This window comes from Mus caroli, unplaced genomic scaffold (assembly GCF_978045245.1).
Source record: "Mus caroli unplaced genomic scaffold, Mus_caroli_1 scaffold_8, whole genome shotgun sequence".
In the NCBI taxonomy this organism is placed as follows: Eukaryota; Metazoa; Chordata; class Mammalia; order Rodentia; family Muridae; genus Mus; species Mus caroli.
Window position 1 is genome coordinate 40,995,604 of NW_028227263.1, and position 72,089 is coordinate 41,067,692.

At 40.5% G+C, this 72,089-nt stretch overlaps 4 protein-coding genes across 5 annotated transcripts; 2 read left to right on the forward strand and 2 right to left on the reverse strand.

The window, feature by feature from the left end:
• Positions 1-3,074: 3,074 nt before the first annotated feature.
• Positions 3,075-4,046, forward strand: Or52b2 (olfactory receptor family 52 subfamily B member 2). The gene has a single exon (XM_021168158.1). The coding sequence runs from the start codon at positions 3,078-3,080 to the stop codon at positions 4,044-4,046; it is 969 nt and encodes a 322-aa protein (XP_021023817.1). The 5' UTR covers positions 3,075-3,077.
• A 7,869-nt stretch (positions 4,047-11,915) lies between these two features.
• LOC110298784 (olfactory receptor 52B2-like) lies at positions 11,916-13,488 on the forward strand. 2 transcript variants are annotated; one of them, XM_021168228.1, is made up of 2 exons: positions 11,925-12,834; positions 13,457-13,488. In XM_021168228.1, the coding sequence occupies exons 1-2, from the start codon at positions 11,925-11,927 to the stop codon at positions 13,486-13,488; spliced, it is 942 nt and encodes a 313-aa protein (XP_021023887.1). The 2 variants fall into 2 exon arrangements, with proteins under 2 accessions (XP_021023886.1, XP_021023887.1); XM_021168227.2 differs by lacking the exon at positions 13,457-13,488 and having other exon boundaries at positions 11,916-12,872.
• A 13,299-nt stretch (positions 13,489-26,787) lies between these two features.
• Positions 26,788-27,750, reverse strand: LOC110299250 (olfactory receptor 56B34). The gene has a single exon (XM_021168904.2). It carries the CDS (start codon positions 27,748-27,750, stop codon positions 26,788-26,790), a length of 963 nt encoding a protein of 320 aa, XP_021024563.1.
• A 25,473-nt stretch (positions 27,751-53,223) lies between these two features.
• Positions 53,224-54,192, reverse strand: LOC110287793 (olfactory receptor 56B34). Its single transcript, XM_021154321.1, has one exon. The coding sequence runs from the start codon at positions 54,187-54,189 to the stop codon at positions 53,224-53,226; it is 966 nt and encodes a 321-aa protein (XP_021009980.1). The 5' UTR covers positions 54,190-54,192.
• Between the last annotated feature and the right edge of the window lie 17,897 nt (positions 54,193-72,089).

Here is a 72,089-nt window from a genome sequence, read left to right on the forward strand (position 1 = left end):
CTTCGGTGTGCAGGTAGAGAGTCTGAATGGTGGAAAACACTTGAAATACGAAAGGCATTTACAAGGAAGATGGCAAATTAATACGTGTATTAATAAGTGTCCAGGTGATTCAGCTAGGCAAAAAGCAGCTCATGTAGTCACCTAGCAGTTCCATAGGATGGGATGTATGAGTTCATCCTGTTATATTATTATGATATAAAGTCTTCCAAATTCACACTGTAGAGATACAAAAGGTCTCTGTGTAACTCCAGATGGAAGGAAGGGACAATGACAGAGTCTGTAGAGAGGTAGGACTCCACATGGAGAAGGAAAAGAACAGCCTTGGACAGGAGCCATAGGACACCTTGGTTCCAAGCTTGGATGGTTTCCCTGTGGCTCCCACTTCAGCTTCCTTGTCACTGTAGCCACCCTTGTCATCCCACCATGTCCTAGGAACTTCTGTGAATTACAGGGACAACATCTCTTTGTTTCTGCTGAGACATATGGTTATTTTTTCAAAGCACTTGTTTGAAGTCTGCTGAGTTGTTTGGTGCCAGGCTGAGCCTGTGGAAACCCTGAGTCTGGGTCTAGGCTTGGGTTCTGAGACATCAGGGTCACCTGAGAGACCTGCTTGCCAGTGACTCTCTTCTCTCTGGAGCTTCTTCTGTTCAGTTTCCTCCCCTTTCCTCCCGGGAAAGGTGCTTCATTCTGTCCTCTCTGGGTGAAGAATAGGGCCTCAGCTCAGTGTTCACTCGAGCGTGGTGCTCAGGTGTTTTGCTTCCAGGATAAGTGCAGGAGGGTGATGTGTAAACAAACAACAATGATAACAGCAACAGCCCCAACATCTCAGCATGCTGTCCAGAGAACTCCCTAACCATCACAGTTACCCCTCACAGCTGATTACTGTCCTCTCATTGCTGAGGAGAAAATAGAGGCACGGAGGAGGAGCGTGACCCTGTAAGTAAGTGCTCCCACCCAACACTTTCCGTCATTCTCACAGCTCCTGGTTGCTTCTCTACCATTCTGGCTCTCCTCTTTTGTAAAATTGCTCTAATTTTCCACTAGAGCCTTGGGGTGTGCTTTCTGTGAGACCACATGTGCTTCTTCACGACTCTCATTCCTATGTTCAACAGTGTGAGCCTAGAGCCTGCCAGTGTGGTTTGGCACAGAAACAGCAAGGCTGAGACTGCACTCCTCAAACAGTGAAGGACAGTCCTTTCCAGTCAGCTTTCAAGAATTCCATCAACAGCTTCCCAGGCCTTTGGCATCTCAGTCTTGTGGTTATACCATATAGTTGCAAGAGGAGAGCAGGGGCTAATTAGGGGCTTGTATCTAGCACATACTGCTTTATTTTTAAAAAAGAATAAATTACTAAGTAGCAGAGTTGGAAAAAGTTGTAAAGATTTAAATACCAGTATCTTTTCTTCAGAGAAAAGTGGGTTAGTTTTCTGGTGTGGCTTTTATTTCTATAGACTTGAGGAAGATCCTTCAGACCAGAGGCAGCGCTGTTCCAGCACACCTGCCCCTCGGTGCTTATCCCAGCAATGCTCAGTGTCTCCTTCAAGTGCATACTGAGCACTCGTTTTAAGGGATCTGGCTTGAGAGGTATTACATGACCAGTCTGCCTGGCTGTTACCTGTCGGGATCTGGTTCTGCTCTCTCCCTGGTATTCACTTGTAGTTCCATTGTTCCTTCCTCAAAGCTGGTTGAGGTTCGACCCAGTACATTTCCACAGGCGGGAGGATGGACTCTTGAACTGAGGATTTTATTCCTTTGCATGGCTTCTTCCATAGGGCTCCTGGCACATGTTTATCAGGATGTCTGTCTAGTTTTTATGTCTTGATTCTTTATTGTTTTGATTCTTTATTTTCTTATGGCATTTTGTTTGTTTGTTTGTTTATTTATTTATTTGAGATAAGAACCTATTCCCTAGCTCTGGTCTGCCTGGAGCTCACTGTGTAGGCCAGGTTAGCCTCAGATTTGTGCCCATCCTCCTGCCCCAGCTTCTGGAGTGCTGGGATGACAGGCACATGCCACCATGCCTAACCCATGGAGTCTTCACCAAGGTCCTGTATGCATTATCAGTAGTGACCTTTTCTGTAGTCCAAATAGCAGACAGATAATTAGCTTCAGAGACTAGAGTTCTATGAGTGTTAGATGAGGATTTAGAACACCTTTTAGTAACAGGGAGACTTGGTTACTTTTGGGGTGAAGGAACAAGTAGGGAGAAAGCTATGTTGGAGCTAGTGGAGGGCAGGGAGACAGAATTGACGATTCTCTCTTGTTAAGACAGTTTGTCCAGATGAGGGCTCCATGAGATTCAGGGTTATGTGGATAAGGAGATGTAGAACTGATCTGAGGTGTTTGTGTGGAACGTTTTGAAGTACAGGATCATGAGGAGAGTGATGAAAATCGCCCCTCCAGTTTCATTGGCTGACTCCTATTTACTGCCTTCAGGGAGGCTGTGAATCTGGGCCAGGGTGGACAGATCCATCCCTTAGTTGCCTTCCAGTGTCCACCTGACTCCCCATGTCCATCACAGGGAGTCATGAGGACAACCGTTCTGAGAAATGCTCCAGGTAATAAGTGGATAAACAATACAATTACATATAATTGAGTTTCAAGACATTTAGTTAATATGTCTTCAGGAAGGAGATATATTAAGAACACATTACAGAGTGGTGTGTTTTGAGGAGCTATTTTAAGGCTAAGATTGAGTCAAGAGGAAGGGGAGAGAAATTTAGGTAAACACAGAATAAAATGTTGTGGATGGAACAAGTACAAACTAAGTGGCAGATATTTGTGCTTATGTGAAAATGGTAGAATTAATGTTAAAAGATGGGGGTGGGTCAGATCACTGGGGACAGGATAAATACAGGCAGGTATAACTTCTATTGGTTCTTAAAGCACATTGCTTTAAGTACAGAAACTATACAAATGAAACACTCAGGGCCAGAAACTATTCCAACACCCTAGCCACTAGCCTCTAGGTGAACTTTCTCTTAGGAGCTCAGCAGTTCACAAGTTCACATCTATCTTTGTGCCTCTGCATTGCACTCAAGAGTTTTTTCTGTTCCTTCAGCAATATAGTGAGCATCATGATTCATAGCAACATCACCCCCATCCACCCTGCATTTTTTGTGCTAGTTGGCATCCCTGGGTTGGAGGCTTATCACACCTGGTTGTCTATACCCCTGTGCCTCATGTATGTCACTGCAGTCCTTGGAAACAGCATCCTGATAATGGTGATCATCACAGAACGGAACCTTCATGAACCCATGTATTTTTTCCTCTCCATGTTGGCCATCACGGACATCTTACTGTCCACCACTACTGTGCCCAAGGCCCTCACCATCTTTTGGCTCCATGCCCACAACATTGCCTTTGATGCCTGTGTCACCCAAGTCTTCTTTGTCCACACAATGTTCGTGGGGGAGTCGGCCATCTTGTTAGCCATGGCCTTTGACCGCTTTGTAGCCATCTGTGCCCCACTGAGATATGCAACAGTGCTAACATGGTCCACAGTTGGGAGGATTGCTCTAGCCATTGTTATCAGAAGCATCTGTATTATCTTTCCTGTGATTTTCTTGCTGAAGCGGCTGCCTTTCTGCCGAACCAACATCGTCCCCCATTCCTACTGTGAGCACATTGGGGTGGCCCGCTTAGCTTGTGCAGACATAACTGTGAACATCTGGTACGGCTTCTCCGTGCCCATCGTCATGGTCATTGTGGATGTGATTCTCATTGCTGTGTCGTACTCGCTCATTCTCCAAGCAGTGTTTCGCTTGCCCTCCCAGGATGCTCGGCACAAAGCTCTCAGCACCTGTGGCTCACACCTCTGTGTCATCCTCATGTTTTACGTTCCATCCTTCTTTACTTTACTGACCCATCGCTTTGGGAGAAACATTCCCCGACACGTGCATATCCTGCTGGCCAATCTTTATGTGGTGGTACCACCAATGCTGAACCCCATTGTCTATGGAGTGAAGACTAAACAGATCCGGGAGGGTGTGGTCCACTGGTTCTTGGACATCAAGACTCTGTGTTGTTCTTCACCTTTGGGATGACTGGTCCCTGTGAATCTTCATATCCAGCTTCACCAAGGAGCACAGATCTTCTGGACAGAGAAGATTGTCTTTGTTTCCTTCTCCCTGGCTCTGCACATTTCCATTTTCTAATTGTCCTCCTTTCTCTTTCTCATGTTTAATGTTTGCTACCCACCTCATACATTTATCCTTAAAAACAAGAGATGGTTAACTGTACATTTCTCTGATATGAGCATTTCACTTTCTCAGTAACTGATATATCAAAGGAAGTAAGGCTATAAATAAATGAATATAATAAACATTTAATATATGAAGAGGATCTGCTATTTTAAAGTCCTTTAAGATGGCTTTTTTTTTTTTTTTTTTTTTTTTTTTTTTTGGTTTAGAATCAAGTAAGCATGACTTGGTGGCTCATGGCTATAATACCAGCACTGAGGAAGCTAAGGCAGCAGGGTTGTTCTGGGTTTGAGAACAGCTTGGCTTACTTGTCAGTTCAAGAATTATCTGGGTTATAAGCAAAAGTCTGTCACAAACACCAAACAAAACAAATACAAGTTTTTTTTTACTAACTTTTATGGTGTTTTTGGAAAAAAAAAGGCCACATATGTCTTTCTCCCTTCTGGGAAATTGTCTCATTCTTTAAATTTCAACCTGAAAACTACTTTGTCAGCAGGGTGGTGGTAGCGCACACCTTTAGTCCCAGCACTTGGGAGGCAGAGATAGGCAGAGGCAGGGGTTGGGTATTGGGGTCTGAGGAAATTACCTTCTCTGTCAAGTCTTTCCTATTTTCTCCAGGCAAGCCACGGCTCCTACTTTTGCCTGCCTACTTCATCTCATAAGAATCTCTACATGTGCAGAATTAGTAGTAGTAAGTTGCTCATTTCTTTGTAACCAGAAATGACTGTGTGGTGGTTTGAATATGCTTGGCCCAGAGAGTGGCACTATTAGGTGTGTTGTTGTTGGAGTAGAAGTGGCTTTGTTAGAGAAAGTGTATCACTGTGGGGGTGGGCTTTGAGAGACCTTTCTCCTGACTGCCTGGAAGCCAGTCTTTTTCCTAGTGGCTTTTAGATGCAGGACTCTCAACTCTTCCTGCACCATGCCTGCCTGGATACTGCTTGCTCCCAACTTGATAATGATGGACTGAACCTATGAACCTGTAAACCAGCCCCAATTAAATGTTTTCCTTTATAAGAGTTTCCCTGGTCATGGTGTCTCTTCACAGCAATGGAAACCATAACTAAGACAGACTGTAAATGTTTTGAAACCAGAAGAGTATGTGTCTTCCATATTTATACCATTACATGTGAAAAATATCTAGCATTTGACAAATGGGAAGTAAGTGAAAGTACAATGACTTCCTGAACTCAGAACACAAATCTCTAGGATGCCCTGAAATGGCCAACAGCATCAGTCCAGTGATGCTTTAGCATCACCAAGGTAAGTCAGTTGCTTTATGCAGCTGTTACTTCTCATACCCTGGCTCTAACTCAGCACTGGGCAGGGAGACATATGGCATGCCTGGCTCTTCTACCTGGATCCCAAAAGCCCCTCTGTTGTGTTATATGCAGTGGTGCTTTTTTTTTTTTTTTAATAATTTGCTCAGATTAGCAGAATCGTAGTACTCCTTAGGACTCACATTTTTGTCTCCCTGCTCCTTCATACTTATCAAGAAAGCTCATGTCCATTTCTTCATCTCCCACCTACACTGTCACTGTCTTCAGACATACCAGAAGAGGGCATTGAATCCCATTATAGATGATTTTGAGCCACTATGTAATTGCTGGGAACTGAACACAGGATTCCTGGAAGAGTAGTCAGTGCTCTTTTTTTTTTTTTTGGTTTTTCGAGACAGGGTTTCTCTGTATAGCCCTGGCTGTCCTGGAACTCACTTTGTAGCCCAGGCTGGCCTCGAACTCAGAAATCCGCCTGCCTCTGCCTCCCAAGTGCTGGGATTAAAGGCGTGCGCCACCACGCCCGGCTGTAGTCAGTGCTCTTAACCACTGAGCCATCTCTCCAGCCCAGGAACTCTTGTTTTTAATTAGATGAATTCTTGTTTCTTCAATTTAAAAAAAAAGACTCATTATGTGTATTGCTGTTTTGCCTGCAGGCATGCATGTGTATCATATGTTAACAGAGGCCAGCATGCAGCGTCAGATCTATAGGGACTGGAGTTATAGATGGTTGTGGGCTACCATGTGGTTGCTGGGAGTCAAACCCATGCCCTCTGCTAGAGCAGTCCAGTCTCTTAACTGCTGAGACAGCCATCTCTCCGGGCCCCTTAGTGAGAGTTTTGAGATGTGATTGAATTACAATGGCTCTGATTTTATCAGTGAATTCATCCACTGATAGATTTATAATCTGATGAAATTATTGGGAGGTGGCAGAGACCATGTCTTATTCATCACTATAGTTTCAGCATATTAGTATAAAGCTAAATTTCTCTCTCTCTTACTCTTTCACATATATGCTCTTGCATACGTGTTCTTAGTTCTTTCTGATCTATTGTTTCCTCTTTATTCTACAAATGTCTATGCATATTGAAGCTTTGTGGGTATAGGTGGTATCCTAGTAATCTCCACATTGAGCAGGAGCATCTCAGACTCACTGATGCCTGTGTGCTGGTGATCTGGAGTCATGAGCAGGTGCAAGTGCAGAAACAGCAGGAAAGATTCCACTGGTTTCTGAGCTGGTGATCTCTGGAGACTGGCTCTGCTGGGGTTTGCTTCTGTCTAACCAAACCAGATACTCTCTACAGAACACTGGGGGAGAAGCTGTCTCTTGACCCAAAGGACTCTGAGATGAGATATAAATATCACCCTACTCCACTTCAGAGCCCATACCACATGTGGAGGAAGAACTTTCTTTTCAGCTTGGGTAAATTTCTGGGCTGTTTGGTTTTGGAGTTTTTAGCTTTTCCCTGCATGATGTTGATTTCAATAGGATCTTTTATGCCATCTGGGGAGTGAGCTATATTAAATGTATTCATTTTGACATCTTTCTGTGTTGTGCAGGAATGGGAAAAGAGAGTTATTTTCCATAGAATATTAAAGTAGCTTAAATTGTTGAAATATTGAAAGCAAGCAATTAAAGATTACAACTTTGGGTTGCTTAAAACATTTTCACTGCTACAGAATTAGGATTCATTATAATTTTACTGGCTTTAATGGAAGAAACTCACAAAAATAATTGAAAAATAAAGAATTAGAACCAATTTAGTCATTATACTTCATAAATGCATGAATATGGGTTTCTCTTTTCTTCTCCTCTCATGCTTCAGATACGGCTCTGTATTGTGTTGTCACACACTTAGATAAGTGTTAGATAAGTACTTCAAATTTTGATCCTTCATTTGTTGTGGAGCTTTACTTAAGTTTTTGCTAAAATATCATTTCTCTTGCTCTATGGATTTTTTTAAACAGAAGATAAGTTTCTTTCTCATTTTATCTTAGGCAACTTAGCACCTGGAAGCCCAACCTGTAAAATGACCCTTATGATGTCTTGAATCCTTATGTAAACTTGATACAGGAACATGTGTGTGTGTATGTGTGTGTGTGTGTGTGTGTGTGTGATGTTTACATGTGTGAGCATGTCCTTGTACATGTGCAAAGATCAGCAGACATTCCATACCCTGTCTTGTCACTGTCTGCCTTATTTCCTTGAGGCTGTCTTTCCCTGAATCTAGAAGCTAGGCTAGTGGCCAGCAAGCTCCAGTTATGCTCTTGCGTCCAACCTCTGTAGTGCTGGGATTGTAGACTTAGAAGGACCATGCCTGGCTTTTTAAATGCATAACAAGCAATTTTGCAACTGAGCTGTCTCCCCAGTCCTTAGATTTCTATTTAGAAACAGAATTAAAGACAGTTCCTGTGTGCTCAAGCCAAAGTGGATTTGGGTTTTCTGTTGCTTATAATGAAGTATAGTGTGCCTCACAGACAGAAATCAGGTTTCGCATCTGGATCTACAACTAGTTTTTGTTTACTTAATTACATGCCCTGATTGACACTTCTTTGTGTATATATGTGTGTGTGTGTGTGTGTATTTTCACATCTGTAGAGGTACACATGTGTGCATGTGTGTACATTAATGTAGAGATCCGATGTCAACTTCAGTTGTTTTTCCTCAGAAGTCATTTATCTTTTCTTGTGAGACAGAGACTTTTACTGAGACCTGGGGCTTGCTGAGTAGTGTGACTGGTCTCCAGCAAACCCTAGTGATTCTCCTGTCTTCACCTTTAAGCAAAAGTATTGAAGTCCATGTCAGAATACACAGCTTCTTATGTGGGTGCTGGAGCTCAATTCAGAACCTCAAGTGCTTTACAGACAGTTCTCTCTCCAGTTAGTAGACATAACAAACAAACAAACAAACAAACAAACAAAGAAAAAATTAGAAACAAACCATTTCATTGCAATATACTGCCCTAGGGTGGTTATGATGTTATACAGCCAAGAATGTAGATGTCTGTAGATTCTCTTGCTGTTGCTGTAATTTCAGAAAGTAGATGGCAGAAGTTACTGAACAAAAACATTTGCAGAATTAAAACTTTTAAAAGTGCTGGACCATAGTAGAGCATGTCTTTAATCCCAGCACTCTGGATGCAGAGACAGATAAACCTGAGTTTGAGGCCAACTTGGTCTACAGAGTGAGTTCCAGGACAGCCAGGGACTGAAACTCTGTCTCAAAAAGGCAAAGCAAAGCAAAGCAAAGCAAAGCAAAGCAAAGCAAAGCAAAGCAAAGCAAAGCAAAGCAAAGCAAAGCAAAGCAAAGCAAAGCAAAGCAAAGCAAAGCAAAGCAAAGCAAAGCAAAGCAAAGCAAAGCAAAGCAAAGCAAAGCAAAGCAAAGCAAAGCAAAGCAAAGCAAAGCAAAGCAAAGCAAAGCAAAGCAAAGCAAAGCAAAGCAAAGCAAAGCAAAGCAAAGCAAAGCAAAGCAAAGCAAAGCAAAGCAAAGCAAAGCAAAGCAAAGCAAAGCAAAGCAAAGCAAAGCAAAGCAAAGCAAAGCAAAGCAAAGCAAAGCAAAGCAAAGCAAAGCAAAGCAAAGCAAAGCAAAGCAAAGCAAAGCAAAGCAAAGCAAAGCAAAGCAAAGCAAAGCAAAGCAAAGCAAAGCAAAGCAAAGCAAAGCAAAGCAAAGCAAAGCAAAGCAAAGCAAAGCAAAGCAAAGCAAAGCAAAGCAAAGCAAAGCAAAGCAAAGCAAAGCAAAGCAAAGCAAAGCAAAGCAAAGCAAAGCAAAGCAAAGCAAAGCAAAGCAAAGCAAAGCAAAGCAAAGCAAAGCAAAGCAAAGCAAAGCAAAGCAAAGCAAAGCAAAGCAAAGCAAAGCAAAGCAAAGCAAAGCAAAGCAAAGCAAAGCAAAGCAAAGCAAAGCAAAGCAAAGCAAAGCAAAGCAAAGCAAAGCAAAGCAAAGCAAAGCAAAGCAAAGCAAAGCAAAGCAAAGCAAAGCAAAGCAAAGCAAAGCAAAGCAAAGCAAAGCAAAGCAAAGCAAAGCAAAGCAAAGCAAAGCAAAGCAAAGCAAAGCAAAGCAAAGCAAAGCAAAGCAAAGCAAAGCAAAGCAAAGCAAAGCAAAGCAAAGCAAAGCAAAGCAAAGCAAAGCAAAGCAAAGCAAAGCAAAGCAAAGCAAAGCAAAGCAAAGCAAAGCAAAGCAAAGCAAAGCAAAGCAAAGCAAAGCAAAGCAAAGCAAAGCAAAGCAAAGCAAAGCAAAGCAAAGCAAAGCAAAGCAAAGCAAAGCAAAGCAAAGCAAAGCAAAGCAAAGCAAAGCAAAGCAAAGCAAAGCAAAGCAAAGCAAAGCAAAGCAAAGCAAAGCAAAGCAAAGCAAAGCAAAGCAAAGCAAAGCAAAGCAAAGCAAAGCAAAGCAAAGCAAAGCAAAGCAAAGCAAAGCAAAGCAAAGCAAAGCAAAGCAAAGCAAAGCAAAGCAAAGCAAAGCAAAGCAAAGCAAAGCAAAGCAAAGCAAAGCAAAGCAAAGCAAAGCAAAGCAAAGCAAAGCAAAGCAAAGCAAAGCACCATCACCAACCTCCCCATACCTAAAAAAAAAAAAAACCAAAAACAACCAACCAAAAACCCCAAATAAACAAAACAAAAAAACAAGACAACAAAACCCTAAACCAAAACAAAAGCAAGCAAGCAAGCAAGCAAGCAAGCAAGCAAACAACAACAAAATAAAATATTAAGTGTTTAAAAGCTGTTGTCAAATTACTGTCCAAAGTGGCCACAGAAAGTTACGTATCTCCACAGGGAGCTGTTTCCTTACATTTTTAAGAGGACAGATTTCATTTCTTTACATTTTATGTGAATTTTCATTTCTTTAAATATTATGTGATTGAACATCTGTTCATATGTATAGTCTGATTTTATATAGTATATATTGTCCATTTTGATTCTTTGCATGTTTAAAAATACTTCTTTATTTATTTTCACCAACCTTTATTATTTCAGGACGCTAATCTACTTTTCTATTGCAAGCCTTGTGTATATCTTTCTTCTAGAATTACTTTTTTTTAATAGCCTCCATTCTGTTTTTACAAAACTGTCAGTCACTTGTTACTTTCTATGGAATTTGGTTCTCTTATTTTATTCAGATGTTTCAAATGCCAAAAATGTTTTATCTTAAAACACTCATTTTAATTTTACATATCCTTGTAGTTTTGCTGTTTAGACATCTGGAATTTCTATTTGTTTACCTAACAAATTGGGAAATAATCTTATTCGTTCATAAAAATAACCTAGTCAAATATCCCAATGTCATTAATTAAATAGATTGTTTTCCTCCATTGGATTGAAATTGTAAGTTCCAAATATATTTCTATTAGTTGCTTAGATTTCTGTTAAGTTGTACTGATTCCTTCACTAACAGTAATTAGTATTGATTTTGTGTTTCTCTGCTAGGCACTATGTTTGGCAGTCTGTATAGCATATTTGATTTAATTCTGACAAGAAAAGTATGAATAATTCAACAGTAATCATTCCAAAGTTTTAAGATGTAAAAAACTCGTCTTAAAAGAAAATCAGTAACAAATTGTCAGAGACCTAGGATGTGAGCTGAAGAGGGCTTCCTGGGTGGTAATGTATAGGCTATAAGCTAGGACATCTTCAAAGTAGAAAAATTTGTTGTAGGTGAGGAAAGTGTTTGCCAAAAGTGATGAAAACTGGAAAATTCAGGTTCTGAGTGGAGAGCAGGTAACACGTAAATTAGCCTTAATAATGTGTCTAAAGCTGGAAAAAAAAGAGAGTAATGTAGGATTGTGGAGGGTTTTCTATGTTTAAAAAGTTTTGGATTTATCCTATATATTGATAGGGTTCTTAAAAAACATAGGGACTAGAGAGATGGCTCAGTGGGCAGGAGTGGTTGTGAAAGCAGGCAGACCTGGGTTCAGATTTCCAGGACTCATGCAAATAATTGGGCATTTCTGTAAGCACCTGTAACTCCAACATTGGGAGGTAGAACAGGAGGCTCCTGAGAGTTTGGTGTCACATACAACACACACATACACACACACACACACACACACACACACACACACACATGCATGAACACAAATAGCACCCACCCCCATACCTCACATACAACAAAACAAAACAAATCACAGTAAGCATTTTGTCACCAAGGCTATATCAGATCTGCTGAATGGAAAGGGGTGAGAATGTGAAGCCTTTCCTAGCATAGGAGAAACAGGTGAATTATCAAAGCTAGGGAAATACTTATGTGGAACACGCATGTGTGTACGGGTCCCAGACACTGTCGAGGTGTGGTCAGGGACACTTGTTTGTATCTGCAGTGCTAACATGGGAAATGGAGGAGTGACATCATTCACTTGTAGGTCACTGTGGTGTTTGCTTGCCTTTGACCAGAACTCACAGCTGGCTCTTCCTATGTCTCTCCATTAGTTTTAGTCTTCACGGGAAGAATTCAAAAGCAAGCATGCTTGGAACTAACTTCACCATCATCCATCCAACTGTGTTCATCCTGCTTGGAATCCCAGGGTTGGAGCAGTACCACACCTGGCTTTCTATCCCTTTCTGTCTCATGTACATTGCTGCAGTCTTGGGGAATGGAGCCCTCATCCTTGTTGTCCTGAGTGAACGCACCCTCCATGAGCCCATGTATGTCTTTCTGTCCATGCTGGCTGGCACTGATATTCTCCTGTCAACCACCACTGTGCCTAAGGCCTTGGCTATCTTTTGGTTCCATGCTGGGGAGATCCCCTTTGATGCCTGCATTGCTCAGATGTTTTTCATTCACGTTGCTTTTGTGGCTGAGTCGGGAATCCTTCTGGCCATGGCATTTGACCGATATGTGGCTATTTGTACTCCTCTGAGATACTCAGCCGTCTTAACACCTATGGCAATTGGAAAAATGACCCTGGCCATCTGGGGACAGAGCATTGGGACAATTTTCCCTATCATATTTCTGCTGAAGAGGCTGTCATACTGCAGGACCAATGTCATCCCACACTCATATTGTGAGCATATTGGTGTAGCCAGATTGGCTTGTGCTGACATCACTGTCAATATCTGGTATGGCTTCTCAGTGCCAATGGCTTCAGTTTTGGTAGATGTTGCACTCATTGGTATTTCTTATATGTTGATCCTGCAAGCTGTGTTTAGACTTCCTTCCCAGGATGCTAGGCACAAGGCCCTCAACACCTGTGGTTCTCACATTGGGGTCATTCTCCTCTTTTTCATACCATCATTTTTTACTTTCCTTACTCATCGCTTTGGCAAGAACATCCCCCACCATGTACACATTCTTCTGGCAAATCTCTATGTGTTAGTTCCCCCCATGCTTAACCCTATCATCTATGGTGCTAAGACCAAGCAAATTAGGGACAGCATGACTCGCATGTTGTCTGTTGTGTGGAAGTCTTGAGAGCAGTCACAGTTCACAAAGCTGTCTTAGTTTCTCTTACAAACGAGAGAGAGAGAGAGAGAGAGAGAGAGAGAGAGAGAGAGAGAGAGAGAGAGAACTTGCCAGTGAGTTTCTATGTTCAAGAACCATGTTATCTGTTGCAGAAAGCAAATGAGTACTAGAATGAAATATATATGGATTATCCTGGGTCTATTTCATTTTGATTATGAGCCATGGGGAGTTCATATCTTTTGGAAATTTAATCTTAACCTATAAAATAAAACCTCTTTACCTATGTTCTAAGCTTATTGTGAGGATTAATTGTAGCATGTGAATCACTGAGTACAATAGGTTCTCCATAGCTGTAATTCTAACTTGAAACATGCTGACTGAAAAAGATATTTTTGATTTTATTTATGTGATATTTTCAGCATGTCCAGAGGCCTCTCTTCTCTCTCATGCCTGCATGTTCAGACTACACCATGACCATCATCTTATCCAGCATCATGGCTGCCATTACCACATAGCTCCAGCAAATATAAAAATAGGTGAAAATGTTGGAGTGCCTTGAAATACACCAAAGTGTTTAAATATGTTAAGGTTAGGATTGATTGTATTTTTATGTAAGGGAATTTGATCATTGTTACATATAAAATATCCACTTCTTCATCTAGCAAGTGGGTCAGTATCTGAGCTGAATGCATGAACAGAGAATAAGTACAATTGGATCATACTGGTAAGATAAAGATAAATGCTATCTAACTAAACATTCTGATTCTAGGTCCTTTAGAGTTTTTCCACCTCTTTAGTCGTCCGACTTTAAATATGACAAACTCAGTTATCTAGCTCTAAATCCCATTAATTATGATGATTTCCAAACTAATAATTCTAGGTTAGCCTTTTCCTTTGATATCCGCATTCATATATTCAGCAATTCTTTTTTCATAACTAAATCCCATCCTTGGCAATTTCATGTATTACATACAATACATTTGATTACTTTCACCCCCATTTTTGTTTTAAGTTTAAAAATTAAAAAAAAAACATGTATGGGTGTTTTTTGCCTACATGTGTGTCTGTGCACCATGTACATGCCTCGTGCCCACAGAGGTCAAAAGAGGGTGTCAGTTCCCCTAGAATTAGAGTTACAGATTGTGTGGGCTGGGAACTGAACCCAAGGCTTCTGTAAGAATGGCTAGTATTCTTAACTGCTGAGCCATCTCTTCAGCATCTCACCCCTTATTATTATATTCTGCCACTTCCCACATTCCAGTCATTTTTCCATGCCTAGGGCTACTTGTGTTCATCATTTCAGAACTACCATGGAGTGTGGTGGGCTCAGAAGTGGAGATGGCTGAGATTCTAGGGAGAGGGCCATCACTGTCTTCTGTTAGAGTAAACCATCTCTTGGCATTTCCCTTTTTGTGTCTTGCAGACATTTCAGAATAAACATGTCTACATTAGAAAGGCTAGCTTAGGTTACACTATGTAGCAAACCATAAAATTTCAGAGGAATCAGCAAAAGAAATGCCACTGCTATTTCATTTAAAATGTTGCTTGTGACAATAGGAGCTATTCTTTGTGTAGTGGCTGCTGTAATTAAAATGTTTCACCTTTAATCTCATGTTCTCACCTATAGTTTCATGTTCTTGAACATGCAACCTTCTTCCTGGTGCTAATATGATGGACTAAGAGTTATAGCAGTTCTTTTTCTCCCATTTTGAGTCAGTGTCTTGCTATGTAGCCCAAGTACTTGAGCTCACCATGGAGGCTGGGCTGGCCTCAAATCTGCAACCTTAAGTGTTGGGATTACAGCTACTATGCCTAACTTTATGTTAACTTTAATTTTTTAATTTTTTTTCTGTGACCAAGATCACTTACTAGTGACACTCCACTGTCCATTCGGTGCTTAGGCCTCCCACTGTACCTAAGAGGATGCTGAGCTGTAGGAAAGGCACAGTAAGAAAAGCACCTGGACCCATCAGTCTCCAAGCCGCCAAAGTGAGGCGGGCTAGAAACCGAAAGAAAAGCGCTTAACCTGCAACTCTTCTTGAGCAGGTCCACAGAGGCGAATCCAAACTCAGCGCCAAGGAAGCCTGATCCTCAGAGCATCTAGTACCCATTCATTTGCACGAGGGAACAGAGGCAGCAAGTGGTTCTTCCGGTCTATGTTAACTTTTTTTTTTTTTAGTAGCGAATATTTTTATTAAATATTATATCAAGTTGAATAATATGAATAACAGGAAATGTTAGTCAAAATTTAACAGTTTGTTAGCATTTAGCCACTTAATATGATCATATGTCACATTATAAATCAGTATATTTATACTTTAACTTTAAACATGGCTTAAACATTAGCAAAATGCTACTATGTTAACTTTTAATAGTTCAAATGTTTTCTTAGTTGAGCAGATTGTTTCATTGGCAAGATATGTTTATCAGGAAACTTCTCATGGCTTGATTCTATTGTGTGCCAATCAGCACCCTGCCAATGTCTTCTATAGACATAATTCTTAACTTTTCTCGATTCTCCCCTTGATAGCCTCGGTGTTTACCTCTGTAACTTACTGGAAGATAATTTAGAGTAATAATGACTTATTGAGACCTTTGCTGTTAATTGCCTCATATGAAGTATTTATTGGGCACCACACTCTTAACACAAACTTCTTCCTAAGGTATTTATTTAACTAAGAAGTTTGGATAGGATAGTTTTGCTTGAAGCTTTGGGAAAAAAAAAAAACAAAAAACCAATTTATTGTGAATGGGAAAGGTACAACTGGCCTTTGCCAGTGTTGGAGATGAATCAGTACAACAAGCCAAGAACTGTGTGATGAGTCAGATTCTCCTAGGGCTTGCGGAGTTATTTCCAGAAAGACACGCAGCCTTGTCCATGCCTTTGTTTTAGCTTCAAGAAATGTGTTTCAGATTTCTGACCTGCAGAGCTGGAAGAACGTAAAGACATATTGTTCCAAGCCACTAAGTCTTGAATCCACCTTGTTTCCTTCTGAGAAAGTGACCAATTCTTTTTATATGTTTTCTGCCAAGTTCTTCTTATTTAGCTACTTCAGAAATGTAGCCAACACACATTGTCAACCTTTTCTTTCCCAACATATATCTTCTGCTAGTTCTGTGAGTCCAGGAGACAGGTGGTCTGATCTCAAAGGACACCCCTGAACCAACTGTCTCCCTACTGCCATTAAGCTCTCTTCAGTTTCTGTCATAACTTGGCAACTATTAAAATTTCACACCCATCGATTGATTATTCATTCACTTACTTCCAGCCATGAACAGGGTGAGAAATTACAGAGCACACAATCCTGATAACCTCCAGCCATGTAGGATAAAAGTTCCTGAGAATTTATGAGACTTTGTAACCTAGCCTCTAGACAGGGCCACATGACTGGCTATCATCAAGAAGTACAGGTGGAGGAAATTAATATGTGTCTCTTTCACCTTTATGAGGTATCCTGCAGATTCTCTGTGATAACTGGAGGAAGACAGGAGTACTTAACGTGAAAGGGTTTTAGAACTCCATCAGAGGCTCTCAAACTCATCTATTCTTGTATAAGGGCTGACTACTTATGGCTGTGTTATAGTTTTTTGGAGTGCCAAGAAGTGTTTCACTAACAGGGATTTCCAAGGACAGGGCAGCTGTATTGTGAGCACCTTAACTCTGCCCACAGACATAACTGTTACTGTGTGCTTCACCAAGTGCACTGCTGGGCTACTCAGAATGGTTTCAGTATTCATCTTTTACCCCCTAGCTCTTATGTTTTAGAGGCTGAAATTGCAGATCATGGATGTTGCACCTATCTCACTGGGAGAGAATGCAGCTTTACCCTATGGATACCTGAACATGGCTCTCAAATTCACCCATCCTCATTTAAGGTCCAGTTTCCTGTGGCTGTGCTCCAGTTTTAATTTCCTTGTGTCATTTTGTACTAAACCACGTAGTTCTGATTTCCTCATCCTTCGTATCATTTTTCCACATCCAGAGCCTGTTTTACAGGCAGCTCATTGTTAAGCCTGGATTCACCTATGCATGTCTTTGAAGGATGCTCTTTTTCACAGGTGTGTGTGTGTGTGTGTGTGTGTGTGTGTGTGCATGTGTATGTTCAGATAAGTTTCTATATAGTTCAGGCTATCCTCAAACATATGATTCTCCTTCCTCTGCATCCCAGGTGTTGGGATTTCGAGTCTGTGCCAAGTCCATTCACTTACATTATTTTTTACCTACTGGGAAATACACCACCTTTAATTTCTTTGGCTACTTTGAGCCATCCATAGTGAATTTGTTGGGTAGGTTCAGGAATAGGCACTCTATGCAAGACACCCTGTTTAGTTTGTAGTTTCATTAGAGCTAAAAATATTAAAAAATTATTTCTTTTTTTTATTAGATATTTTCTTTATTTACATTTCAAATGCTATCCTGAAAGTTCCCTATACCCTTCCCCCACCCTGCTCCTCTACCCACCCACTCCCACTTCTTGGCCCTGGCATTCCCCTGTACTGGGGCATATAAAATTTGCAATTTCAATCTCTTTTCAGTGATGGCTGACTAGTCCATCTTCTGCTACATATGCAGCTAGAGACACGAGCTCTGGGGGTACTGGTTAGTTCATATTGTTGTTCCAGACCCCTTCAGCTCCTTGGGTGCTTGCTTTCTCTAGCTTCTCCATTGGGGGCTCTGTGTTCCATCTTATAGATGACTGTGAGCATCCAGTTCTGTATTTGCCAGGCACTGGCATAGCCTCATATGAGACAGCTATACCAGGGTCCCTTCAGCAAAATCTTGCTGGCATATGCAATAGTGTCTCTGTTTGGTGGCTGATTATGGGATGGATCCCCAGGTGGGGTAGTCTCTGGATAGTCCATCCTTTCGTCTTAGCTCCAAACTTTGTCTCTGTAACTCCTTCCATGGGTATTTTGTTCCCTGTTCTAAGGAGGAATGAAGTATCTACACATTGGTCTTCCCTCTTCTTGATTTTCTTGTGTTTTGCAAATTGTATCTAAGTTTCTGGGCTAATATCCACTTATCAGTGAGTGTATATCTAATGACTTCTTTTGTGATTGGGTTACCTCACTAAGGATGATATCCTCCAGATACACCCATTTGTCCAAGAATTTCATAAATTCATCGTTTCAAAAATTATTTCAGTGCTATAAAAGGGCATATGGAATGATTTTTAGCATGCTTTGAATTTTATTGCAAATAAATTACTATTCTATGGAATTCATATTTAGACATAGTCTTTTCTATTTCCTCTTTCTCCCTCCTAATCTGCATCCCCACCCTTCATTCTCATTTTGCTCTGGTGTTAAGGATCCTATCTAGGGCTCCAGGCATACTAGGCACACTTTAACACAGAGCTAACCCTCATCTGTCTCTTGGTTTTCTGAACATTGTAGTCACCTAGAGAAATATCAACTCTGTCCTTGTGCAGATGAGGAAAGAAATTTGAGAGGTTGGTAAATTGAAAATAACTTAATTCCTTCTTGGCCTTGGGATTTTTGTTGTCAAGTAGAACACGTTCTTCAAGCAGAATTAGAATTTATTTGTTTATAGGACAGAAAGGCTTAGAAACTAGATATTTGGCATGCATGAAGGATATCAAGTCTTCATTCTGATTCAGATAATCATATAACATTTCCATGTTGTTTTAGCAGAAGGGAACATGACCAATATATGTTGTGTGACTTAGAAAGTCATCTTCTATTCAGATGGCATGTATGTGCAGATTCCTTTCTAGGCTGTGGAAATATAGATGTATCCTGATAGGATGGAATATGTAAGTGATGAATACTTTCTTCTATCCTCTCTCACTCCTTACTGTTTTATATTATATTATATTACTTATATTACATATGATATATTATATTCTTACATATAAACTCTGCTTCATATGAAAAATGGTATCCTGATTTTGTGCATCCAGTTGATTGACAGCATCACTTCTTACCATTAAGGGAACTCCTCACCTAAGTTGTAAATTGGGGTGCATCACATACAACATCAAACACTTAGGGTGTATGGAGAGCTCTTAGTGTTGCTTCAAGGATATTGGCAAGAATATTTGACATTGGTCTAGAACAAGAAAGTAGGCTCAAGATAAATACAGCTGAAGAATGTGTTCCTTGTATCTTGATCATCTTGATAAGGCCATGGATACAGTGATCTCAGGACTTTTGTTTATGCCTTGTTTGTTTTTGACCAAGAACTGACCCCATTTGTTGCATATACTTAGAATGGTATTTAAACAGCTAGGGAAAAATAAACTTACTTCAGCACTTGCTGGAGTCATATTATAGTATTGTCTAATTGTCTTTTCTTTCTTTAATCCTCACTCCCCTCCTCTACCTCCCTTGAGACTGTGTTGACTGGCTGAGTGAGCTTGGTCAAGGGAGTAAAGGATAAGAAATAGGACACCTAGGGCATTGCCATTGACATTTGGTAAGGCTCAGGAGCAAGGAAATAAAAAAGACAAGTGCAAATGGAAGATGCTTTCCTACTCCCCTCTCTACTCCCCCAGCTTTTTCACAGCTGAGTCAACTTCATGAACTGTCTCAACTTTTGGTTAGATCTAAACAGTTTTCCACATGCCCTGGGAAAATAGCCCATTTTTGGGGTAAATAAAATATTTGTCAGTATTAAGGTGAATATTTTCTGCTGTTTTCTAGTTACAATCAGTATCTGGTTGTGAATGTTAGAATAGGTTAGAATAGAAAAGGCTTATATGTGGTCTGGAATAACGTATAACTTTGTAGGCTCCCTGGGATCATACAAACATCCACAAGGAATGATGTGACAGTTTACTAAACATATCCCTTCTGAAAGGCAAAGTCATAGTTCTGCTGCTTGCTGGGGCTGGAACATTCCCTCATTGTTCTATTGCATCCTTCACTGCCTAAGTTTGGCTGTCTGAAATTTGCTCTATAGACCAGGCTGACCCTGAACTTGGAGATCTGCTTACCTCTGTCTCCTAGGATTAAATGCACATACCACCATGCCTGAATCTAAGCTTTTCATAGCCATCGTGCTTCAAGATCTGGATCACAAGTCTGTGTCCTCCATTTCTGGATTGTAGTTCATTCCAGATTAAAAGTCCAAATGAAAAAAATTATCAAGTAATAATAACATATAACATGATATAATTATTCCTTGTTTAATGGCAAATTCATAAACAATAAGATTAGCTGGGTGGAATCTTGCTCCAAAGTCAGCACTCCTTTAAGCGTTTATTTCTTGAACACAGGATTTAGGTCCATTACATTTCCTGGCAACCTTTTATTACTTGAAGTATACATTTTCTATTTTTTTTTCTTTCAAAGCTTGCTATGTTTGGTCAAAACACTCTTAATTGGAATAAACCAGAGGACAGAGTCTATGCCGGGCATTTCTGAGACTTGCTTTGTCAATACAATTAATTGAAACACCTCACCTTAGCCTTAAGTAGTTTCCTCAGACAAGGGCAGAAAGCAGCAACATTTTTCACCAAAACATCTGAAGAACATTCTCTAGAGTTCAAATCACCCTCAGCATCACTGTGTTCCATATTTTGAAGTGGAAATTTATGGTTACATTAGAGACTCAGTTGTGTTATGTGATTTTTTTTTTTTTTTTTTTTTTTGGAAGCTGTCTGGTGAAAGAGCATGTGATGTTTTCCTGGAGTGGTCACTTGAGAAAACACATGATGATTGGAAAGAGTTTGGTTCACCTTGCAATTCTTCCATGGTCATTGGTCTTTGAGGATAATGGTCTTTGCTGATGATGCCCTGCACTGGTTTGCCTTGCCCTCCAGCACTGATCTTTGGTTGTTTTGAGTTCATTGACAGAAATGTACCAGTGAACTTACCTTGCTGCTTTCACGGACTTGTGCTGATTCACCAATCCATTGAGCCTCTCTGTTTTTTTCTGAATTTAGCCGCTGCTACTGATTTGTGGATTGGACTGACATTGTGATTCCGCTGATATCCTGACAACAAAGATTAGAATCACCCCAAAGAACTACTTCTGAACAGGTCCATGTCCCCATTGTCTTATGATCCTTTTATTCTCCCCTAGCTTTAGTTGGTGGTCTATAAGGGAGGTTAAGTATTTAAGAGCCCTTATTAAAGTAGTTTTTGAAAAACCTAAACCTATAATATTCCTACAGGATGGTACATTAAGTTCCACTTAAAGAATTCTATGGCTTTCCAAATCCAAAGCCCTCAAATCCACATTCCTCCAAACAAAAACATGGTCAGGCCTATCACAACAATATCCAAATCCCTGGTATCAACTTCTGTCCTAGTAAGGCTTTCCATTGCTGTGAAGAGACACCATGACCAAGGCAGCTCTTATAAAGGACATCATTTAATTGGGGTGAGCTTACAGTTTTAGAGGTTCAGTCCATTAACATCATGGCAGGAAGCATGGTAGTGTCCAGGCAGACACCATAGAAGGAACTGGAAGTTTTGCATCTTGATCTGATTGCAGCCTGGAAAGACTGTCTTCCAGTGAGTTAAGAGGAGGGTCTTACAGCCCACCCCCACAGTGACACACTTCCTCCAACAAGGCCACACCTATTCCAAAAAGACCACTCCCTTGGCCAAGCATATTCAAACCACTACACAAGGTCAGTAAAGAATTGTGTTGGAATTTTAATAGGAATTGTATTGAATTTGTAGATTAATTTGATAGGATGATTATTTTTAATATGTTAACTCTACTAATCAATGTGTATGGGAGATTGGTTCATCTTCTGATAACTTTTTCCATCTCTTTCTTTAAAGACTTGAGGATTTTGTTACATAAGTCCTTCACTTGCTTTTATTATTTGTGACTACTATGAAGGATCTTGTTTTCCTGATTTCTTTCTCAGCCCATTTGTATATAAGAGGGCTTCTGATTTTTTGAGTTAATCTTGTATGCAGCCACAGTGCTGAAGGTGTTTATCAGCAATAGGAGTTCCATAGTAGAATTTTGGGGCCAGTTATGTACACTATCACATGAAAATCAATATGGCAGTTACTCAGAAAATTGGGAATCAGTGTACCTCAAGACCCAGCTATACCACTCATAGGCATATATGCAAAGGATGTTCCATCTTACCACAATGACATTTACTCAACCATGTTTACTGTGGCTTTATTCATAAGATCCAGAAACTGAAAGCAGCAGAGATAGACATTCTTCAACAGAAGAATGGATAAAAAAAAATGTAGTACATTTACATAATGTATTATTACTTCGCTGTTAAAAAATGACACAGGAAACGTGTAACCAGATCATCCTCAATGAGGTAACCCAGACCCAGAGAGACAAGCATGATGTGTACTCACTTATAAGTGGACATTAGCTGTTAAGTACAGGATAATCACACTCCACTCCACAGACCCAAAGAGGCTAAGTAACAAGGAGGGCTCCAGGGAGGGACATATGGATCTCCCTGGAAAGGGAAATCATATCAACCTTATGGGTAGACGGGGGCCAGTGGGTCTGAGAACAAGAGGGATCAGGTAGGGGATGGAGGGGTGGAGGGTGAGAATACTGCAAAAGATGAATAGAAATAGGGGGCATTTAGGGGATAGTATATAAACCTAGTATAGTGGAGCCTTCCTGTAACCTATGAGGGTGACTGTAGGGAGGACTCCTAGTAAGGGAGGATGCAGAGACTGAACCAGCCATCTTCTGTAACCAGGCAAGGCTTCCAGTGATGGGACTGGGACACCAACCCAGATACAAAATTTTTGGCTCACCACCTGTCCTGACTGGGTTGGGAAGTGCTGGGATAATGATGTATCAGAGCGTGTAGGAATGGCCAACCAATAAATGGTCTAAATTGCAGACCAAGCCAGGAGATGAAGCCCAGGTTGAACACTGCTTGGATGGCTAGAAACTGGAAGGTAGATGGCCCAGAGACTTAGGATGGAATCAAATATGAAAAAATTGAAATGATTCCTAATGCTATTCTGCTATACTCATAGATCAGTGTCTAGACCAATTATCATAAGAGGCACTTTCTTCTGCAGCTTGGAGCTCTATAAGCTTGGAGCAGATTTAGAGATGCTCAGTCAAACATTAGGCAGAGCCCAGGTAACTCTGTGGAGGAAGAATTTTCAGATTCAGAGAGATCAAGGACAATGTGAGAACATGGCTCACAGAATCAACTAAGCAGGGCTCTTTGGGACTCACAGAGAAAGAAGCAGCACTGCTGGAGCCTACATGGGTCTGCACTAGGTCCTCTCAGTACAGTTGTGGTTGTTTAGCTTTGGATTCTTATGGCGCTCCTAACAGTGGGAATTGGGGTTATCTTTGGCTCTTTTAGCCATTTTTAGCACTCTTTTTTTCTCTTATTGGGTTGCTATACCCAGCCCTGTTATGAGGGTTTATGCCTCATCTTATTACACCTTGTTATATATTTGGCTGATACCCCTAGGGAACTTCCCTTTTCTGAAGGGAAACATTAGAGCAATGAATTGGGGCAGGGGGCAGAGGAAGTATGTGCCGGAGAACTGAAAGGAGTTGAGCAAATTTCTGAAACAATTGCTCTGAGAAAAGGGAGAGTAGGGAGCTATATCTGGGAATAAACATTTTTTTAAAGTTTTGTCAGACTTTAAGGGCTTGTTAATGGCTTGATTTATGTTGCAGCTTTTTCTTCAGACATCATAGGGAATGATGGTTTATAGTTTTCTAAGTTGCTTCCCTGTCTTCCTACTAAATTTCCATTATTTTAGGATCACTTTTACTCTCTATTGATCTAAGAGTTATGAATGGCATCACAGAACTGCCTTGAATTTTCTTTATGTGCTATTTCATTAATTAATAGGCTAAAAGAGTCTCACTGCTCCTCTTAGCATTAGACCATCAGTTTTGGTTTGTAGGCCTGCAGAATCCAAGAATTGGGAAGTCATGGAGGCATCTACCCAAAGATAGACCTGAGAGGATAAGCAGTGTAACAGAATCTCCATAGGCAGACCTTGAGATGACAGTGCATATAACCATGAAAGCAGGTAAGAGCTATATTCAAGACACTTACAAGGCATAGATGCCAAGAACTTTGAAGATATTCTGAGGAAAGAAAGCTCCCCAGTAAGCAGAACTAACCCAAAAGAGATGCCCTGTGAACTATTCCCAGGGAACCCATGGAATGGGGCTCTCTCAGACCTTTAGATTTTATAACAGACAACCATGTGCCCTTGATGATGGACATGGAGTTTCAAGTTCATGCCTCTCTTGCTGGTTTTGATCTTGTTAATGTCCCTCCTCTCTAGAATGAGCATGTTTGTTCTCTACCATTGCATTTTGAAGTGTGTAATTTTCTTTCTGGTTATTTTTAGGTTCACAGGAAGAATCTGCCTTGAGTCTCAAGGGGGACTTGGAACTTTGAGAAATGTTGAAATATTGAAATCTTAGGAACTCATGAAAGTCTATGCATTTTGCATTAGGAGATGAATATATATTGATGGACATGGGTCTTTGTGGTTTAGGCATAAAATGGTATAGTTAAGATATGAAGATTCTTCTCAAAAGGCTCATATGTTGAAGGCATGGTCCCTAGCTCATGGCAATATTGAGAGGCAATTGGATTATAAAAGTATGAACATCATCAACAAATTAATCGATTGATAGGTTTATAGGTGCATCAGCTCTTACGAAATGGTGCCTAGTTAAAGCACATAGGTTACTTGGAGCATGGACTCAAAGGGTTTTGTCCATAAACCTCTACTCTCTCTACTTTCTGAAGACCATGAAATGACCAACTTTCTAACTTACTTTCTTTCTTTCTTTCTTTCTTTCTTTCTTTCTTTCTTTCTTTCTTTCTTTCTTTTTTTGACCAACTTTCTTATACATGTCTTTTTGCTCTGATACTTCTGCCTTGCCACAGACATGAAAGCAATGGAGCCAGCTGAGCATCACCTGAAAATATAAGACCAAAGTTTTTCTTCTTGAAGTTGTTCTTTTCAAACACTTTGTGACAATGAAGGAACGTGACTAACATAGTCTTAGTATGATTGAAAAACTTTAGAGAAATGCACACTGTAAAATTCTGTCTTATCCACAGAGGATGATCACACCATCTAACTTACTTTCCTGAAGGAAGGATGATTCAACTGCTTAACTGTCAGTGGTCTAAACTTCTCACATTTGGGTTTCCAAATTATTGGCACAGTTGTTCTTTTCCCAGAATCTATCATAATGCCATGGTATTGTGTCAGGAAATCTATACCTTGTCCTGATCCAATATTTCATCTTTGTTACTCCACTCTTGGATATTTAAATAGGTAACAAAAAGAAATTTAGTCTATTCATTCCCTGTTCTAGTCAAGCATCACTTTCCTATAGAACTTCTATTGTGCTTTATGTGCCAGTGAATATTGAACTCCACAGAACTTTTATATTTCACTAAAGAAGTTTAAATCAAGTTGAGTGCTTTATTATTTTTTTAATACATTGCTTTATTCTTTGTAGAACTCCAGGGCAAATTAATTCGAGAGTTTGTGAACTGAAGAAAGAAACCCTGTTCAACTCTTACTAGATAGTTACATGGAGTGTGTCCTTTAGAGGATTTGGAAGTACTATAGTTTACAGTGATGGAGAATTTCTTCTGGTTTCTTTGTTTACCTCAAGAATTGACGAACCCTTATCTGGAACCAGAGACCATGGCTATGCCCAGATTTTCATCTTCTAAAAGTTGCTCTTTAAATTTTTGCTCTGTAATGTTACATTTCAGAACAAAAAGGCAATGTAGAATCGAACATTTCATCTTCTCCAAAGAAAGAGAAAAATCAGTTTTTCACAGGAATATTTTTCTCTTTTATACATGAACTTCATACAAACTTCTATTTTTTGGTCTTTTTTGAAGGGGAATGTGGGGCTAGTGGATATGGGGTAGATAGGAGGTAGGAGGGACTGGAAGAAGTGGAGGGAGGGGAGGATGTGGTCAGGATATATTATTGTATAAAAGAAGAAAAATAAAAGGATAAAAAGGGATAAACCCCCCTTCTGGTTTCTCTTCACTGTAGACATGTATTGGCAATATGTTATTACTTAGTCTTATTTTAGTGTTTGGCAGGGTTTCAGAGTCCAAGTGTTTGTCATGTGGTTAAACACAATTCTTGCACACTGTTCAAATGCTTTTCAGAAAGTATCTACCAGGGCCTGTAGTTGTATCTCAGTCATAACATCTGAATATTCACACTCCTGATAGACTTTCTGTCCCATAGTCAAGTTGTAGTCATGAACATCCTCCTTTTGTTTTTAAACACTTTTTGTTTAGATTATTTCATTTTATATTATGTATATGAGTATCTTGCTTGTATGTACTTTTAGGTACCAAGTGCATACTCAAATATCCCAGAAGAAGGTATCAGATCCCCTGTGACTGTAATTAAGCACAACTGTGCACCACTATGTGGGTGCTGGGAATCAAACTCTGGTCCTCTACAAGGGCAAAAAGTGCTTTTTAAGTCATCTCTGTGGATCCCATCTTCCTCCTTTTGATGGATGCAGAATTGATTATTCCATTGTTGCCATTCGCCTCTACTTCCATGCTCTATATGGCATTTTACTAAAAGATGAGAATATATAATCTTACCTTGTTTTAATATCTTAACTTTTGAAAACTAATAATGAGGTGCATGGAGAGAAAAGGTTAAGAGGAGAGACTGTGGTGATGATTTGGGTTCAAATCTCATGTTTTAACTTCCTCATCAGCCTTGGGAAAGTTTCCCAATCCATTTTTCACCTCTGCAGAACTTACAAAGAATAGTAGCTACATCATACACTATCATGGGCAGTAAGAAGGAACATTTATGAAAAGCTTCCAGCAGCACTTTACACATACAGTGTAAACTTGAGTAGATGCCCCTGGAAGTTGTGGTGGAATTTTAATAAGGTATTTTAGGGTCCAAGTCTATACTTCCTTTTTCCTGCATTCAGTGTTATTTCACTGGTTTACTTCCTGGACACATAATGACTCAAGTCAAAAACCTTCCGGAAGCCCACCTTCAGCTCCTGTGTCCTAAGGGCATATACCATGGGGTTAAGGGATGGAGGGATAACAATATGCATCACATTGAGAAGAACAGGGATGAGGGGAACCCTTCTTCCTGCTAGGTGAGTAACAGATAGTATAACAATAGCTGTGTAGTAAAACATAATGAGGATGAGGTGGGAGCTGCAGGTACTGAGGGCCTTAGATACTGCCTCAGTGGAGTTCAGCCTCAGCACTGAGCGAATAATCAAAGCATAGGAAACACAGACCAGAATCATGTCAATTCCAAGTATCAACCAGGCCAATGTCAACTGGTAGTCCCTGTTAACAGTGATATCATCACAGGCCAGACTAATGACCCCCAAGTTAGAGCAAAGGCAGTGGTCTATTTCATTTCTGGAGCAGTACTGTCTCTGGGCAGCTAGTACAGGCACTGGGATGGTTAACAGGCCACTCCTGAGCAGCATGGACAGTGTGGCTTTGATTACAAAAGCTTCAGTGACTATGGAAGGATACTGGAGGGGATAACAAATGGCTACATATCTATCTATTGCCATGCATAGAAAGACACCTGACTCCATGGACATAAAAGTGTGGATAGCATAGATCTGAGCAAAACACTCAGGGAGGCTGATGGTCTTGGCATCAAACCACAAGATGGCCAGGATCTTGGGCATGCTGGTGGTAGCCAAGCCAATATCTACTACAGCCAAGATACCAAGAAACTGATACATTGGCTGATGCAGGTTAGGCTCAAGGTAGATGGTGATCAAGATAAGGAGATTAGCACCAAGAGCTACAATATAAAGCAGAGCCATAGGCAAGGACAACCAGATCTGGAATTCATGAATGCCTGGGAATCCCAGCAGAATGAACTCAGAGACTTGGACCTCTGAGCTGTTGGTTGCATGCTTAGTACCCATTTCATGGATGTCTTGTTCTCAGCATCTACCTGTAAATCGAGGAAAAATAAAAATATGTTCATTTTTATCTAGGCTTAAGGTAGTGATATAGGTCTCACCCATAATCTTGTGGTCTTTTGAACATACTGAATTCTCAATAATATTTTTAATTTGGGGGGGAGCACTGACTTGGAAGGGACAATGAGTCAGATGTAAAGTGAATAAGTAAAAAAAAAGAAAAGAAGACCTTTAGAAAATTCCAGATAGGAACAAAAGAACCTAAACATTGATTATTTTTATTATTTTCTCCATTTTCTGTTTGGTTATTTTCACATTGCTGTGAAATATCCACTTAGTCCTCTATTTAAATAAAATGTAAAATATTTTTATTCCATTATTTAAAGAAGTAAAAGCTACATACAATTATTCTTTTTTCAAAAATACTTACCAATATTAATTTCTAAATGGCTATTAACTCTTAATGGTTGACTTTTTGGTTTATAGCATAAGGAGATTACATGGAGTTGATTTTTGTATCAATGAGAGGTATGTAAACAAATTTATTTTGAATAATTAAGCATAGGTTCTGTATCTCCCATCAAATGATTAGGATGCCTCTTTAGTCATATAATGAAGACACATGTAGATATACATGTGTGTGTATAGACTCACACACAGCACAATTCTGTCCTGAGAATCCACTGTTTCTACTTTTGATTACTTTTGTATAAAGATCAGTAAGAGTAATAGATATGAAATGTTATTCCTTTCACTGTTCTCTTCAATTTTAATTCTCATCCATGTACTCATTATCAGATTAACTTCAGAATTTTTGTGTTGGGTTATAAAATAGCACCAGTAATTTGGGCTTGCATATGGATGACTGTTTGGAAAAAAGAGTCACATTAGTATCATGTTTTTCATTCATAAACATAGATTATTCCTTCCTTCATTTACCTTTTTAAAAATCCTCGTTAAAAATTTGAATGGGGGTGGGGATGCTAGAGTGGTGAGGCAGGAGTGGGTGGGTAGGTGGAGGAGCACCCTCACAGAGGCAAAGGGGTGGGGAGATGGGATGGTGGGTTTGTGGAGGGGAGACTGGGAAGGGGACACCATTTGAAATGTAAATAAATAAAATAATCAATAATACATTTGAACTGGGTAGCTCTGTGAGCAAGCATGCTTACTGCTCTTCAGGACTGGATTTGAGTTCTCAGCTTCACTCACATCAGGTGCTCTCAAAGACCTGTAATTCCATTTCCAGGAGACATGACACCTTTTTCTGGACTCTGAGAGCAGCCCCCAGACATGTGCAATCACACACACACACACACACACACACACACACACACACACACACACACGTAATAAAAAATAAAGTTTCAGGATCTTGGTTTGTGATGTTCTTATAATTATTAATATTTTGAGATCTTTTTAAAGCAGTATGGTTATTTCTCTATATAATGTATAAACATATACTTTTCTGACATATGATCAATTGCTGAGTTGATCTGTATATTCTTATTTTTGTTATTTCTTTTTGTAAACAGGTCACAGTCCAGTTTCTTACTGACCTGGGCCAGTAAAGGCTCTAGTTCATAGACATGTCTTCTTGATTTTCCATGAAGATCTCACATGATTTAATAAATTCATTTACAGCTCTTACCTCTTTCAGGAAAAACAAGCAAACAAAAAAACAATCACTATTCCTCGTCAACATAACTTTTTTTTTAAAGTAACTTTAATAAGCTTGTGCTGTTACTATTTTATATGAATTTGTTTACTTTTTGAGATTGAGTGTCATATATTCCAAGCTGGCTTCAATCTGACTCTGTATCCAAAGGTGACTTGAAACTCCTGATCCTTCTTCCTCCACATCATAAGTGCTGGGATTACAGCATCATGCCCAACTAAGACTATGCTCCCTTTAAAAGCTCTGTTTTTTAAAAATCTTGTATTGTAGCAAGTAAGCAATTACTGCTGTCTAAATGTACCTTATATATCTTATTTTACACATTTCAGTTTTGCTTTTATCTTCTATATCATCCCTTTTAGGAAAGTATTGTTAATTTCTACAATTTCTCATTGGTATTGCTTCTAAAGCATTTATTTAATATGTAGAACAAAAATTGCATAGAATAGTATTTTCTTCCTTCTAAATATTTGTATCCCTTAATTTTTGCTTCCTGTCTCACTAAAATGGTTACAAGTTCATGAATAGAATATCAGTGTAAACCAATAACATTATGAGCACATGTCAGCCTTGTTTTTAATTTATGTTAATGAGACTTAAGATAGGACTTACATCAAATACAATATTTTATTATTGTTTTGCATTTGAAATATATCTTATATCAAACGTCTTAAAATAATCTTTGGAGTTTTTTGTTACTGCTCTGAGGAAACTGGTTGTAGAGCATTAGATGTCCGCTGGCCTGTCACTCACAGCTCAGTCTAGGCTTCAGCTCTGTTCCTTTCCTACTTTTCTGACCATAGATCCCAATCTTTATTTAAATGAGGAGCTGAGAGATGGGAGGTATTGAAGATGATGAATTTTAAAAAGAAAAGAAACAAGTTGTAGAAACCAGAAATGAGGTCTGTAGTCAGAGACGAGGACTGAACTACAGGGTAGGGACTCTGTTGCCTCACCACTCAGCGATCAGGACTGAATTTAAGGCAGGGACTCTGTCCTATCCCCTCTGAACCTGCAGGCTTGCTTACCTCTTCAGGAGGTTGTGATGATGCTCCCTGTTACAGGGTCCTGCAGCAGCTTCTGCTTCCCATGCTACTGTACCTGTGCTCAGCCTCCCATCCCGAACACACCCCTTCTCTTATTTCTCACACCTGGAGTTGGGGGATTTAGTATAACTCCCCAAGTTGCCTGCTTCTGAGGTGCAGATTCTTGGTTCTTCCTTACTCTATTCTCAGGAGTTCAATATTTCACATGTTACCTTGGCAATATGACTCAAGAGCTTTTTGGCAAGTAGCCCTGGTCCCAGGAGCATCCTAATAGACTATTACTCTAACACTCCAGGTTCTTCAGGCATGAACTCACTCCACTCTCGTCAATCATCCCCCTAATTATAGGAAAGTTTTAATAGTATGATTGTTATCTTTTTCTTTCAACACTTTTTAAAGATGTATTTATTTATTATATGCAAGTATACTGTAGCTGTCTTCAGATTCTCCAGAAGAGGGAGTCAGATCTCATTATGGTTGGTTGTGAGCCACAATGTGGGGTTTGAACTCAGGACCTGCAGAAGAGCAGTCAGTGCTCTTAACCGCTGAGCCATCTCTCCAGCCCTGATTGATATCTTTAATCAATATCTCTTCTAAAAGGCTACAGTGTATTGATTTCCTATTATTTGAGCTCTGAAGACTTTTAAATCTTACCACCATTTCTTTTTTTTTTTTAAAGCCATGTATTATTGTTGTTAAGGACTTCACAATGCCCAAGGCGATTTCCTCTCTTTTACGACAAATTTTGATGCTAATTTAGAATGTAGAGCAATGAGATTACTTTTCTTGACAGAGTTACCAATAATTTTTGTAAAGGCTCTTCTGTGTGCTAGTTTTCACTAACCAATATATTTTGGAAAGAAATGAATTTACTCAGTGGTAATTGATGTTGGGGTGCTAGACAGACGACTCAGTGTTTAAGAGTACTGATTGCTCTTCAAGAGGACTTGGTTTCAATTTCCAGCACCCATATGGTGACCCACCACCATCTGTAACTCCAGTTCCAGGGGATCTGATGCCTTCCATAGGCATCTGACACATATTTAAGTGGTGCACAGACATACATTCAGGAAGTACATTCATGTACAGATAAAATTAAATACATCTTTAAAACGTACTCAATGTTTTTATGGTATTAGTGAATTTATATCACTATAATATAATGACATGGAATTATGCAGATGCTTGGGTAAAAGATGATGAATTGGTGATGCTGTATGAAATCAATGTTGAATGTCAGAACAACAAAATGAACCCCAGTAGGGCAGACTGTATTACAAAATGTGTATTTTGGGGAGGAGGGTCTTATTGATGTTCATCAGAACAAACACCTCTAAGTTCAGAGGTACACTGAACTCAACAAGTTAATGTTCTAGCCTACTTCCTGGAGGAGACTTCTAGGGTTTCTTAGATGAGTAGTCAGGAAGCTGCTGTAGTGGTACATGATGGGAAGTAAGTATAGGTAGACAGATGTAATCCTTGGCTGCTTCTCAAATCCAAAGTTGATGTGATGATTAGCTTTGACAATGAGAGTTGTAAGGCTACTATACACCTCTGTCCAGACTACTGTGGAGCTAGCTAGTGGGTTATATGTTGCCTTAGCATGTACTGTTATTTCCTGGTAGTGTGATAGTTTGTTTATGCTTTACCCAGGGAGTGCCACTCTTTGGAGGTGTAGCCCTGTTGAAGTAGGCATGTCACTGTGGGTGTGGCTTTAATCCTGCTCTCAAGTTGTCATAGCTGCCTAGAATTGAGTCTCCTTATAGCAGCCATTCAGATGAAAATGTAGAACTCTCAATTCTGCCTTTACCACACCTGTCTGGATGCTGCCATGCTATTGTCTTGATGATTATGGACTGAACCCCTGAACCTGTAAGTCAGCCCCAATTAAATGTTGTCTTTATACAGGTTGCCTTTGTCTGTTCACAGCAGTAAAACCCTAACTAAGACAGGTAGATATTCTGCATTTCAGTTCAATAACAAAAGATGAGATAGGGTCATGATTCTTACTAGTTTCTACTACAGTACCTGTATTGTTTTTTTTCCTCTGTGCCATGCAGTCCAGGAGAGCTGGCTTATGAACTTCCAGGAATCCTCCCATCTCTTCCCCACATCTTTATGTAGAGCTTGGGATTTACAAATGGTCATGCTACAAGTTCAACTTTCAATGTGGGTTCCAGGGATCTGAATTTGGATCCCCACACTCTTTGGTTAAGTGTTGGCAAGCAGTTGTGGCCACAGAACTGTCTCCTCAGCCCTAACTCTCATTTCCATTTCATTTTTTATTAGATATTTTCTTTATTTACATTTCAATTTTTATCCCCTGTCCTGGTTTACCCCACACCCAGAAGCCCCCTATCCCATCCTCCCTCCTCCTATGCTTTTTTTTTTTAACCCACCCATTCCCACTGCTTTCGATTCCCTTACACGGGGGCATCTGTTGAGCCTTCATAGGACCAAGGACCTCTCCTCCCATTGATGCCTGACAAGGCCAACCTCTGCTACACATGCAGCTGGAGCCATGTGTACTCTTTGGTTGATGCCTTAGTTCCTGCGAGCTCTGGGTGTAGTGGTGGTGGTGTCTGGTTGGTTGATATTGTTCTTCCTATGGGATTGCAAACTAGGCACAAACCCCAGTATCAAGCCTGGATAAGGCAACTTAGTAAGAGAAAAAGAGTCCCCAAAACAAGCAAAAGAATCAGAGACACCTGTTCTTTTACTTTTAGAATACCACACGCACTGCAAGTTAAACAACCATAGCATTTATACAGACTGTTCCACAATTTTAAGAGAAACTCAGACTTTTTAAAATCCATACATCATTAATCCATGTCAAAACTTCTTGACTGTGTTTATGTATTCCTTATTCCAATTTCTCTATGCTTTCTCCATTTTCTGACTTTAGTCATGCAGCCCATGCTCTCACCTATCCAATACCCTTTTATGGAAATGTTTAATTACTTGTCTGCATCTCAGTTTTGTTATGGTTCTGTCTTTAATTGTGTATCTTTCTGCTTTCAATCTTAGTGAAAATGGCCCATAACACAAGAAGACTTGCAGAGTTCCAATTGCAGTATTCATATCACAGAGGGTATTACTTGCAGTTCTATTATAAAAGACTTAATGATTAATAGCATATTAGGAATTTTTACAGAATAATAATTAGGAATCAAGAAATCAGTTGTTTGTATAGCATCATTACATAACAGTGCATCATTATAGATTTGCAGAAAATCTTTCCAGTAGGGTGGGCTAATTTCCAAGGATCATTAGATTAATTTTTATAAGGTCAGAAAAAGCATATCAGCTGCAAAAATCAATCTTGAGATGAGATTTCTGAAAGCCTTGCAATTCAGAATCCATTGCAGCTATGCAAATTATTTCCAAAGTGGCTGTACAAATTTGCATTTCCACCAGAAAGGAAGGAGTGTTGCTCTTCATCCTCACCAGCATGAGCTTTCACTTCTGTTTTTGATCTTAGCCATTCTGCTAGATATTAATGAGATCTCTAAGTAGTTTAGATTTACATTTCTCTGTTGGGTAAAGATGTTGAACATTGCATTAAGTTTATGTAGCCAGTCTGTTAGTCTATGTCTTTTTATTTGGGAATTGAGTCTATTGATATTAAGAGATATTAAGGAAAGTAATTGTTGCTTCCTGTTATTTTTGTTGTTAGAGTTGGGATTCTGTTCTTGCAGCTGTGTCCTTTTAGGTTTGTTGAAGGATTACTTTCTTGTTTTTTCTAGAGTGTAATCTCCATCCTTGTGTTGGTGTTTTCCCTTTATTATTCTTTGAAGGGTGGGATTTGTGGAAAGATACTGTGTGAATTTGGTTTTGTCATGGAATACTTTGTTTTCTCCATCTATGGTAATTGAGAGTTTTGCTGGGTATAGTAGCCTGGGCTGGCATTTGTGTTCTCTTAATGTCTGTATAACATCTGTCCAGGATCTTCTGGCTTTCATAGTCTCTGGTGAGAAATCTGGTGTAATTCTAATAGGTCTGCCTTTATATGTTACTTGACCTATTTTCCCTAACTGCTTTTAATATCTATCTTTATTTACTGCATTTGTTGTTCGGATTATTATGTGTTGGGAGGAATTTCTTTTCTGGTCCAGTCTATTTGGAGTTCTGTAGGCTTCTTGTATGTTCACGAGCATCTCTTTCTTTAGGTTAGGGAAGTTTTCTTCTATAATTTTGTTGAAGATATTTGCTGGCCCTTTAAGTTAAAAATCTTCATTTTCTTTTTTTTTTAATTTTTAATATTTTTATTACATATTTTCCTCAATTACATTTCCAATGCTATCCCAAAAGTCTCCCATAGCGCCCCCCCACTTCCCTACCCACCCATTCCCATTCTTTTGGCCCTGGCATTACCCTATATTGGGGCATATAAAGTTTGCAAGTCCAATGGGCCTCTCTTTCCAGTGATGGCCGACTAGGCCATCTTTCGATACATATGCAGCTAGAGACAAGAGCTCCGGGGTACTGGTTAGTACATCATGTTGTTCCAACAATAGGGTTGCAGATCCCTTTAGCTCCTTGGGTACTTTCTCTAGCTTCTCCATTGGGAGCCCTGTGATACATCCAATAGCTGACTGTGAGCATCCACTCCTGTGTTTGCTAGGCCCCGGCATAGTCTCACAAGAGACAGCTATATTTGGGTCCTTTCAGCAAAATCTTGCTAGTGTATGCAATGGTGTCAGCGTTTAGAAGCTGATTATGGGATGGATCCCTGGATACGGCAGTCTCTAAATGGTCCATCCTTTCATCACAGCTACGAACTTTGTCTCTGTAACTCCTTCCCTGGGTGTTTTGTTCCCAATTCTAAGAAGGGGTACAGTGTCCACACTTTGGTCTTCATTCTTCTTGAGTTTCATGAGTCTAGCAAATTGTATCGTATATCTTGGGTATCCTAAGTTTTGGGCTAATATCCACTTATCAGTGAATACATATTGTGTGAGTTCTTTTGTGATTGTGTTACCTCACTCAAGATGATGCCCTCCAGGTCCATCCATTTGGCTAGGAATTTCATTTTTTTTTAATATTTTTATTACATATTTTCCTCAATTACATTTCCAATGCTATCCCAAAATGCTATCCCCCATAGCGCCCCCCCCCCACTTCCCTACCCACCCATTCCCATTCTTTTGGCCCTGGCATTCCCCTATATTGGGGCATATAAAGTTTGCAAGTCCAATGGGCCTCTCTTTCCATTGATGGCCGACTAGGTCATCTTTCGATATATATGCAGCTAGAGACAAGAGCTCCGGGGTTCTGGTTAGTACATCATGTTGTTCCAACAATAGGGTTGCAGATCCCTTTAGCTCCTTGGGTACTTTCTCTAGCTTCTCCATTGGGAGCCCTGTGATACATCCAATAGCTGACTGTGAACATCCACTCCTGTGTTTGCTAGGCCCCGGCATCGTCTCACAAGAGACAGCTATATTTGGGTCCTTTCAGCAAAATCTTGCTAGTGTATGCAATGGTGTCAGCGTTTAGAAGCTGATTATGGGATGGATCCCTGGGTATGGCAGTCTCTAAATGGTCCATCCTTTCATCACAGCTACGAACTTTGTCTCTGTAACTCCTTCCCTGGGTGTTTTGTTCCCAATTCTAAGAAGGGGCACAGTGTCCACACTTTGGTCTTCATCCTTCTTGAGTTTCATGCGTCTAGCAAATTGTATCGTATATCTTGGGTATCCTAAGTTTTGGGCTAATATCCACTTATCAGTGAATACATATTGTGTGAGTGCTTTTGTGATTGTGTTACCTCACTCAAGATGATGCCCTCCAGGTCCATCCATTTGGCTAGGAATTTCATTTTTTTTTTAATATTTTTATTACATATTTTCCTCAATTACATTTCCAATGCTATCCCAAAATGCTATCCCCCATAGCGCCCCCCCCCCCCACTTCCCTACCCACCCATTCCCATTCTTTTGGCCCTGGCATTCCCCTATATTGGGGCATATAAAGTTTGCAAGTCCAATGGGCCTCTCTTTCCATTGATGGCCGACTAGGTCATCTTTCGATATATATGCAGCTAGAGACAAGAGCTCCGGGGTTCTGGTTAGTACATCATGTTGTTCCAACAATAGGGTTGCAGATCCCTTTAGCTCCTTGGGTACTTTCTCTAGCTTCTCCATTGGGAGCCCTGTGATACATCCAATAGCTGACTGTGAACATCCACTCCTGTGTTTGCTAGGCCCCGGCATCGTCTCACAAGAGACAGCTATATTTGGGTCCTTTCAGCAAAATCTTGCTAGTGTATGCAATGGTGTCAGCGTTTAGAAGCTGATTATGGGATGGATCCCTGGGTATGGCAGTCTCTAAATGGTCCATCCTTTCATCACAGCTACGAACTTTGTCTCTGTAACTCCTTCCCTGGGTGTTTTGTTCCCAATTCTAAGAAGGTGCACAGTGTCCACACTTTGGTCTTCATTCTTCTTGAGTTTCATGCGTCTAGCAAATTGTATCTTATATCTTGGGTATCCTAAGTTTTGGGCTAATATCCACTTATCAGTGAATACATATTGTGTGAGTTCTTTTGTGATTGTGTTACTTCACTCAAGATGATGCCCTCCAGGTCCATCCATTTGGCTAGAAATTTCATAAATTCATTCTTTTTAATAGCTGAGTAGTACTCCATTGTGTAAATGTACCATAATTTCTGTATCCATTCCTCTGTTGAGGGACATCTGGGTTCTTTCCAGCTTCTGGCTATTATAAATAGGGCTGCTATGAACATAGTGGAGCATGTGTCCTTTTTACCGGTTGGGACATCTTCTGGATATATGCCCAGGAGAGGTATTGCTGGATCCTCTGGTAGTACTACGTCCAATTTTCTGAGGAACTGCCAGATTGATTTCCAGAGTGGTTGTACAAGCTTGCAATCCCACCAACAATGGAGGAGTGTTCCTCTTTCTCCACATCCTCGCCAGCATCTGCTGTCACCTGAATTTTTGATCTTAGCCATTCTGACTGGTGTGAGGTGGAATCTCAGGGTTGTTTTGATTTGCATTTCCCTGATGATTAAGGATGTTGAACATTTTTTCAGGTGCTTCTCTGCCATTTGGTATTCCTCAGGTGAGAATTCTTTGTTCAGTTCTGAGCCCCATTTTTTAATGGGGTTATTTGACTTTCTGGAGTCCACCTTCTTGAGTTCTTTATATATATTGGATATTAGTCCCTTATCGATTTAGAATAGGTGAAGATCCTTTCCCAATCTGTTGGTGGTTTTTTGTCTTATTGATGGTGTCTTTTGCCTTGCAGAAGCTTTGCAGTTTCATGAGGTCCCACTTGTCAATTCTCGATCTTACAGCACAAGCCATTGCTGTTCTATTCAAGAATTTTTCCCCTGTGCCCATATCTTCAAGGCTTTTCCCCACTTTCTCCTCTATAAGTTTCAGTGTCTCTGGTTTTATGTGAAGTTCCTTGATCCACTTAGACTTGACCTTAGTACAAGGAGATAGGAATGGATTGATTTGCATTCTTCTACGTGTTAACAACCAGTTGTGCCAGCACCATTTGTTGAAAATGCTGTCTTTCTTCCACTGGATGTTTTTAGCTCCCTTGTCGAAGATCAAGTGACCGTAGGTGTGTGGGTTCATTTCTGGGTCTTCAATTCTATTCCATTGGTCTATTTGTCTGTCACTATACCAGTACCACGCAGTTTTTATCACAATTGCTCTGTAGTAAAGCTTTAGGTCCGGCATGGTGATTCCACCAGAGGTTCTTTTATCCTTGAGAAGAGATTTGCTATCCTAGGTTTTTTGTTATTCCAGATGAATTTGCAGATTGCACTTTCTAATTCGTTGAAGAATTGAGTTGGAATTTTGATGGGGATTGCATTGAATCTGTAGATTGCTTTTGGCAAGATAGCCATTTTTACAATGTTGATCCTGCCAATCCATGAGCATGGGAGATCTTTCCATCTTCTGAGATCTTCTATAATTTCTTTCTTCAGAGACTTGAAGTTTTTATTATATAGATCTTTCACTTCCTTAGTTAGAGTCACACCAAGATATTTTATATTATTTGTGACTATTGAGAAGGGTGTTGTTTCCCTAATTTCTTTTTCAGCCTGTTTATTCTTTGTGTAGAGAAAGGCCATTGAAAAAAATCTTCATTTTCATCTACACCTATTATCCTTAGGTTTGGTCTTCTTACTGTGTCCTTGATTTCCTCGATGTTTTAAGTTAGGATCTTTTTGCATTTTGCATTTTCTTTGATTGTTGTGTCCATGTTCTCTATGGAATCTTCTGCACCTGAGATTCTCTCTTCCATTTCTTGCATTCTGTTGCTGATGCTCGCATCTATGGTCCATGATTTCGCATCTATGGTCCAGGGTTTCTATCTCCAGAGTTGTCTCCCTTTGGGTTTTCTTTATTGTTTCTACTTCCATTTTTAGATCTTGGATGGTTTTGTTCAATTTCATCACATTATTGGTTGTGTTTTCCTGTAGTTCTTAAAGGGATTTTTGTGTTTCCTCTTTAAGGACGTGTACCTGTTTAGCAGCGTTCTCCTGTATTTCTTTAAGTGGGCATTCTTTATTAATGCCCTAATGTTTGTTGATGTCTTAGTTTGTTGGTTTCTGTTAGTAAGATTCATATGTTTGTCTTTCCCCACCTGGTAATCTCTGGTGTTAGACGTTCTAGCTGTCTCTAGCTGGAGATTGTTCCTCCTTGATTCTTTAGCCTCTGTCAGCACTCCTGGGAGTCCAACTCTCTCCTGAGTCTCAGTGGTCAGAGCACTCTCTGCAGACAAGCTCTCCTCTTGCAGGGAAGGTGCACAGAGGTCTGGAGCTAAGATCTACCTCCTGAGTCCTGGTGTCAGAGCCCTTCCTGGAGGCTGACTTTCCCTCTGGTGGGGAAAGTGCCTAGGGGTCTGGGTCTCAGATCTGCCTCCTGGCTGTGGATGAAGGCTCAAAGGGACCCTGTCCAAGAAGCTCTGTTGCTTCTGCCGCCCAAGTGCTCTCTTGTGTAGACTGGTCTCAGTGATCCCAAGATCCTGGGTGTGCTAGGACCTGCCCAGTTCATGCCCAAGATGGCATAGGGCTGGCGCCGACCGGAAAGAACCCCAGCCACTGGTTGTGCAGGTTTTCTTTTCCCCTGTTCTTGCTAGCACAAGACCCTCTGGGTTTTTTGGAACAGATGTGTTCCACTCACTAGTGATCTCAAGATCCCGGGTGTGCTAGGGTGCCTGCAGCGTGGAGAGTCCTCTGGGGACCTTGGGACCCTCCACTGGGTTCATGCCCAAGATGGCACAGGACTCTGCATTAAGTGTTTCTGAGTCATTTGAGATTCCTCTGTTGAGAATTCTCTGTTTAGATCAATACACCATTGTTCAAGTTTGATTATTTTTGTTTGTTGATGTCTAGTTTTTTGAATTGTTCATATAGTTTTGAAATTAGCATTAGTTCTGTATCAGAAGTACAGATAGAAAAGATCTTTTCCCATTCTCTAGGCTACTGTTTTGTCTTGTTGATGGTATCCTTTGTGAAGTCGTGTATTGTTCCTTCAATATCTGTAAAGAATTATGTTGGAAGTTTGATGGGAATTGTGTTGAATGTCTAGATTGGTTTTGGTAGGATAGCTATTTTTACTTTTGTTGTTGTTGTTGGTTTTTTTGTTTGTTTGTTTTTTTTTTTTCGAGACAGGGTTTCTCTGTGTAGCCCTGGCTGTTCTGGAACTCACTCTGTAGACCAGGCTGGCCTCGAACTCAGAAATTCACCTGCCTCTGCCTCCCAAGTACTGGGATTAAAGGCGTGTGCTACCATGCCCGGCTCTATCTTTACTTTTTTTATTTTACTATTCCATGAGCATGGGAGATAGGTACATCTTCTGATAACTTTTTCAATTTTTTTCTTTAAAGACTTGAAGTTTGTGTCATGCAAGTATTTCACTTGCTTGGTTAGGGTTACTCCAAGATATTTTATTATTTGTGACTATTATGAAGGGTATTGTTTTCCTTATTTCTTTCTAAGTGCATTTGTCATTTGTATATGAAGGCTTCTGATATTTTTGAGTTAATCTAGTATGCAGCCATATTGCTGTAGGTGTTTATCATCAATAGGAATTCCATGATAAATTTTTGGGGTCAGTTATTTATACTATCATATGAAAATCAATATGGCAGTTCCTCAGAAAATTGGGAATCAGTGTACTGCATGACTCAGCTATACCACTCATAGGTGTATACTCAAAGAATGTTCCATCTTTCCACCATGACATTTCCTCAACCATGGCTTTATTCATAAGATCCAGAAACTGAAACAGCAGAGATAGACATCCCTCAACAGAGAATGGATAAAGAAAATGTGGTACATTTACACAATGGAGTATTATTTGGCATCAATGGGAGGAGAGGCCCTTGGTCCTATGAAGGCTTGATGCCCCAGTGCAGGGGAATGCCAGGGCATTGAAGTGGGAGTGGGTTGGTGGGTGGGGGAGCATCCTCATAGAAGCAGGGGGAGAGGGGATGGAATTGAGAGTTTGCAGAGGGGAAACCAGGAAAGGGGATAACATTTGAAATGTAAATAAATAAAATATTCAATAAAAAAATCTAAAAAGAGAAAAAAAGAAAAGATGACATAATGAAATGTGTTGGCAAATGAATGGAACTAGAAAATAATTATCCTGAGTGAGGTAACCCAGACTCAGAGAGACAAGTTTGTACTCACTTATAACAGCCTGTTAGCTGTTAAGTAAAGGATACTAATACTCCACTCCACAGACCCAGAGTGGTTAAGTAACAAGGAGGGCTCTGGGTAGGACATATGGATTTCCCTGGGCAGGGAAATCATAGATTTTGTGGGTAGACTGGGAGCCAGTGGTATGAGAACAAGATGGATCAGGTGAGGAATGGATGGGTGGATATATATAGAGTACTGGGAGAAAAGACTGGAATAGGGGGAATATGTAGGGGGAATATATAAACCTAGTGCATTGGAACCTTCCTGTAACCTGTGAAGGTGACCGTAGGGAGGGCTTCTAGTAAGGGAGGATATGGAGCCTTAATTTGCTGTCTTCTGTAACCATGTAAGGCTCTCAGCAGTGGAACTGCTACACCAACTCAGCCACCTGTCCTGACTGGGACAATGATGGTGCAGAGCCTGTGGGTAGCCAACCAATGACTGGTATAATTTGAGGCGCAAGCCAGGAAAGGACCCTATCTCCAACACTGTCTGGATGACCAGGAACTGGAAGCTGGATGCCCCAGAGACCTAGGATAGAAGCAAACATGACATAAAAAAATATAAAAAGGTAAATGAAATGATTCCTAATGATATTCTGATATTTGTCATTGATAGGCACTGAGCCTAATCATCATCAGAGAGGATTCTGCCAGAGGCTGATTGGAGCAGGTTCACAGACCTACAGCCAAACATTAGCCAGAACTCAGAGAACCCTGTGGAAGAAGATGATGATGGATTGTAGGAGTCAGAGGGGTTGAGGACACCATTAGAAAAAAGGTCAAAGAATCACCTAAGCAGGGCTCATAGGGGTTCACAGAAACTGAAGATGCAACCATGGAGTCTGTGTGGTCTGCCCTAGACCCTCTCAATACATGCTGTGGTTGTTTAGCTTGGGATTTTCACAGGACTCCTAAGAATGACATTGTGGTAGCTCTGACTCTTTTGCCTGCTTTTGGCACACTTTTCTCCTCTTGGGTTTCCTCACCCAGTACTGACACAAGGGTTTGTGCCTAGTCTTATTACATCTTGTTATGCCCTGCTTGGTTGATACCCTTTTCTAAAGGGAACAAAGGAGCATTGGATCTAGGGGAGAGGGAAGTTGTAGTGGGAGGTGGGGAACTGGTAAAAGTGGAGGGAAGGGCTGTGTGGTCAGGATGTATTGTATAAAATAATAATAATAATAATAATAATAATAATAATAATAATAATAATAAATATATCTTCTCAGGCCAGGGGTTTGTTACAAAATCAGACAGCAAGTAAAAATAAACAAAAAATAAATAAGTGGTGTGTGTGTGTGTGCATGTGTGTTTTGTATATTTATCTGCATCTTACCTTCACATTGACAGTTTTCTGCTTTTTAACAAATTAGATATTAAGTTATAGTGGCCCAGGCTCTATCACTGGTCTCTACCAGACCAAAGCAGGACGGAGTCACTTGGGCTAAATCTCATACAATTCACCTGAACTTTGTATCACTTTTTTCTTATATAAGAGGTTCTAGGCAGCTTGAGTCACTACAAAAAAGAAGTCCCTTCGATTTTAACCCTTTAGGGAAAGTAACAGAAACAGCCAATCTACTTTTGCTGGTTCCCTTTACTTCTCCTTCTTTTTCCCACAAGCATCTCTGCTCAGTTCAAAGAAATTTTTATTTTATACTATGAAGTGAGTTGGTGCTCAAGTGTAGAGTGATAGGTAATATTCAATCTAACCTGTAAACAAAGTTTGTTGTAATTTTGCCTTTTAATACTGCTCCCAGTAAGTATTTCTAATGGGTACAGTAGCTCTTATGGAAATATAAAATTTAGTTAGGGTCAAATAGTTTTGAAAAATATCAGAGATTTTGGAATATATTTATGTTTTAAATAAGAAGTTATTGTATTCGTTATTTCCTGTCTAAAAAGTTTTTTCCTTTCTTCTAATCTTTCTTTCCAATCTGCTTTGTATATAGCCACTGATACTCCAGATATCAAAGTCAGAGCAGCTTCAGTAGATAAAACAGAACACTCAGGAAAAACCAGAAAACAAGTATTTTGGTAAAGAATAATAAGTTAGTTATTTGAGGTTAATACTAAAAGTATTTATAATGATATTAAAATTGAAGATTTGGTAGACACAGGAGCAGATGTAACAATAATTTCAACAACATATTAGCTTCCAGATTGGCCTCTTCAGAAGGTAGATATTCAGTTTCTAGGGCTTAGAACTTTATCTTAGGTAAAACAAAGTGTGAGACAGCATTAAGTATATAGAACCAGAAGGTCACATGGGAAAACTAATGTCATAGTGGCTAGTATAGCTATGAAATTATAGGGATGTGATTTGTAGCAGCAATGGAAGGCACTGACTCATAGTTTTTCAGTTGCAGAGATAAATCATAAAGTTAAAAATACTCCTGAGAAAAGTATTGAAAGGTGTTATAAAGAACAGTCACAGACTGTCCAGGTTGTCCCTAAGCAGGACAGGACACATGACATCAATGAATAATCCCCCACATAGAGACAGCTGGGAGGTTGACTGAGGAAGGAGAGGCCACACGTCATCATACTGAGAGGCCTTTAAATGTTACAAACTTGTTTCTAGCTCTGATATCAGAGATAACTACACAGAGTAAAAATAAGGATCCTATATCAAAAAATAGAGACAGAAGTTGAAAGTTCACAGTCAAGGCCACAGACAAGGACTCTTGCTGTCTCGAGAACTACAGACCAGGTTATATTATTAACTGTACAGCTACTTAAATAGAATGCACTAATATTTTTGAATGTTTTTTTTAATTTGGTATGTATTTCATTTACATTTCCAATGCTATCCCAAAAGTCCCCCATACCCTCCCCCACCCACTCCCCTACCCACCCACTCCAACTTCTTGGCCCTGGCGTTCCTCTGTACTGAGGCATATAAAGTTTGCACGACCGAAGGGCCTCTCTTTCCACTGATGGCCAACTAGGCCATCTTCTGATTCATATGCAGCTAGAGACACCAGCTCCTGGGGGGTGGGGTATTGGTTAGTTCATATTGTTGTTCCACCTATAGGATTGCAGATCCCTTCAGCTCCTTGGGTACTTTCTCTAGCTCCTCCATTGGGGGCCCTGTGATCCATCCAGTAGCTGACTGTGAGCATCCACTTCCGTGTTTGCCAGGCCCCGACATAGTCTCACAAGAGACAGCCATATCTGGGTCCTTTCAGCAAAATTTTGCAAGTGTATGCAATGGTGTCAGCATTTGGAAGCTGATTATGGGATGGTTCCCTGGATATGGCAGTCTCTAGATGGTCCATCCTTTCGTATCAGCTCCAAACTTTGTCTCTGTAACTCCTTCCATGGGTGTTTTGTTCACAATTATAAGAAGGGGCAAAGTGTCCACACTTTGGTCTTCATTCTTCTTGAGTTTCATGCGTTTAGCAAATTGTATCTTATATCTTGGGTATTCTGAATTTCTGGGCTAATATCCACTTATCAGTGAGTACTTATTGTGCGAGTTCTTTTGTGATCGGGTTACTTCACTCAGGATGATGCCCTCCAGGTCAATCCATTTGCCTAGGATTTTCATAAATTCATTCTTTTTAATAGCTGAGTAGTATTCCATTGTGTAAATGTACCACATTTTCTGTATCCATTCCTCTGTTGAGGGACATCTGGGTTCTTTCCAGCTTCTGGCTATTATAAATAAGGCTGCTATGAAGATAGTGGAGCATGTGCCCTTCTTACCGGTTGGAACATCTTCTGGATATATGCCCAGGAGAGGTATTGCAGGAGCCTCTGGTAGTACTATGTCCAATTTTTTGAGGAACCGCCAGACTGATTTCCAGAATGATTGTACAAGCTTGTAATCCCACCAAAATGGAGGAGTGTTCCTCTTTCTCCACATCCTCGCCAGCATCTGCTGTCACCTGAATTTTTGATCTTAGCCATTTTGACTGGTGTGTGATGGAATCTCAGGGTTGTTTTAATTTGCATTTCCCTGATGATTAAGGATGTTGAACATTTTTTTCAGGTGCTTCTCTGCCATTCAGTATTCCTCAGGTGAGAATTCTTTGTTCAGTTCTGAGCCCCATTTTTTAATGGGGTTATTTGATTTTCTGGGGTCCACCTTCTTGTTCATAGCAGCCTTATTTATAATAGCCAGAAGCTGGAAAGAACCCAGATGCCCCTCAACAGAGGAATGGATACAGAAAATGTGGTACATTTACACAATAGAGTACTACTCAGCTATTAAAAAGAATGAATTTATGAAATTTCTAGGCAAATGGATGGACCTGGAGGGCATCATCCTGAGTGAGGTAACAATCACAAAAGAACTCACACAATATGTACTCACTGATAAGTGGATATTAGCCCAGAAACTTAGGATACCCAAGATATATGATACAGTTTGCTAAACGCATGAAACTCAAGAAGAACAAAGACCAAAGTGTGGACACTTTGCCCCTTCTTAGGATTGGGAACAAAACACCCATGGAAGGAGTTACAGAGACAAAGTTTGGAGCTGTGATGAAAGTATGGGCCATCTAGAGACTGCTATATCAAGGGATCCATCTCATAATCAGCTTCCAAAAGCTTACACCATTGCATACACTATCAAGATATTGCTGAAAGGACCCAGATATAGCTGTCTCTTGTGAGACTATGCCGGGGCCTATAAAACACAGAAGTGGATGCTCACAGTCAGCTATTGGATGGATCACAGGGCCCCCAATGGAGGAGCTAGAGAAAGTACCCAAGGAGCTAAAGGGGTCTGCAACCCTATAGGTGGAACAACATTATGAACTAACCAGTACCCCGGAGCTCTTGACTCTAGCTGCATATGCATCAAAAGATGGCTTAGTCGTCCATCACTGGAAAGAGAGGCCCATTGGACTTGCAAACTTTATATGCCCCAGTACAGGGGAACGCCAGGGAAAAAAGTGGGAGTGGGTGGGTAGGGGAGTGGGTGGGAGGGTATGGGGGACTTTTGGGATAACATTGTAAATGTAAATGAGCAAAATACCTAATAAAAATGTAAAAAATAAAAATAATATATATTAAAAAAAAGCCCAGTGTTAGATGGATTTAGTGCATAATTCTACCAGACCTTCAAAGAAGACCTGATGCCAATTTCCTCAAACTATTCAATAATATATAAACAGAAGGAATACTACCTAACTCATTCTATGAAGCCACAATTACTCTGGCATATAAGGACACAACCAAAAAGAGAACTTCAGACCAATCTCAATTATGAATATCAATGCCAAAATACTCAATAAAGTTCTTGCAAACCACATCGAAGAACACATCAAAATCATCATTCACCATGATCAGGTAGGCTTCATCCTAGAGATTCAAGGTTGGTTTAATATATGAAAATCCATTAATATAATACACTATATAAACAAACTCAAAGAAAAAAGTCACATGATCATCTCCTTATATGCTGATAGAGCATTTGACAAAAACAACACCACTTCATGTTAAAAATATTGTAGAGATCAGGAATTCAAGTCCCATACCTAAACATAATAAAAGCTATTTACTGGAAACCAACAGCTAATATCAAATTAAATTGAGATACTTGAAGCAATCCTACTGAAATTGGGGACAAGATAATGATGCCCACTGTCCCCATATCTATTTAATATAGCACTGGAAGTGTTAGCTAGAATAATAAGACAACCAAAAGAGATCATGGGAATACAATTTGGTAAAGAAGAAATAAAGGTATCACTATTTGCTGATGATATGATAGTATACATAAGCGGCCCCAAAAATTCTACCAGAGAACTTCTCCAGCTGATAAACAACTTCAGCAAAGTGTTGGGATATAAAATTAACTCAAATAAATCAGTAGCCTTCCTTTATACAAAAGATAAACAGGCTGAGAAAGAAATAAGGAAAACAATTCCCTTTACAATAGCCACAAATAGTATAAAATATCTTGGGGGTAACTCTAATCAAACAAATGAAAGATCTGTATGACAATAACTTCAGGTCTCTTAAGAAAGAAATCGAAGAAGATCTCCGAAAATGGAGAGATCTCCCATGCTCATGGAGTGGCAGAATTAACATAGGAAAAATGGTCATCCTACCAAAGGCAATCTATAGATTCAATGCAATCCCCATCAAAATCCCAATACAATTCTTCAAAGACATGGAAAGAGCAATTCTCAAATTCATCTGGAAAGGTAAAAAAACCAAGAAAAGTGGAAACAATTCTTAACAATAAAAGAACAACTGGGAGAATCACCATTCCTGACCTTAAGCTTTAGTACAGTGCAATAATGATAAAAAAATGCATGGTATTGGTACAGAGAGAGACATGTTGATCAATGGAATAGAATTGAAGACCCAGAAATAAAACCACATACTTATGGTCACTTGATCTTTGACAAAGACACCAAAAATATACAATGGAAAAATGAAAGCATCTTCAATAAATGGCTGCCTGTAGGTAGAAGAATGAAAATAGACCCATATTTGTCACCTTGTACAAAGCTCAAGTCCAAGTGGATCAAGGACCTCACCATAAAACTAGATACACTGAATCTAATAGAAGAGAAATTGTCAAAGAGCCTTGAACTCATTGGTACAGGGGGAAATTTCCTAAACAGAATTCCAATGGCTCAGGTTCTAAGACCAAGAATTGATAAATGGGACCTCATAAAACTGGAAAACTTCTGTAAGGCAAAGGACAAAGTCAATAAGACAAATTGGCAGCCTACTGATTGGGAAAAATGTTCACTAACCCCACATCCGACAGTGGGCTAATATCCAAAATATATAAAGAACTCAAGAAGTTAATCAACAAAAAAACAAACAAGCCAATAAAAAAGTGGGGTATAGAACTAAACTGAAAATTCACAACTGAGGAATCTCAAATGGCTGAGAAACACCTAAAGAAATGTTCAAAGTCCTTAGTGATCAAGAAATGCAAATCAAAATGACCCTGACATTCCACCTTACACCAGTCAGAATGACTAAGATCAAAACCTCAGGTGACAATACATGTTAGAGAGGATGTGGCGAAAGAGGAACACTCCTCCATTGCTGGTGGGATTGCAAACTGGTTCAATGACTCTGGAAATCAATCTGGAGGTTCCTTAGAAAATTAGAAATAGAACTACCTGAAGACCCAGCAGTACCACTGTTGGGCATATACCCAAAAGATGCCCCACCATGCCACAGGGGCACGTGTTCCACTGTGTTCATAGTGGCCTTATTTGTGATAGCCAGAAGCTAGAAACAACCCAGATGTTCCATGACAGAAGAATGGATACAGAAAATGTGGTTCATTTACACAAGGAATACCTCATCTGTTAAGAAGGAGGACATCCTGACTTTTGGAGGCAAATGGATGGAACTAGAAAATATTATCCTGAGTGAGATAACTCAGATCCAAAAGGACAAGCATGGTATATACTCACTAATAAGTGGATATTAGCAAAAACAACCAACCAACCAACCAACCAACCAACCAACCAACCAAACCAAAACAAACCATACAGAATACACAAGATACAGTCCACAGAATTCAAAAGGCTCAACAAGCTGAAGTGCCCAAGTGAGGACACCTCAGTCCCACTTGGGAGAGAGAAGAAAGCAATCATAAGTGGGGAGGGAGGGAGAGACTTGGGAGCAAAAGTGGATTGGGGGAGAATGGGAGTAAAGAGGAACTTGATCTGGTATTGAGTGAGGGAAAAGGACTGAAGCCCTGAGGGCCAGCAGAAAGAATGTAACAGGCAACCTCAGGAAATAGGAGGTTTGGAGGCCCCCTAGAATGCACCAGAGACCTGGGGGTGAGGGACTCCCAAGACTCATAGGGAGGGACCTTTGATAAAATGCCTAACAGTAGGGAGAGGAAACTTATAGAGCCCACCTCCAGCAGGAAGACAGGACATCAAGTGAAAGATGGGGTTGCCATCCCACAGTCACACCTCAGACCCATAATTGTTTCTGTCTGAAAGAATTACAGGGATGGAAATGGAGAGGAGCCTGAGGAAAAGGTCCAGAGACAGGCCCAAAGTGGGATCCAGCTCAAGGGGAGGTCCCAAGGCCTAACACTATTACTGAGTCTATGGGACACTCACAAAAAGGGACCTATCATGAATGCCCCCCGAAAGACCCAACAAGCAGCTGAAAGAGTCAGATGCAGTTATTTGCACCCAAGCAATGGACAGAAGCAGCTGACCCCTGTTGTTGAATTAGGGAAGGCTGAAAGAAGCTGAGGAGAAGGATGATTCTGTAGGAGGACCAGCAGTCTCAATTAATCTGGACCCCTGAGATCTCTCAACACTGGACCACCAAACAGAGCATATACCAGCTGATATGAGGCCCCCAACACACATACAGTAGAGGACTTCCAGGTCGGTGTTCATTCAGAGATGATGCACCTAACCCTCAAGAGATTGGAGGCCCCAGGGAGTTTAGAGGTCAGGTGGGGAAGGAGGTGGGGGCATCCACGTGGAGACGGGATGGGGTGCGGAAGACGTGTGGGATGTGGAGCAGACAGAGGGTGGATGGGGAGGGGGCAGGGAATGGAATATGGAGTGTAAAAATGAATTAAAAATGAAATGAAATTAAAAAATATTTACTTGAGCTGGCACTTCCTGTGGCCAGCAGAAAACCTATGAACTCTTTTAACTCCTTGGGGCTGGTAAGAAAGAGAAGGAAAGCAAGAAAATTCACACACACACACACACACACACACACACACACACACACACACACACACACACAGTAGATCAAACATAAGGAAGAATCCAAAAACGTTATACAAATAAACATAAATGTTTATGTATACACATACATATATTCATACAGACATACAGCCAAACATAGACACATTCACACATTGAATGATTACAACAAAGGTCCAGTAAGCATTCTCCAAACATTTCACACATACATACATAAATGCACACAATTGTTGGATGGAGCAAGCTCCAACACACATCCACAAGCTATACATACACACACACACACACACACACACACACGAGTAGAAGAAACAGTGTTCCCTCATTCACACAAACCTTACACATATACATACATACACATGGTTGATGGATAGAAGGAACAATGCTCCAACCCACCACACACACAAACCTTAAACACACCTAGTTGATGAATGCTCCAACTCTTATTCTTTATTCTTTCTTCCATAGCTCATATATACTAGCAAAATCTTTCAAGAGGTATAAAATTACAATGTGATTACATTTTAGTTTTCTTCTAGTAAATGGTGGTAAAAAACCAATATGTCTTCCAATACTTTTATAAGAAATAATATTACAATAGTACAGGTAAAGAAAACAAATTACTTCCCCAAACCCATATACATTTGTAACTAAGCAACTTGTTTTAGATGAACGAAGTATAAGCAAGCAAAGTAATTTTCCCAGCCAGTTTTTCTTACTGGCAGGCAGCAATTTGTGGTTACAAAGAAAGAATTATTTTATTATTTATCTTTAAAAGAATTCTCATAAGAATATTTTTTTCTTTTTTTTAATATATTTTTATTAGGTATTTTCCTCATTTACATTTCCAATGCTATCCCAAAAGTCTCCCATACCCTCACCCCCACTTCCCTACCCACCCACTCTCACTTTTTGGCCCTGGCGTTCCCCTGTACTGGGGCATATAAAGTTTGCAAGTCCAATGGGCCTCTCTTTCCAGTGATGGCCGACTAAGCCATCTTTTGATGCATATGCAGCTAGAGTCAAGAGCTCCGGGGTACTGGTTAGTTCATAATGTTGTTCCACCTATAGGGTTGCAGATCCCTTTAGCTCCATGGGTACTTTCTCTAGCTCCTCCATTGGGGGCCCTGTGATCCATCCAATAGCTGACTGTGAGCATCCACTTCTGTGTTTTATAGGCCCCGGCCTAGTCTCACAAGAGAGAGCTATATCTGGGTCCTTTCAGCAAAATCTTGCTAGTGTATGCAATGGTGTCATCGTTTGGAGGCAGATTATGGGATGGATCCCTGGATATGGCATTCTCTAGATGGTCCATCCTTTCGTCACAGCTCCAAACTTTGTCTCTGTAACTCCTTCCATGGGTGTTTTGTTCCCATTTTTAAGAAGGGGCAAAGTGTCTACACTTTGGTCTTCATTCTTCTTGAGTTTCATGCGTTTAGCAAATTCTATCTTATATCTTGGGTATCCTAAGTTTCTGGGCTAATATCCACTTATCAGTGAGTACATATTGTGTGAGTTCCTTTGTGATTGTGTTACCTCACTCAGGATGATGCCCTCCAGGTCTATCCATTTGCCTAGGAATTTCATAAATTCACAAATCTAAACCTTTATATAAAAATTTGTCACATTTAACTTAAATTTTCAAAATGCATATCTACTTAGCAGCAATTCTTAATAAATCATATCAGAAATCTGAGGTCAAAATGGGCATAGGAAATCAATTATCACCAGTCCATCCTCAGTGAGAGTCATTTCAGCCAGTGCTGCCATTGTTCTTGTTTGCTGACCATAAAAGGTCCCCAGCTTAACTAATAAGAGTGTAGCTTTCTTAAGGTTTTTTTTTTTTTTTTTTTTTTTTTTTTTTTTTTTTTTTTTTTTTTTTTTTAGTAAACATGAGAGCCAATAGTAAAAGCATCTCAACTTATCTTCACTAACAGTTTTATTTTTCCAAATCTTTTCTAAGGGTGGTAGTTGTTGCTGACAATCTACGTCTCTAACTTCTTTCCTAGGCTGGTCACTGAATCATTAATCTGCTCCACTAGCAATGCCTGAGAGTTTTCATATAATTCTTGGGTTAAGAGGGATGTGAGGGCAGAAAGCAGAGCAGAACTCCTTAACAGCATAAAGTTCTCAGAACATAGAGTCCTCGGGGCTGAGGCTTACTCATGTGGGTGTGGTAACCTGTGAACTGCATTCCACAAGTTCTAAAGCCATTCATCATTCCTGCTGCATGGCTCTTGGCTTGGCATTTTGGTGTTTTTTGCTTTCCGTGTGTAGTAATTCACACACACACACAAACACACACACACACATACACACACAGATTGGATGAAAGAGAAGGCAGAGTTCAATAACTTCATACATACAAACATACATGCATACATACATACATACATTACATATACATACAGTATGGGCAGTGATAATATCCTTGATGTTTTATTCTTTGGAAGGGTCTCATGGTTCCAGTGTTTGTCATGTGGTTAGACATGGCTGCTGCACACTGTTAAAATGCTTTCCCTATAGTATCTCTGAGTGCATGTAATTATATCTGAGTCACATGATATGTATATTCTTACTCCTGATTGACTGGACTTGATCTTCTGTACCTCAAGCAGGTTGTGGTCATGAACATCTTCTTTTTTCAGAAATATTTTAAAGATTAATTTATTTTACTATATAGTGTGTATGGGTGTTTTACCTATATATACTTCTGGGTACCAAGTACATGCTCCAGGAAACCAGAAGAGAGCATCAGATCTCCTGGGACTTAATTAAACACAGCTGTGAATTACTATGTGGGGGCTGGCAATTAAATCCTGGTCCTCTACAAGAGCAGCTGGTGATTTTTACCACTGACTCATCTCTCTAGCTCCCATCTTCCTCTTCTTGATGGTTGTAGAATTGATTATTCCACTGCTGCCATTCACCTCTACAGCCATGCTCTAAAGGGAATTCTACTAAAAAATGAGGATATAAATGTTAACTTGTTTTACTATCTTAACTTACTATTGAAAACTAATATTGAGGCAAATGGAGCAAAAGGGTTAAGAGCAGAGACTCTGGACACTGTCCGAGTACAAATCTCAGGTTTCAACTTCCTGGTCAACTTTGGGAATGTTTCCCAATTCATTTTCCCTGTCTGCAGAACTTACAAAGAACAGTACTTGCATTATAGGCTATTACAGGAAGTGAGAAGGAAAATTTCTGAAAAACTTTGAGACACAATTAACATATAGAATGTACTACTCAAAGTAGATGACCTTGAGTGTATGCCTTGTAAATGTGGAGAGATCAAATTTTAACAAGGTATTTTGGGGTTAAAGTCTATACTTTCCTTTCCCTGCAATACTACAATCAGTGTTATTTCAGTTATATAGTCTGTTTACTTCCTAGACACATACTCACTCAGGCTAAAAACCTTCTGGAAGCCCATCTTCAGCTCCTGTGTCCTAAGGGCATATACCATGGGGTTAAGGGATGGAGGGATAACAATATGCATCACATTGAGGAGAACAGGGATGAGGGGAACCCTTCTTCCTGCCAAGTGAGTGACAGATACTATAACAATAGCTGTGTAGTAAAACATAATGAGGATGAGGTGGGAACTGCAGGTGCTGAGGGCCTTAGATACTGCCTCAGTGGAGTTCAGCCTCAGCACTGAGCGAATAATCAAAGCATAAGAAGCATAGACCAGAATCATGTCACTTCCTGCCACAAGCCAGGCCAATGCCAACTGGTAGAATCTGTTAACAGTGATATCATCACAGGCCAGACTAATGACCCCCAAGTTAGAGCAAAGGCAGTGATCTATTTCATTCCTGGAGCAGTACTGTCTCTGGGCAGCTAGTACAGGTACTGGGATGGTTAACAGGCCATTCCTGAGCATCATGGAGAGTGTGGCCTTGATTACAAAAGTTTCAGTTACTATGGAAGGATATTGGAGGGGATAACAAATGGCTACATATCTATCTATTGCCATGCATATGAAGATGCCTGACTCCATGCACATAAAAGTGTGGATAGCATAGATCTGAGCAAAACACTCAGGGAGGCTGATGGTCTTGGCATCAAACCACAAGATGGCCAGGATCTTGGGCATGCTGGTGGTAGCCAAGCCAATATCTACTACAGCCAAGATACCAAGAAACTGATACATTGGCTGATGCAAGTTAGGCTCAAGGTAGATGGTGATCAAGATAAGGAGATTAGCACCAAGAGCTACAATATAAAGCAGAGCCATAGGCAAGGACAACCAGATCTGGAATTCATGAATGCCTGGGAATCCCAGCAGAATGAACTCAGACACGTGGACCTCTGAGCTGTTGGTTTCCTGCAGGGCAGTACCCATTTCATGGAGTGCCTTGTTCTCAGCATCTGCCTGTAGATTGAAGGGAAATTAAAAAAATCATTGTCAGGGAGTTGAATGGAGTTATGTAGCAGTGGGCGATGGGGAGCTAGGGGTAGCCACTAGAACGTCCTAGATGCCAGGAAAACAAGGGGCCCTCAGTCAGTACACAATGGGGATGATCTTAGGTGAAATACCCAACAAAGTGGAGAGAGAACCTGTAGAGTTCATATCCAGAGGTGTGGTCCACGTTTGAGGGATGGGGGAACCCACCTCTCTGAAAAATATTAACCCAGATTTGTTCCTATCTAAAGAAATGCAAGGACAAAGAGTGAAACAGAGACTGAAGGAAAGGCCATCCAGAGACTGCCCCACATAGGTATCCATCATATCTGCAGACATCAAACCCAGACACTATTGCTTATGTCAAGAAGCACTTGCTGACAGGAGCCTGTTATAGCTGTTCCCTGAGAGGCTCTGCCAGAGCTTTACCAATACAAATCTGGATTCTTGCAGCCAACCATCTGACTGAGCACTGGGACCCCAATGAAGGAGTTAGGGGAAGGCCTGAAGGAGCTGAAGGTGTTTGCAACCCCACAGGAAGAACAGCAATATCAACCATCCAGACCCTCTAGAGCTCCTAGGGACTAAACCACCAACCAAAGAGTACCCATGGAGGGACTCATGTCTCCAGCTGCATATGTAGCAGAGAATGGCCTTATCTGGCATCAGTGAGAGGGGAGGCCCTTGGTCCTGTGGAGATTCAATGCCCCAGCATAGGGGACTGCTAGGGTGATGAGGTGGGAGTGTATGGGTGGGTGGGGGAGTACCCTCATAGAAGCAAGGGGGAGGGGAGATAAGATAGGGGGTTTGCAGAGGGGAAACCAGGAAGGGGGATAACATTTGAAATGTAAATTAATAAAATAAGCAATTAAAAACCACATATTATTAAAAAATATTCATTGTTTTCCAGGCTTGAGGTAGTGATATAGGTTTCACCCGTAATGTTATGGTCTTTTGAACATGCTGAATTCTCAATAAAAGTTTTAGGAAAAAATCTATATAGGAACAAAAAACTCAAACTTTGATTGTTTTTGCTCTCTTTTCTCCAACTTCTTTTTGGTGTTTTACAGGATGTAAAATATCTACTTAATCATATATATTTAACACTTGTATATTGATTTATTGAAACAAGTAATGATAATAGAATATTATTTTCTCATCAAGAAAGTTTTATCAATATTCATTTCTGAATGGCTCTTCATGCTTAATGATTGAGTTTTTGGTTTATAGCATAAGTCGTTTACATGGAATTGGTTTTTTTTAAATTAATGACAGGTAGGTAACCAAATTTATTTTAAATAATGAAGCATAGGTTCTGCTTTCTCATCAAATGATTATTATGTCTTTTTGTCATATACTGAAGATACATGTAGACACACATGTGTGTGCACATGGACACATTCACAGCACAATTCTCTTCTGTGAATATAGTGTCCATTTCTGATTATTTTTGTATAAATATCAGTAAGTTTAGTAGACACCAAATTTCATTCCTTTCACTGTTCTCTTCAATTTTAATTCCCATGCATGCGCTCACTTTTAGATAAACTTCAGAAATTCTATGTCAACTCATAAAACAGCAGTGTTTTGTTTGGGGTTACATGTGGATGAATTTTGGGAAAGAAGATGCACTTTTGATCAAGTCTTTCATTCATAAACATGGACCATTTGTTCTTTTATTTACATCTTTAACATTCACATTAAAAATTTGACTGGAGAGCTATCTCTATGGGTAAGAATGCTTTCTGTTTTTCAGTCCTGGAGTTGTTTTCTCAGTACTTATGTCAGGGGGTTCACAAAGATCTGTAATTCCAGCTCCAGTGGACTTGACTTTATTTTTGGCCTCTTAGAACACTCCCACACATATGAGTACAAATATACACTCACATTTTCACATAAGTAATAAAAAATAAAGCTTCAGGATGTTGTGTTATGATGGTCTGATAATTATTAACATCTTGAAATCTTTGAAGCAAATAAGTATTTCTCTATATTATGTATTTAAACATATGATCATCTGTTGAGCTGATTTTATTATTCTCATTTTTGTTATTTCCTTTTGTATACATTAACTTTAACAAGCATTGCTGCTTCTATTTTCTATTTATTTGTTTACTTTTTGAGGTAGAGTCTTAGATAATTCAAGCTGGCCTCCAACTGACTCTGTATCCAAAGATAACTCGAAACTCCTGATCCTCCTGCCTCTTCATCTCAGGACTGGGATTACAGGATTGTGTACTATGCCCAAATCACCTTGTGCTCCCTTTAAAAACTCTGATTTTCTTCATTTAGTATTGTATCAAGTAAAAAATTACTGCTGTTTAAAAGTACCTTATATTTTTATTTTACCTTATTTTTCTTTTACATCATCCATTTTCTAGAGTATCATTAATTTCTACAGTTTTTTCCATTGGTACTGTTTCTAAAATATTTCCTTTTTAGATGAAACAAAAATTGAATAAAACAGTACTTTTCTTCTTCTCAAATATTTATATCCTTTTATTCTTGTTTCTATCTTAAGAAATGGTTACAAATTTATGGACAGAATATAAATGTAAAACAATGCCATCATGACCACATGTAAATCACATTTTAAATTTATGTTAATTGGAATTCATTAGGATTTACATGAAATACAAATTTAAGAAAATGTTGTCAGCCGGGCGTGGTGGCGCACGCCTTTAATCCCAGCACTCGGGAGGCAGAGGCAGGCGGATTTCTGAGTTCGAGGCCAGCCTGGTCTACACAGTGAGTTCCAGGACAGCCAAGGCTACACAGAGAAACCCTGTCTTGAAAAACCAAAAAAAAAAAAAAAAAAAAAAAAAAGAAAATGTTGTCTTTGACATTATATATATTTTATCAAATATAAAGTCACCGTTGTCACTCACTGCTCACTCTAGACCTCAGTCCTATTTCTCTCTTGCTTCCTGATTACCTCTTCCCAGTCCTTATCTAAGTGAAGAGCTGAGGGAAGGCAATATTGAAGATGATGAATTTTAAAAACAAAATAGGAAAAGAAAAGAAAAGAAAGAGAAAGGAAAGAAGGAGGAGAAGGAGGGGGAGGAGGAGAAGAAGGAGAAGGAGAAGGAGGAGAAGGAGAAGGAGAAGGAGGAGAAGGAGAAGGAGAAGGAGAAGGAGAAGGAGAAGGAGAAGGAGAAGGAGAAGGAGAAGAAGGAGAAGAAGAAAGAAGAAGAAGAAAGCACTACAATCACCACCACATCTCCCCCAATTATGGAAGCCAGAGATTAGATCTGTAGTCAGAGACCAGGCTTGAGTTACAGTATGAGGGACTTTGTTGCCTCACTTCCCAGAGAGCAGGGCTGAATTATAAGGCAGAGACTCTGCCCCTTCCCCTCCAAACCTGCAGGCTTGCTTACCTCTTCAGGAGGGTGTGATGAAGCTCCCTGTTACAGGGCCCTGCAGCAGCTTCTGCTTTCCATGCTACTGTACCTGTGCTCAGCCTCCCATCTCGAACACATCCCTTCTCTTATTCCTCACACCTGAGGGTTTAGTATAACTCCCCAAGTTGCCTGCTTCTGAGGTATGGATTCTTGGCCCCTCCTTACTCAATAGCTCAATGCTTCACGGAGTTGTCATGGGACTTCGACTGAAGTGCTCTCTGGCTAGTAGCCCTGGTCCCAGGAGCAGCCTAAGAGACTACTTTTCATTCCAGATTCCTCAGGGCATTAATTCACTCCAGTCTCATCAATCTCTCTCGAAGTTATAGGGAGATTGAAAACGTTAAGATAATCATTATCCCTGCCCTGACGGGTGATCCTTTGTTGTAATTTTTCTGTTCCAGCTGTTGTATGAACTGGTAAGTAGAAAAACCCTTTAAACTACAGCTTGACTTTTTTTTTTTTTTGTTCATGTGACCTTGTGCAAAGCAGGACAAACTGAATATCTTCCAAGATTACTCCTTCATCGAACTCTTGGATGCTGAGGGAAGGTGAACACCATCTGACTTTACATAGACTCAGCACACTGTAGCACGTGAGTTGGGCTTTGAGGCAGAGTCCAGTGTGTGTCACTGGCAGTGAGATAAAAGCTACATCTTCCATGGGAGCCCCAGCAGCTCTTCCCCAGCCTGGGAGTGTGGCCATCATTTTCAAACAGTCAGTAATCCCCTTGGTAAAGAGTTGATCTCTTAGTCATGCTATTTAGTGCTCAGCAGCAATCCCGGTACTTGGGAAGAGAGGCCAGAAGGTCAACAGTTCAAAGTTATCTTCACTGTATGGAGCTTGAGGCCAGCTTTGGCTACATGAAACACTGTCTCAAAAGCCAATTTCTAAAACAAAAAAGATGTAGTACTTTTTATTGTCTGCTCAAAAAGGGACAAACAGTAAACATAAACTGATGTGTTTATAAAAAGATGGAGAGGGGGGATTCGTTCTATGGAGGTGTAGTCAGGTAAGGGGAAGGGGGTTCCTTCAGAGGGTCCATGCTGAGGCATCCCTTCCCACTGAGGAACCAGCCACACAGAGGTATAGTATAGAAGAGTTTATTCAGGGCATGGGGAGGGGAGTTAAGGGGCAGTAGAGGCAGAGAAATGTGGAAAGAAGGAGGGGTGGGAGTAGAGTAGAGGTTGGCCATGAGCACATGGAGAAAGAGGGGGGAAGGGAATGCAGAGAGAGGGGGAAAGAGGGGCAGGGAAAGAGCAAGAGAGCAAAAGAGAGGGAGGAGGGGGCAAGCAGCCCCTTTTATAGGGTCAGGCCTACATGGCTGTTGCCAGGTAACTGTGAGGCAGAGCTTAGACAGAATGCTAACATAAACAATGTTTCTTTTTACAATGCTCTTAAACCATGACCCTTCTTACTCAAGAATTACAGGTAGCTCTTGAGGTAATGTTGTCTTGAAAAACTAACAGTCCTTCATCACATCCTATTGTTTTTACACAAATGCCAATAGAGCCACAAAAGGAGCCCTTGGCCTTTAGCTAAGGCCAGCCACCTGGCCCCAGGATCACACTGCACCCAAGTGGTTTGAGCCACCCTAATAAACAATGCTGTGTGTTCCTGACTGGGCCCCTGATTGCTCTTCTTCTCAGGCTGTGTATGGTCAACCCTCTGGTCTCATTCACTGGGAAAGGGCCATAAGGAGATGGAGTTCTATAGGCTTCTTGTATGTTCATGGGCATCTCTATCTAAGTGAGGTAACCCAATCACAAAAAACCACACATGATATGTACTCACTGATAAGTGGATATTAGCCCAGAAGCTCGGAATACCCAAGATACAATTTGCAAAACACATGGAACTCAAGAAGAAGGAAGACCAAAGTGTGGATACTTCAATCCTTCTTAGAAGGGGGAACAAAATAGCCATGGAAGGAGTTACAGAGACAAAGTTTGGAGCAGAGACTGAAGGAATGATCATCTAGAAACTGCCCTACCTGGGGATCCATCTCATAAACAGCCACCAAACCCAGACACTATTGCAAATGCCTACAAGAGCTTGCTGATAGGATCCTGATGTAGCAATCTCCTGAGAGGCTCTGCTAGTACCTGACTAATACAGAAGACTGTGGTTGCTCACAGTCATCCATTGGATGGAGCACAGGGTCTCAGTGAAGGAGCTAGAGAAAGTACCCAAGGAGCTGAAGGGGTTTGCAGCCTCATAGGAGGATCAACAATGTGAACTAAGCAGTACCCCCAGAGCTCCCTGGTACTAAACCATCAATCAACGAAAACATAGGGAGAGACTCATGGTTCTAGGTGCATATGTAGCAGAGGATGGCCTAGTCAGTCATCAATGACAGGAAAGGCCCTTGGTCCTGTGAAGGTTCTATGCCCCAGTATAGGGAAATGCTAGGGCCAGGAAGTAGGAGTGGGTGGGTTGGGGAGCAGGAGGAGAGGGAGAGGATAGGGGATTTTCAGAGGGGAAACTAGGAAAGGGGATAACATTAGAAATGTAAATAAAGAAAATATGTAATAAAAATTAAAAAATCAATTAATAAAAAAAGAAAAATTAATTAATTAATAATAAAAAAAGAATCACCCTTCTCGTCAGCACCAGCATTGGGTCAACTTGGGTGCAGAGTTGGCAGAAACCCCCAAGATCCCTAGAGGACTCTCCACATGATCTTAGGACCTCTGGTGAGTGGAACACAACTTCTGTTCCAATTCAAACCCGAGGGACATGAGACAGCATTAGGGAAGCAGAAAACCAAGCCTGACCAGGGTCACAAGTCCCTTCCAGTTGGCACCAGCACCTGGTCACCTTGAGTGCGGAGTCAGCAGACACCCCCAAGGTCCCTAGAGGACTCTCCACGTGATCTTAGGACCTCTGGTGAGTGGAACACAACTTCTGCCAGGAGGCAGGTCCAAACGCCAGATATCTGTGCACCTTTCCTGCAAGAGGAGAGCTTGCTGCAGATAGTGCTCTGACCACTGAAACTCAGGAGAGAGCTAGTCTCCCATGTCTGCTGATAGAGGCTAACAGAATCATGAGAGGAACAAGCTCTAACCAGAGACAACTATAACAACTAACTCCAGAGATTACCAGATGGTGAAAGGCAAACGTAAGAATCTTACTAACAGAAACCAAGACCACTCACCATCATCAGAAGGCAGCACTCCCACCTCACCCAGTCCTGTGCACCCCAACACACCTGTAAAGATAGACCCGGATTTAAAAGCGTATCTCATGATGATGGTAGAGGACTGTCACCTCCTATTCTGACCAGCAGAAAAGAGTGACAACACTACTTTCTTCTCAAAGCAGTTTATTCAGGAATCTTTTAATATCATGCATGAATCTCTCTCCAGAAATCAATCTCTCCAGGAAAAAACAACAACCCAACCTGCCCCCAATCACAATCCCTTATATATCCTCTCAACCACACCCCATCAGCCCAGTCCATGTAACAGCAGTCCATTGGCCAGAATCATCACTCATCATATGGTCCGATCTTGCATCATGGTGCACCTGCGCAGTTCTCACGATGGATGCTGCTTATTTTCAGGTGTATGAGAAAGTCAGGTGCAAGTCATAAGAGTTGGCTGCAGTCCCGGGCACCATCTTGGGACTGCTGCCACACCCACTCCTCACATCTCCTCCTTCTTTACTTATTGGCCGAGAGAATGCCTGCCTTAGGTTGTCCCCTGCAGCAATGCCCCGTACCCACCCTTGGGAGACAAACAGCATTGGTTTGATCCCTGTCTTAGGTTGTCGACACACTCAGAGAGTCTTACCTGTCGTTGACTACTTCTCTAGCATGCCAAGCCACACTTGAAAAGATTGTCCTGTTTCCACTGCCGCAAAAGCCTGTCTCATCAAGGCTTGAGCTCTGTGCTGATGACTCTGCATGCAGCAGGTGCACCAGAAGGCCAGAATGCTGATTAATAGCAGACACAGGACAAGTCCATCAATTTCGGCCCACTCTTTCAAGCGGGAGACAGCTGTCAGCAACCTAAAGCTTCTGCAACACCCGCGGATAAATTATTCACAGCCGTGGCAGTTTGTAAACAAAGTAACTTGAACAGGCAAAGGTACAAAGCAAGGCATCCTAGTCACAACAGCCAAATGATATTCAGATGCATTCCAGCACATACTATAATAACAAATATCACTACTACAACTAACATTATTCTCATAAACAATAAACACAAAGGAGGCCACATACAAACAGGCATAGCCTGAAAAGAAACATTTCTTCCTCCAGCAAATTGAAATACAGAAGTTTTAAACATATCAGAACCATTCCAATAAAAATTTGCATTGCTCCAGGCCCTTCCCGCCACCATGCTTAAAGGGGAAAGATCAGTGCAACTACCATTCACCCCACATAACAACCATACATTAAAAGGATTGATAGCTCCTACTTGAGCTGAATTTTGATATGTCCAATTATACCCTGAAAAGGAACCATATGGACTGTACCTATATAAGGGGAAAAGGAAAAATAATTCTTTACTGCCCAAGGTGGAAGGGAATCAGGAACACTCCTACAAAAAAGAGGGGGCCCATCTAGGTTAGGAGGGTATAATGCCATCACCCTTGGATATCCTGGCAGGCCACACCCCTCAAATCCAGGTAGCATTAGCTTTAGTAGATACAGCTGAACACATCCTCACCAGCATCTGCTGTCACCTGAATTTTTGATCTTAGCCATTCTGACTGGTGTGAGGTGGAATCTCAAGAGTTGTTTTGATTTGCATTTCCCTGATGATTAAGGATGTTGAACATTTCCTCAGGTGCTTCTCTGCCATTCGGCATTCCTTAAGTGAGAATTCTCTGTTCAGATCTGAGCCCCATTTTTTAATGGGGTTATTTGATTTTCTGGAATCCACCTTCTTGAGTTCTTTATATATATTGGATATTAGTCCCCTATCTGATTTAGGATAGGTAAAGATCCTTTCCCAATCTGTTGGTGGTCTTCTTGTCTTATTGATGGTGTCTTTTTCCCTACAGAAGCTTTGCAACTTTATGAGGTCCCATTTATTCATTCTCGATTTTATAGCACAAGCCATTGCTGTTCTATTCAGGAATTTTCCCCCTGTACCCATATCTTCGAGGGTTTTCCCTACTTTCTCCTCTATAAGTTTCAGTGTGTCTGGTTTTATGTGGAGTTCCTTAATCCACTTAGATTTGACCTTAGTACAAGGAGATAGGAATGGATCAATTCGCATTCTTCTACATGATAACCACCAGTTGTGCCAGCACCATTTCTTGAAAATGCTGTCTTTTTACCACTGAATGGTTTTAGCTCCCTTGTCAAAGATCAAGTGACCATAGGTGTTTGAGTTCACCTCTGGGTCGTTAATTCTGTTCCATTGGTCTACCTGTCAGTCGCTATACCAGTTTTTATCACAGATGCTCTGTAGTACAGATTTAGGTCAGGCATGGTGATTCCACCAGAGGTTCTCCTATCCTTGAGAAGAGTTTTTGCTATCCTAGGTTTTTTGTTACTCCAGATGAATCTGCCAATTGCCCTTTCCAAATTATTGAAGAATTGTTTGGAATTTTGATGGCGATTGCATTGAATCTGTAGATTGCTTTTGGCAAGATAGCCATTTTTACTATATTGATCCTGCCAATCCATGAGCATGGGAGATCTTTCCATCTTCTGAGATCTTCTTTAATTTCTTTCTTCAGAGACTTGAAGTTCTTATCATACAGGTCTTTCACTTCCTTAGTTAGAGTCACGCCAAGGTATTTTATATTATTTGTGACTATTGAGAAGGGTGTTGTTTCCCTAATTTCTTTCTCAGCCTGTTTATCCTTTGTGTAGAGAAAGGCCATTGACTTGTTTGAGTTAATTTTATATCCAGCTACTTCACTGAAGTTGTTTATCAGGTTTAGGAGTTCTCTGGTGGAATTTTTAGGATCACTTATATATACTATCATATCATCTGCAAAAAGTGATATTTTGACTTCTTCCTTTTCAATTAGTATCCCCCTGATCTCCTTTTGTTGTCGAATTGCTCTGGCTAGGACTTCAAGTACAATGTTGAATAGGTAGAGAGAGATGGACAGTCTTGTCTAGTCCCTGATTTTAGTGGGTTTGCTTCCAGCTTCTCACCATTTACTTTGATGTTGGCTACTGGTTTGCTGTAGATTGCTTTTATCATGGTTAGGTATGGGCCTTGAATTCCTGATCTTTCCAAGACTTTTATCATGAATGGGTGTTGGATTTTGTCAAATGCTTTCTCCACATCTAATGAGATGATCATGTGTTTTTTTGTCTTTGAGTTTGTTTATATAATGGATTACGTTGATGGATTTCCGTATATTGAACCATCCCTGGGATGAAACCTACTTGGTCAGGATGGATGATTGTTTTGATGTGTTCTTGGATTTGGTTAGCGAGAACTTTATTGAGGATTTTTGCATTGATATTCATAAAGGAAATTGGTCTGAAGTTCTCTATCTTCGTTGGGTCTTTTTGTGGTTTAGGTATCAGAGTAATTGTGGCTTCATAGAATGAGTTGGGTAGAGTACCTTCTGTTTCTATTTTGTGGAATAGTTTGTGAAGAACTGGGATTAGAACTTCTTTGAAGGTCTGATAGAACTCTGCACTAAACCCATCTGATCCTGGGCATTTTTTGGTTGGGAGACTATTAATGACTGCTTCTATTTCTTTAGGAGATATAGGACTGTTTAGATCATTAATCTGATCTTGATTTAACTTTGGTAGCTGGTATCTGTCTAAAAATTTGTCCTTTTTATCCAGGTTTTCCAGTTTTGTTGAGTATAGCCTTTTGTAGAAGGATCTGATGGTGTTTTGGATTTCTTCAGGTTCTGTTGTTATGTCTGCCTTTTCATTTCTGATTTTTTAAATTTGGATGCTTTCTCTGTGCCCTCTAGTGAGTCTGGCTAAGGGTTTATCTATCTTGTTGATTTTCTCAAAGAAACAGGTCTTCGATTGGTTGATTCTTTGAATAGTTCTTCTTGTTTCCACTTGGTTGATTTCGCCCCTGTGTTTGATTATTTTCTGCTTTCTACTCCTCTTGGGTGAATTTGCTTCCTTTTGTTCTAGAGCTTTTAGGTGTGTTGTCAAGCTGCTAATGTGTGCCCTCTCTAGTTTTTTTTTTTTTTTTTTTTTTTTTTTTTTTTTTTGGAGGCACTCAGAGTTATGAGTTTCCCTCTTAGAAATGCTTTCATTGTGTCCCATAAGTTTGGGTATGTTGTGGCTTCATTTTCATTAAACTCTAAAAAGTCCTTAATTTCTTTCTTTATTCCTTCTTTGACCAAGGTATCATTGAGAAGAATGTTGTTCAGTTTCCACATGATTGTTGGATTCCTATTATTTATTTATTTATTTATTTATTTTTATTATTATTATTTTTATTACATATTTTCCTCAATTACATTTCCAATACTATCCCAAAAGTCCCCCATAGCGCCCCCCACTTCCCTACCCACCCATTCCCATTCTTTTGGCCCTGGCATTCCCCTATATTGGGGCATATAAAGTTTGCAAGTCCAATGGGCCTCTCTTTCCATTGATGGCCGACTAGGCCATCTTTCGATACATATGCAGCTAGAGACAAGAGCTCCAGGGTTCTGGTTAGTACATCATGTTGTTCCAACAATAGGGTTGCAGATCCCTTTAGCTCCTTGGGTACTTTCTCTAGCTTCTCCATTGGGAGCCCTGTGATACATCCAATAGCTGACTGTGAACATCCACTCCTGTGTTTGCTAGGCCCAGGCATCGTCTCACAAGAGACAGCTATATTTGGGTCCTTTCAGCAAGATCTTACTAGTGTATGCAATGGTGTCAGCGTTTAGAAGCTGATTATGGGACGGATCCCTGGATACAGCAGTCTCTAAATGGTCCATCCTTTCATCACAGCTACGAACTTTGTCTCTGTAACTCCTTCCCTGGGTGTTTTGTTCCCAATTCTAAGAAGGTGCACAATGTCCACACTTTGGTCTTCATTCTTCTTGAGTTTCATGCGTTTATCAAATTGTATCTTATATCTTGGGTATCCTAAGTTTTGGGCTAATATCCACTTATCAATGAATACATATTGTGTGAGATCTTTTGTGATTGTGTTACTTCACTCAAGATGATGCCCTCCAGGTCCATCCATTTGGCTAGGAATTTCATAAATTCATTCTTTTTAATAGCTGAGTAGTACTCCATTGTGTAAATGTACCATAATTTCTGTATCCATTCCTCTGTTGAGGGACATCTGGGTTCTTTCCAGCTTCTGGCTATTATAAATAGGGCTGCTATGAACATAGTGGAGCATGTGTCCTTTTTACCGGTTGGGACATCTTCTGGATATATGCCCAGGAGAGGTATTGCTGGATCCTCCGGTAGTACTATGTCCAATTTTCTGAGGAACCGCCAGACTGATTTCCAGAGTGGTTGTACAAGCTTGCAATCCCACCAACAATGGAGGAGTGTTCCACTTTCTCCACATCCTCGCCAGCATCTGCTGTCACCTGAATTTTTGATCTTAGCCATTCTGACTGGTGTGAGGTGGAATCTCAGGGTTGTTTTGATTTGCATTTCCCTGATGATTAAGGATGTTGAACATTTTTTCAGGTGCTTCTCTGCCATTCGGTATTCCTCAGGTGAGAATTCTTTGTTCAGTTCTGAGCCCCATTTTTTAATGGGGTTATTTGACTTTCTGGAGTCCACCTTCTTGAGTTCTTTATATATATTGGATATTAGTCCCTTATCTGATTTAGGATAGGTGAAGATCCTTTCCCAATCTGTTGGTGGTTTTTTTGTCTTATTGATGGTGTCTTTAGCCTTGCAGAAGCTTTGTAGTTTCATGAGGTCCCACTTGTCAATTCTCGATCTTACAGCACAAGCCATTACTGTTCGATTCAGGAATTTTTCCCCTGTGCCCATATCTTCAAGGCTTTCCCCCACTTTCTCCTCTATAAGTTTCAGTGTCTCTGGTTTTATGTGAAGTTCCTTGATCCACTTAGACTTGACCTTAGTACAAGGAGATAGGAATGGATCGATTCGCATTCTTCTACATGTTAACAACCAGTTGTGCCAGCACCATTTGTTGAAAATGCTGTCTTTCTTCCACTGGATGTTTTTAGCTCCCTTGTCGAAGATCAAGTGACCATAGGTGTGTGGATTCATTTCTGGGTCTTCAATTCTATTCCATTGGTCTATTTGTCTGTCACTATACCAGTACCATGCAGTTTTTATCACAATTGCTCTGTAGTAGAGCTTTAGGTCCGGCATGGTGATTCCACCAGAGGTTCTTTTATCCTTGAGGAGAGTTTTTGCTATCCTAGGTTTTTTGTTATTCCAGATGAATTTGCAGATTGCACTTTCTAATTCGTTGAAGAATTGATTTGGAATTTTGATGGGGATTGCATTGAATCTGTAGATTGCTTTTGGCAGGATAGCCATTTTTACAATGTTGATCCTGCCAATCCATGAGCATGGGAGATCTTTCCATCTTCTGAGATCTTCTATAATTTCTTTCTTCAGAGACTTGAAGTTTTTATTATACAGATCTTTCACTTCCTTAGTTAGAGTCACGCCAAGATATTTTATATTATTTGTGACTATTGAGAAGGGTGTTGTTTCCCTAATTTCTTTCTCAGCCTGTTTATTCTTTGTGTAGAGAAAGGCCATTGATTTGTTTGAGTTAATTTTATATCCAGCTACTTCACCGAAGCTGTTTATTTATTTTGTTATTGATGATCAGCCTTAGTCCATGGTGGTCTGATAGGATGCATGGGACAATTTCAATATTTTTGTATATGTTGAGGCCTGTTTTGTGACCAATTATGTGGTCAGTTTTGGAGAAGGTACCATGAGGTGCTGAGAAGAAGGTATATCCTTTTGTTTTAGGATAAAATGTTCTGTAGATATCTGTTAGATCTATTTGTTTCATAACTTCTGTTAGTTTCACTGTGTCCCTGTTTAGTTTCTGTTTCCATGATCTGTCCATTGATGAAAGTGGTGTGTTGAAGTCTCCCACTATTATTGTGTGAGGTCTAATGTGTGCTTTGAGCTTTACTAAAGTTTCTTTAATGAATGTGGCTGTCCTTGTGTTTGTAGCATATATATTCAGAATTGGTAGTTTCTCTTGGAGGATTTTACCTTTGATGTGTATGAAGTGTCCCTCCTTGTCTTTTTTGATGACTTTGGGTTGGAAGTCGATTTTATTCGCTATTAGAATGGCTACTCCAGCTTGTTTCTTCAGACAATTTGCTTGGAAAATTGTTTTCCAGCCTTTCATTCTGAGGTGGTGTGTTTTTCTCTGAGATGATTTTCCAGCAAAATATTGGGTCCTGTTTGTGTAGGCAGTCTGTTAGTGTTTGTCTTTTTATTGGGGAGTTGAGTCCATTGATATTAAGAGATATTAAGGAAAAGTAATTGTTGTTTCCTATTATTTTTGTTGTAAAAGTTAGCATTCTGTTCTTGTGGCTGTCTTCTTTTAGGTTTGTTGAGGGATTACCTTTTTGCTTTTTCTAGTACATGTTTTCTGTCCTTGTATTGGTCTTTTTCTGTTATTATCCTTTGAAGGGCTGTATTCGTGGAAAGATAATATGTTAATTTGTTTTTGTCGTGGAATACTTAGGTTTCTTCATCTATGGTAATTGAGAGTTTGGCTGGGTATAGTAGCCTGGGCTGGAATTTGTGTTCTCTTAGTGTCTGTATAACATCTTTCCAGGCTCTTCTGGCTTTCATAGTCTCTGGTGAAAAATCTGGTGTAATTCTGATAGGCTTGCCTTTATATGTTACTTGACCTTTTTCCCTTACTGCTTTAGTATTCTATCTTTATTTAGTTCATTAGTTGTTCTGATTATTTTGTGTCGGGAGGAATTTCTTTTTTCGTCCAGTCTATTTGGAGTTCTGTAGGCTTCTTGTATGTTCATGGGCATCTCTTTCTTTAGGTTAGGGATATTTTCTTCTATAATTTTGTTGAAGATATTTGCCGGTCCTTTGAGTTGAAAATCTTCATTCTCATCTACTCCTATTATCCGTAGGTTTGGTCTTCTCATTGTGTCCTGGATTTCCTGGATGTTTTGAGTTAAGATCTTTTTGCATTTTCCATTTTCTTTAATTGTTGTGCTGATGTTCTCTATGGAATCTTCTGCACCTGAGATTCTCTCTACCATCTCTTGTATTCTGATGCTGATGCTCACATCTATGGTTCCAGATTTCTTTCCTAGTGTTTCTATCTCTAGCGTTGCCTCACTTTGGGTTTCCTTTATTGTGTCTACTTCCCGTTTTAGGTCTTGGATTGATTTTTTTTTTCAATTCCATCACCTGTTTGGTTGTGTTTTCTTGTAATTCTTTACCGGATTTTTGTGCTTCCTCTTTAATGTCTTCTACCTCTTTAGCAATGTTCTCCTGTATTTCTTTAAGTGAATTATTAAAGTCCTTCTTGATGTCCTCTACCATCATCATGAGATATGCTTTTAAATCCAGGTCTAGGTTTTCGGGTGTGTCCGGGTGCCCTGGACTGGGCGAAGTGGGAGTGCTGGGTTCTGTTGATGGTGAGTGGTCTTGTTTTCTTTTAGTAAGATTCTTACGTTTACCTTTCGCCATCTGGTAATCTCTCAAGTTAGTTGTTATAGTTGTCTCTGTTTAGAGATTGTTCCTCTGGTGATTCTCTTACCCTGTATCAGCAGACTGGGGAGACTAGCTCTCTCCTCTGTGTTTCAATGGTCAGAGCACTCTCTGCAGGCCAGCTCTCCTCTTACAGGGACGGTGCACAGATATCTGGCATTTGGACCTCCCTCCTGGCCGAAGACGAAGGCCCAAAACAGTACCTTTCCCAGAAGCTGCGTTGCTTTGGCCTGTCCCAGAAGCTCTCAGCTTCTGTAGTGCACACTCTCACTTGTGCAGACTACTTTAGGTGCAGTCCCGGAACAAAGATGGCTCCCACGAATCCTGAGCCAAAAGCCTTCTGGGCCAGGTGGGCACCTGTCCTCTGGCAGGGAAGGTGGCCGGATGTCTGGAGCCCGATAAGGGCGCTGCCTCAGAAGCTCTGTGACTCCTGCCTGTCCCAGAACCTGTTAGCTTCTGTAGTGCACACTCTCACCTGTGCAGACTACTTTGAGCGCAGTCCTGGAACCAAGATGGCTTCCGCCTATCCTGAGGCAAAAGCCTCCCGGGCCGGGCAGGCACTTGTCCTCTGGCTGGGAAGATCTAGCCTTATTTTTTTAATGTATACATTTAACTAAGTTTCAAGCTACTCAGGAGCATAACCTGCTCTTTGAATATCATGTAATTAAGAAACAAGTCTTCTGTCAGCCTTACCAAATGCCCAGTTATATCCCAGGATGATGCCCATCCACATTCCTAGCACCTGGGAGACGAGAGCTGGAAGGTCAGAGGTTCACGGGTCTCCTGAACCACCCAGTGAGTTAGAGACCTGTCTACTCTAAGACTTATTCTTTTTTTCAGTCTATACACATTATACAGTTCAGACAGTAAGGTTCTAATTCTCCGAACTGCTTAGACAACAGTCAGGTACCACCAGACCAAATGGTACTCAGTGTTGGGGATGAGCAGAGTCAGGGCTTCCTGCATGCTAGGCAAATGTTCCACCAACTGAACCACATTCCCAGCCTGAGATCCTGTGTTGAAAAATATGACAAGGAGCTGGAGAGATGGCTCAGTGGGTAAGACAGTCTTCTAGCCTCTGCAGGCTTCAGGCATGCCCAGTGCACAGACATACACACAGTCAAAGCACCCATACACATAAAGTTTAAATAAAATTAAATTTAAGAAAGTCAGAGGAGTGTGCTGAAAAGATAAATGGGTCAGCAGCTGAGAGCATTGCTGCTGTTCCAGAGGCTGCTGGCAGCTCACATCTGCCTGCAGCATCAGTCCCAGATTTCTGGCGCCCTCTGTGGGCACTGCATGCAAGTGTACAGACTCACAGATAAATGTAAAATAAAAATATTAAAAACAAACACCAACAATTTATAACCTGCCATGCTCATGACATAAACCGATAGAAATAAAACGCTAACCAAGACAAGTTGCTTTCTGGTCAATGAGATTTTAAATAAATACAGCAATAAAATGCCAAATAGGCCACATGTATCTCAGAACTCTTCAGGAAGACCTCTCAGAGGCACACAACAAGAATCTCAGAACTCTCAGGAAGCAGAGGCAGGAGGATTACTGCAAGGTAAGTTTGTGATCTGCATAGCCTACATTGCAAGTTCCATGCCAACCAGGGCAGACCAAAACTACTGATACTACCAAAGTCCAACTTGGCGAACCAATGAGCTTTATAGGGGTTATGTACAGGAGTATGAGTGAGGGATTACTTCCAGGAGCAGAAATGACTCAAGGACAGCACATCACCAAAGCCCAGTCCAGCATAGGTGACAGCTCACAAAGCTGGGACCATGGAGCACATTGCCCAGCCTTTACGCAACTCAGCCAGTGGGAGAGTGTCCTCTTTCTAAACCTCTTCCATGTGGGCTTCTGTGGAAACTCTTGGCTTCTATTGTTTAATCTGGCAGGGAGGGGACTCTCTGAAACTATTCTTAGAGTTTATGTTTCTTCTGAGGGACTTCCCTGTATTGCTGAATATTTGAATCCCCTAGGGAACTTACTCAGCAGCAAGGCTGACACCTGTACTGACTTACACCAAAGTATCCAGCTGCCTGTGAGTAGTGGCTCTTAAGGGGAGATCCTGGACCATTTGGCAGAAATGCAAATTCCTACACTGGCCTTGCAAACCAGAGACCTGGGAAAGATGCCACAATCTATATTGTCAAGTCCCATAGCTGATACTGACTGACACATTAGACACCACTGTGCAGCTGAACTGTGGTGGCACCATGGTGACTCTGTGGGCGGGGCAGCTGCATCTCTGTGAGTTAGATACCAGCCTGGTCTACATAGTGAGTTTCAGGACAGCCAGAGCTAATAAGAAGGATTCTTTCTGAGAGAGAGAGAGAGAGAGAGAGAGAGAGAGAGAGAGAGAGAGAGAGAGAGAGAGAGAGAGAAAGAGAGAGAACACCACCCATCTGCACATTCTTTCTCTGCTCTACTGTTTAGAATAATTATGTCAGTTTTCCCCATCCACTAACTGGGTCACCAGGCTTAGCACTGAGCCTTTGCCCAACGAGCCATCTGGACAGTCCTCTGGTTTTCTCTTTCATCAATGAAACCTATTCTAAGCCAGGTGTGGTGGTGCACCTCTTCAGTCCCACCACAATGAGGGCCGGGGAGAGAGGCAGAGGCAGAGTAGATCTCTGTGAGTTCGAGGCCAGCCTGATGTACAGAGCAATCACTAGGACAGCCAAGGCTACATAGTGAAATATTTTCTAGGAAAAAAAATTTTGTAAACATATATCCCCCCTTTTAGCTTCTAATCTTTCCATGCTCATACTAGCCATAACTGGGACAATTAACTTAAACATTGCTTAGGTCTTTAATAA

Bases quoted from the DNA above. Each gene is read 5' to 3' on its own strand.
- LOC110287793 (XM_021154321.1), bottom strand. From the start codon at position 54,189: ATGGGTACTGCCCTGCAGGAAACCAACAGCTCAGAGGTCCACGTGTCT.
- LOC110298784 (XM_021168227.2), top strand. From the start codon at position 11,925: ATGCTTGGAACTAACTTCACCATCATCCATCCAACTGTGTTCATCCTG.
- LOC110299250 (XM_021168904.2), bottom strand. From the start codon at position 27,750: ATGGGTACTAAGCATGCAACCAACAGCTCAGAGGTCCAAGTCTCTGAG.
- Or52b2 (XM_021168158.1), top strand. From the start codon at position 3,078: ATGATTCATAGCAACATCACCCCCATCCACCCTGCATTTTTTGTGCTA.